Consider the following 72089-nt stretch of genomic DNA (forward strand, 5'->3'; position numbering starts at 1 on the left):
GCACAGCATAATTCATGGGTTCATTAAAAGGCTGTGTGATGTTCATAAATGTAGGCCAAGCACTACGCAATTCCATATGTAACCCTTCTGCCCATCTACGTTGGCAGCAACAAGGGCCGGGTTCTGTATCTAGGGGTTCCGTTTCAATAACACAATGCAAAACCGGCTCGAGCCCCCACCCAGTGACCTGGGACAATTACATACCACCCCCTGGGCACCTCTAAGAGGCAATACTTCCCCTCTCGCAAGCACGGAGTCTGAGTGTAACAGAAAATGTTTAATAACATGAGGTAAACAACATCAGCATTAAATTGGAAAACACCACAACTAGAGTTCTTAGACCAAACCATGAGCGAAGACCCACCCCAGCAAATTGGGCCGTGTCCTCTCCCGTTGGTTCTTGAAACCAGCGACCCAAGAATCACCAAAGTCCCAAAAGTCCACCAATCCCAAAGTCTCTTGGGTCCAGCAACCCAAGAATCACAAAAGTCCCAAAAGTCCAACAACCCCCCAAAGTCTCTGTCCATGATCAGTGCAGCCCCAGAGTTCAAANACTCGCCATAATTCACCACCAGATGTCAGGGTAGAGCTCATCCTGACTCTGCTTACACATACAACCCTCAAATCTTCAGGGCCAAGTAGGGTGATATCCAGCACAGCATATTACTGTGGCTGGCTATTTAAAATGCTCCATTCAAGGCCACCCTTAGCCACATAGCTCTGCATTGAGCTCTTGTAATGGCCATTGTATCTAGCTGTTCAAAATCAGCAGCCAGCTTCCCTCCCTTCCACCCCAACTGCAACTTTCCCCCCTTTTGCTTCTCAGACATTATGCAGGAGACAGCAGGGAGCTATAACTAAAGCTGCAAGTCTGTCATGGAGGTTACGAAAGTCACGGATTCTGTGACTTTTCATGACCTCCGTGACTTCTGCAGCGGCCAGCAGCAGCAGTTTGGATGTGTGGGAGGGGCTCAGGGCTAGGGACAGGAGGTTGGGAGGGTGCAGGAGCATTTACCCTGGGCTAGGGGGGCTCCCCAGCTCCCACTGTCTTGGCCTGGCCCTGCAGCTCCTCCTAGATGGAGGGGCCAGGGGCCTCTGCGCGCTGCCTATGCCTGCGGGCCCCACCTCCGCAGCTCCCATTGGCTGCGGTTCCTGGCCAATGGGAGCCAATGGGATGTACTCTGGCTGCGGTTCCTGGCCAATGGGAGCTGCGCAGCTGGCACTTGTGGCGGAAGCAGTGTGCGGCGGCTCGTGGCCTCTCCTCTGCCTAAGAGCTGCAGGGACACATGGAGCCGAGTATGGAGCCCTGCCAATCGCTCCCCCCCCCCCCGCCAGCAGCAGTGGGGGCTCAGGCCACTTCCCCCAGCACCCGCAGCCCCCTGCCCAAGTTTTAGTTAGGGGTATATAGTAAAAGTCATGGACAGGTCACGGGCTGTGAATTTTTGTTTACTCTCCATGACTTGTACTAAAAATACCCCTGACTAAAACATAGCCTTAGCTAGAACCATTGAGATATTTCTCTCACTAAAATAGAATCTAGTGAGTGTAAACAGACTGTCCCCTCGATAAACCAAAAGCACATTCATCAGTCGTTCTGCACCTGCTGAGCCCGTAGCTAAATCTTTCCTTAGAGCTGTCAAGGTGATCAGTGTACAGCTTCTTGAGCCAAGGGGTAGGCTTGGTCCTCCAGGATCACTCATGGCATTTCAACATTGCCAGTGATGATCTGCTGGATGGGGAAAAAATATCCCTGTTTACAACTTCCTGAACAGTCCTGGGTTCTTAAAGATGCAAGCATCATGTACCTTTCCTGAGCAGCCCACATTGATGTTGATTAAGTGTCCTGGTGATCCGCCAATGCTTGCACAACCATAGAAAAGTAGCTTTTTCTGTTGATGTACTCTGTAGCATGATTGGCTGGGGCCACAAGAGGGAAGTGCATGCCATCTATCATCCACCACAGTTCAGGAACCCCATAGCTGCCAACCCATCCATGATGTCCTGCATATTGCCTAGAATCACAATCTTGCATAACAGGATATGATTAATGACCCCATACACTTGCATGACAACTGATCCCACTGTTGATTTTTCCAACTCCAGAATGATTTTCCACTGACCAATAGCCATCTGGCACTGCAATGTTCCATAGTGCAATTGCTACTCACTTCGCCACCATCAGTGCAGCTTTCATTCTGGTGTCCAATCTGGAGGGCTGGGGCGAGCTCAGCACACAGATCCAGGAATGTGGTCTTGTACATCCAAAAGTTCTGCAGCCCCTCAGCATCATAATGAAAGTTTGGGATGATGAGATCTCACCAGTCAATGCTCATTTCTTGGGCCCAGAAGCAGCACTCCCCTATCTGCAGCTGTTCCGTGAATGCTACCAACAGCCTTGAATTATTTTTCCTTATGTCCCAGAGCAATCTGTCCTCAAATAAGTCCTGTCCCCCATTGTTGCAGTACTTTCTGCAATTACTGGAGGATTGTTTATCCTGTGTTTTGCAATGTTCATGACTAGTGCAGAGCTGTGCAGTCTCAATGCTTGTGTCAGAGATGGTAGATAGCAAATAGTGTTGCACAGGTTTGTGGGATTTTTTTTTTCAAAAGAAGACACACATTATGGGATATAGATGGCAATATGGGATGGAGAAATTTGCATGATTGACCCCTCGTTCCCAACCCTCCCTGTATGACTTGTGTGCCCCACCATTCATGGTGAAAATTCTCCAGAAGGCATTGAGCCAGTAGTGGTGCATAGCATACTGGGATACTTATCCATGGTGCACCACACTTTGTCAACACAAGTACTCTTGGTGAGTATGCATGCATATGATACTAACTGTGGCAGCTTTAGGCCAACATAACGTGTATTGACCAAAGTTTGTAGCATACACATGGCATGAGGCCTGGTCTACATTAAAAATTACATTGATAAAGCTAGGTCAGTCAGGGATGTGAAAAACCACCTGACATTGCTATGCTGACCTAACCCTAGCATAGATGCAGCTGGTTACAGAAGAATGCTTCCATCAACCTAGCTCCTGTCACTACCCCAACAGGAAAAAAACCTTTTGTTGGTGCAGGCTGCATCTACGCTACAGGGGTATTCTAGCATAGTTATGGTTTTATGGCTCTGCCAGCATTATCTCTATAGTTAGTCTCATTCTCTGGGTCAGAGACAGAAGAAATCAAGATATTTTTTTTTCTTTTTTCCCCTTCAGCAACATGGTTTGATAGTCCACATTGACCAAGCCAGGGTTCCATGTCTTAACCTTAGCTTCTCTATACTAAGCTAAGGACTTCCCGACACTATGCTCCAATTGACTAATAAACCCTACTCTGTTTTGAAAAGGCTGCCTGTGTCACCGCAAATACTCGTGGAGGTGCATTGATTGCTGAAGAAGGGTGAAACAGCTGTCTGTCTCAGTGAGGCTAACTGAGACAGAATTCATGGTGTGAAACAGGAGTGCTGGAGCCCAGAGGCTCAGTCTCAGAGGCATTATCCTGTGGGCTGTGCCCTACCCTTAAGGAAGAATGGGGCCCCTTAAAGGTATGACACACTGAAGGGGTTCCTCATGGGATTGTTAAGCATGAAAACTTATCTCACCCACTCTTTTGTAAAACTACGCAAACTGAACTACACAGTATCTGCAAACAGATTTACACTTTGGTGCTGTCTCACTGATAAAATGCAGATTATTTTTTCTAAGAGGTTAAAACATGAATTTCCCCTATGTACCTCATTAGATGTTCTGACTATATCAAAAGGTAGCTTTTTTAAATTAAAGATCTCAAGATTTTTTTCAATGCCTGAAGTTGCAAACCATCACAAAAGACAGAAGTTAAAGATTCAACAAGTTTGACTTTGCCTTGAGATAGTAATGATCTTAATCTTGTTAGATTTTTGAGTTGTAAATAGAAAATCTTAGTGTGGTAGAGTGTGTTTTGGAGTGATGGGAGATAAATTTAATTTACTCAAAACAATACAGCAAATGAAGAGCTACTAGTCTAAACCAAAATAACTTTCTTTTGAAATAAAGATGTTTAAAAAAAGTTAGCTGACATTCAAAGATATCTGCTAACCTTTTCCACATTAAAGGCACCCTTTTGTAGGCCAGCAGGAAGAAACAGACCTGTCAGCAGGAAGAAAAAAATTGTGGCTTGAAGGAAAAGGGTAAATTCAAACACCAATTGATCAAGGGCCAGTTCTGCTCGCATTAAAGCCAATAATCCAACTCCCACATACTTCAATAGGAGCAGGACTGGCCTTGAGTATATCTAGTTTTATAACACATTTACATAATGTAGGGACCTGAAATCAAAATCTTAATTACATTTTCAAAATATTGCCAACCTATTACTATAGCAAAATCATGTTTTGACAAGACAGAAACAAACATAATCTCTAAAAGTCTTGAACAGAGATAACATTCCTGCAGTAGCACTTAAGTTTGGCACATATGTTTCCCGTTTAACAAATAATGGAGCGATAGTCTACTTCCCCTTACTACGGTATCCTACCCCTGAACCCCACTGTGTGTATAAACGCTAAATAGATATTCAGTATTTAAAGCAGAACTAATGTTCTCCTCCTGCACCTGGCCTCCCTAATTCACTCTGCTCTCCCTGCAGCTTTGGACCAAAGACAGGGTCCTAATCATTTTTGTTGCTCTTGTCTGTACTTTTTCCAATTCTAATACATCTTTTTTTTTTGAGATGGGGTGGCCAGAACTGCACTCAGTATTCAAGATGTGAGCATACCATGGATTTATATAGTGGCACTATGGTCTTTTCTGTCGTCTTATCTATCCCCTTTCTAATGGTTCCTGATGATGATCTGTTTGCTTTTTTGACTGCTGCCACACATTGAGCAGATGTTTTCAGAGAACTATTCACAGTGACTCCAAGATCTTTCTTGAGTGGTAACGGCTAATTTAGATCCCATTATTTTCTGTGTATAGTTGGGATTGTATTTTCCATTATACATTACTTTGCATTTATCAACATGCGATTTCATCTGCCATTTTGTTGTCCAGTCACTGTTTTGTGAGATCCCTTTGTAACTCTTTGCAGTCAGCTTTGGACTTAACTACGGTGATGGTGCACTCCATATGACGTTATGAAAATATGCTAATGAGTGAATATAATGTAACTAGAATATGTTTCATGCAAAAGGTCTCTTTGTAGGATATCATTACAAATCTTATAATCTGAGTGTGTTCATCCTATCTGTATAAGTGTGTCATTCTTGTATCTGAAACTAGAAATATGAAATATAACTGAGTTCCTATTGTAATTATGCAAAGTGTGGGCCATTAATGGTGGTTTGGGATTTTGATGGCTCCCATTAACCAGGACAATTGACTGTAGATAGCTCTGTTTACTTGGAAGTCTTCCTGTATACCTGTGTGCTGGCAAGTGGGCAATGAAGTCTTAGTGACATGTGATCATGTTACCTGAACTGGAATCCATCTTTAACCCGGTGCTTTTCCATTTAGTTTGAGGGGTGAGAACCCAGAGAGGGACAAAGGATTCTCGCCTTGTGCAAAAGATATATAAGGGGGTGAAACAGAACAAAAGGGACTGCAATCATGAGAAATCCCCTAGTTACCACCTGAGCTGGTGAAAGGATTGGGCCCAGACTAGGAGGAAGTCTAGTTTGTGTGTTTAAAAAAAAAAAAAAAAAAAAAAAGGCTTATTGGAACATTTCTGAGGGTCAGATTTACCTGCATTTAGTTTTTACTGTATTAGGCTTAGACTTTCGTGTTTTATTTTATTTTGCTTGGTAATTTACTTTGTTCTGTCTGTTATTAGTTGGAGCCACTTAAATCCTACTTTTTGTATTTAATAAAATCACTTTTTACTTAACCCGGAGTATGTATTAATAACTTGGGGGGAGGGGGTAAACAGCTGTGCATATCTCTCTATCAGTGTTATAGAGGGCGAACAATTTGAGTTTACCCTGTATAAGCTTTATACAGGGTAAAATGAATTTATTTGGGGTTTGGACCCCATAGGGAGCTGGGCATCTGAGTGCTGGAGACAGGAGCACGTCTTATGCTGTTTTCAGTTAAGCCTGCAGCTTGTGGGGGACATGGTTCAGACATGGATCTGTGTTTGCAGCAGGCAAGCATGTCTGGCTCAAACCAGGCAAGGTACTGAAGTCCCAAGCTGGCAGGGAAAACAGGCTCAGAGGTAGTCTAGGCACATCATGTGACCGTCCCAAAGGGGTTTCTGTGACCCACAAGTACCTTGAATAATTATTTATAGGAAATGAAACAGCTTCAATAGGAGAGATTGAGAGATGTGCCCCAGAATACCCTGTAGAGAAGTGGCTTGGACTAGTGACTAGGGCTAGGACAGGACAATGTGGGAGACCCAAATTCAAATCATTTCTCCACATCAGGCAGAGTGGGGAATTAAATACTTGTCTCCCACATCTCAGGTAAGTGCTCTAACCCCTGGGCTAACGGTTATATGGAGGCTGGCACCACCTCCTGGTATCCGTTTTTTTTTTTTTTTTTTAAATTGGGCCAAATTTTTTTTGGCAAATTCATGCCAAATTTATGAAGTTTTGGGGTTGATTGAAACTTCTTTTATCAGTGAATAAATGATTTGTCTGAAAAAGTTCATCCAGCTCTACTTGTGCCTAATAACCCTGCATTTGCACATGGGAAAATTAGTGATTGTGTATGGAAAAAGGGGTTTGGGCTGTACAATTGCCCATTCTGTCTGTGCATTTATTTCAGGGTCATCATGCATGCCCATGTCTGACAACTTGGTCCTGTGTTGCAAATATATAAACTCTTTGTTTTCCAGGAAGATTTTTTTCCTTTTTGCCTAACCAAGTGTAATCTCTTTAAAAAAGAAAACATGCAATGCATGTAAAGCCTGGGATAGAGTGCGCACATGTGTATGTGCACATGCCCTTTGGTTTGAGAGACAAAATAACTGTCCAGGCAAGTGCAGTCTTGTATGCATAGCAATGGTAATATTCCTTCTCTGATTTACTCGTGTTCTTAGTGTTAATCTGTCCTTCACGTGTGTATAAATAATAAAGTATGGGCCTAACTCTTGAAAAGTGAATGATTTTTGAGTAATCACCTTGAGAAACGTTAAGAGAACCAGATTTTCGAAGGGTGGGTGTTTTGCACTTTCTGGAAATCAGGCCCCTTTAAAGGTGTCCTCAAACTGAGTAACCAAAAATTGACATCCAAAGTAGACACTTTCATTTCTGAATCTTGCCACCATACTTTTTTATGAAGAGTTTTGGATCTCAAGAAGTATATTATCTTATTTTCGTGCAACTGTGAATTCTCTCTTAATTTTGCATCTGGTGTTTTACATTCTGTGGTGCTCAGGAATTGCTCTACATCCAAAGTGCATGAAGGAGATCCTCATTATTCAGTGTCATAGTTTCCCAACTGTCTCTGCATAATAAAACATAGTATTTTGCAGCACCCCTCCACAAACTTTCTGTCTCTGACACTAAGGCCATGTCTACACTACCAGGTATGTTGGTGAAACTTATGTTGCTCGGGGTGTGGGGGGAAAAAAATCCCCCTGACCAATATAAATTTTGCCAGCATATGTGGTAGTGTGCACAACGCTATGTGCTACCGCCGCTCATTGAGGTGGTGTTATGTTGACGGAAGAACTCTCTCCCGTTGGCATAAAGTGGCTACATGAGTGATCTTCCAGCGGTGCAGCTGCATCCGTACAGCTTTGATGCTGTAAGTTCGTTAGTTCGTTAGTGTGGCCTAAGTGATGTAAAGGTACAATTCCCAATTCCACAGGTTTTATGCATCTCAAAATTGTCATGCAAGTTACTTGTTGACGAGAACAGGGTTATGCCTTTAAAGACAAAGTGAATGTGAACTTGTGTCTGAAAGTTTTTGTAGAAATCTAATTCAATGAATGTTTTTCTTAAAGGCAGATATTTAGAGTAAGTCCTATGGGGCCCAATCCTGCTGCTTTCATTAAACTCAATACCTAACTTTATTGGCTGCAATGGGAGCAGACTTGGCTCCAGCAATTATGAGCAACCAAAGCATAGTCTGGATAGCTCTTTGGGAATCCAATTATTAAAAGTAATCTAGAAAGGTGTGCGTTAATAGAACTGGTGACAGCAGATTTACTGACCTCATTAGTGAAGAACCCTGATATGGCTGGAGAACTCCTTAACTTGAAATAAATCCTGCTGTTTCCAGACAGCATGCCTTTAAATTAAAGCATGCTAACAAATATCTCTCCTTTCAACTGGTAAGTGATACACCTACCAAACAAGAAGCCAGGCAGAGAGTTAAATATTGATGTGATTTCTTTCCAAGCTAGAAAGCTTTATTTTTTTAGCTCATGAATGATCTATTTATTGCATATAAAGAAAATTGGCAGGGGGGTTTGCTTACAGAAGGAAACTTATTTTTTTTCCCCTTGTTAAAGCAGGGGGCTTTCATCTGTAACAGTGTCATGCTGAGAAGGATGCCAACAAAATTAGCTCCTGTTTTCTGCTTTTGTACTGAATCCATTACCAAGGCCCAGATTGACATTAGCAGGGAAGGAAACAAGAGAATCACATCCACTTGAACAAAGCATGCAATGATTATTATGTCTGATTTCCACAGAAAACATACCTTGGACTTCAGCTTTTCCTGATTTTTTTTTTTCAGCATGAATAGCTGTCAGGGTGCTTTAGTTGTACAGCTGCTCTACCTGTTAACTTCAATAGTATTGAAAAGCAGCAATGTGGCATATAGTGTGGGATATACGGTAATATACTGTGACTATAAAGTGAGTTAGGATGCTGGACTATACAGCAAGCTTAAATGACTGACTGCTATGGTCTGTTAAGCTGGAAACCAGTGCTATTTATTTTATTTAGATTTTGGTCTGTAAGAAACTCCACATCAAAGCGTGTCCATCCAAACCTATGGGTGCACTTGAGTTTTATAAATACAATCGTATAGAAGTTAAAGCACAAATAGTCCAAAACAGCAGCACTTTTCCTTCCTCTTGCCCGACCATGCCTCATTTAGAGGGAGATTTTGAAAAGCATCTAAGGGAGTTAGGAACCCAAGTCCCATTTACTTTCAGTGGCAACTATGATCTTGCATCTCTTAGGCAAATTGGAAAATCTCTGCTTAAATCACCAGTCATGTGACTGATACAATTTAAAAGTCCCTTCAACACTTTCCCACCAGCTGTAAAAACACATATATAGTCTCAGCTCTGCAAACACAGATGGCACTAAGAGTTATGGTACATGTGTTTCATGTCTTTGAGCCTAGTTTTGTTTCTTGTATAATAATAATAAAACTACCTGGAAGATGTGGTGGGCATGGTATTGGGCCCCATTATAAAGGGGGTTTACTCATCATTTGTTGTTGAGGTTCTCTGTCTGGAATTACTTCTGGATCATTCTACAGCTCCTGTGTTCACATATAGCATCAGTGCATTTTATTAGCTGATTGTAAGCAATTCCTTTCTGATGTGTGAGCCTTACAGTAAATATCCCTTCCTTTATAATCTCAGCATTGTCTGTCTATTGGTTTTATACTGCCACCCATCACTAGAGTATCTCAGCACCTCTGTAAAATGGTTATCGATGGTAAAGTCCTTAGTGGGCATCCTGGAGTTGTCTGACTTTTCTACCCTTCTGATAGGTCTGGCTGCGTTGGGAGCGGATCTGTTTCAAAACTGATTTGTTTCAACAAATGTGGCTGATGGGTCTGATCCTGTGGTTTCAGGCCCTACAGCGTACTCTGGAAGATTAATCAGAACCTAGAGCTGGTGCAGAATGTGGCTGCTTGTTTATTTCGGCAGTATTAGCCCCAGAGAGCAAATTGTATAGGCTCTCTGAGATCTATACTGGCTTCTTATTTTATTTGGGGGTGCAATTCAAAGTATTGATGTTGAGCTGTGAAGTCTTCTGTGGCTTGGGATGCTACAGTAGCTACCTGAGAAATTGCCTCTCTCCCCGTGTGCCATCTCTACAGCTCAGGTCAGCTGGGATGCTCACTAGGTTTAAAGGCCCTCAACTCTAGACGTAGTTTCTCCAATTCCATAGGTTCAGCAGAACCTAAAGTTAATGTTTAGGGCCAGGGCCAGCTCCAGGCACCAGGCACCCAAGCACATGCTTGGGGCGGCGGGGGGAGCGCAGTGCGGCGCGGCATTCCGCGGGCGGGGGCCCCTCCGGTGGCGCTCGGCAGGGGGGCGGCGCTCGGGGGGGGGGGGGGGGGGGGGGGGGTTCGGCGGGCGGCGCTTTTTTTTGCTGCTTGGGGCAGCAAAAAAGCTAGAGCCGGCCCTGTTTAGGGCACAGTCAAAGTTATTTATTTGGACTTTGCCTGAGGAAAGCGATAATGAGGCAAGTAAAGAGTTTTATCCTGAGGTGAGTTTTTTGGATAAACTATCCATATGTGTTTTAATTTAATATTGGAGGAGCATTTGGTAAATCAGTCCTAAATCTGAAGAGCTTGAGACATTGGCCAAAGGAAACAGCCTGTTTCAGCACTTGCATAGTACATGCCCCCTTCCTATGGGATGACACAAAAGGATTTCTGTTTGCCAGAAGTTGGGAAGGGGCAGCAGGGATGGATCACTTGATTATCTGTTCTGGTCATTCCCTCTGAAGCACCTGGCATTGGCCACTGTCAGAAGACAGGATACTGAGCCAGATGGACCATTGGTCTGACCCAGTATTGCCATTCTTATGTTCTCTGTTCAATTATCTCTAAGAGAAATGAGAGACTGTCTGTCCTCATATTACTTCTGTACCAGCTGTTGACTCTGTGCAGCCTTATGTATCTTCTAAGCAATGTTACACAAAAATCTATATTAGGGATTTATGTAGAGTTACAATTTAATTTCATCTAAACTCATGGGGCCAAATTCTGGTTTCATTTATACTAGTGTAAATCCACTGTAATTCCAATGACGTTATTATGGATTTACATTGGTGTAACTGAGAGCAGAGTTAGGCTCATAGGCTAGAACTGATGCAGTCCCAAAAGTTGATGTCAGAATAGCTCTTCAAACAAAATCCATAGTCATTCTAGAATGACTTGGAAAGAACAGTGTCACGGAAATCCAAACATGGTCTTTTCACTTCATACCTTGCCATAAACACCCTAACACAGGGAAACTTGCAATGAAAGTAAGTTGCCTGTTTTTGAAGTCAGAAATACAGTGAAGCCTGTATTAAGTGGCTGTCCAAGGGCCTAACAAGAACTGATCTCTTATAAGAGGTGGTCTTTTAATAATAAAGGTCACTGAAAATTTTACTTGAAAAACTGTAGAGACTCCCATAGAAGACTAAATAGTATAACTACTTTACTGTTTACAAAATACTTGGCACATAATAAATATAAGTTTTAATTAATAAAAAGTCACTTGTAGCTGAAATATTAATGTCTCTGGGGGTTACTCTTAAAATAGCAGTTATAATACGTTACTTTTCTATCAGATGTTTGTCTAAAGCCCTAAAGCAATGTCACGAACTATGCAAAGTTTCCTGTACATAAGCTGTGTGTATATAGTGTTGTTCCTCATGGTCAATGTTTTACAAAGTGGTTAAGCTGGTCTCCTAGGAGAGAGTGCTGATCACCCAGACTTTGTGCCAGATGGCGCTCTTGTAATTGTGGAAAGGAGGTGGCTTAGTTTAATTATAAAATGTTTGGGGATACCTTATGTAGTTGCTTATTAATGATGGTCTCTGAGTGGGGGCCATGTCGCTCAGTAAATTACTCTTTGTTTTGAATGAGCGTGACTAGTATACAGACCACTGTAGAGTGGCAGTGCTGGTACAAGATGTGCATAGTATACCCATGAAATAGTGAGCAAAGGTACAATATTATAAATACCAGTCAGAGAAGGTCATGTCTAGAATACATACTTGATGCCAGTATTTGATAAAGTCCTTATGGTCTTACTGAACAAGCTGAGTATTCAGTCATTTCAGGTCATGAAAATGTGGCCTTCCTAACTGACTCAGCACAAGGCATATTGGCATCTAATGCAATCCTGAATCGCCAAGTTACTTCACTGTCTGGGTTCATTATGCAAGTGCAGACAGAAGACTTTTCAGGCTTTATGCTTCCAGCCTGGTACCGATACAGGTGGTTGAACATTAATGGCAGTGTCCCTGAGGATTCAGCCAATAGAGTAGCTTTGACTTGAACTCTACTCTATGATTTTTCAGAATGATTGTAATTCTAGAATGAAACTTGCTATCAGTTGACATCCTGCAAGTAATCACACCATGGGATTATTAAATGATTAGCCAACAGATCAGTATTGGTTGCAGACTGGTTACAGATTAAATGCATGAAACAGATGTGGTGCTGGCAGTCTGTGCTTTAGAGGCCAATGAATAACCTGCCAATATTTTATTCAGAACTCATATCATGCCACAGTGCCTGAGCCTGACACCTGCAGATGTCTCTGTCCTGATTTTTCTTTGCTACAGACAGAGAATCATAACTAAATGAAATAATCCAAAATCCTTCCCTCCTTGCAGGGTTTTTCTGTTGATCTCAGGAATGGTTTAGTATTCACAGCCAAAACAGCAACATTAAAGGTAGAGCCTAGCAGTTCGGTCTCTCGTGCCAAGTGATAGACAATGGAAACCTTGCTCTGACTATCCTTTCTCTTTAGTGCAGGTACAATTACAAGGTGTAAGCAATTATGCCCAATAGTTCAGAGATAGAATTCTATCTGTTAGCCTCTCTTACAGCAAGAACCACTGACAAATATCAATGTAATTGAAGGGTGTAATACGGTAGAAATTCTCCTGCGCTGGTAATACTGGCACTTTTGGCGGGGGGCACTGTCTCTTTAAGAAAGAGATATTTTATGGTCCTAAAACACGAAATTATTTTGCCTAATATTTTAGAATCTGCAAATAGCCATTTAATTCTTTAAGCTACCCAAGACTTTATTAAAGGAGTTGGTGTTTAAGACCGTGCCGGAGGAGTAAATTAAAGAATAGGGCATCTGTCATGGTGTTCCTGGTAAACTTGCCTCCAGCCTTTTCTCCATCATGCCTCTGCATGTCTGTTTGTTGTCAAGGTAAAGCCTTTAACCTTTTTCTTTTCTTTTCTTTTCTTTTTAAAGTACCATCAATAAAAAAAAGTGATTTTCCATGATTTAATATTGCACATGCTGTTTAATCGCTTTGGATTTTGGCTTAAACTTCTTGCATAAAGATCAATGTTAAGAGTTAAACAACAACGTGGAAAGTGAATGCACAGTACAGAACATGACCAGGTTTCAGAAAAAGATGTTTTGCGGGGTGGGAGTTTTAAGTCCCTGACTTAAATATATGCAGTTTTCAATCAATATGGGCCCAGATCAAAATCCTTGATCCAATACCTGTGATCTTTGAGGTTTGCATCCAGCTCTGAATGCAAATGAGGTAGCAGGTCTTGTGTGTCTAAGGGGCTGAGCCAAAAGCACAAATCTGAACTGTCTCAAACTTTGGGAACATTTGGATGTGCATCTTGAATTGAACTTTGTGGTTCAGCCAAGTCTCTGACATGAAGGGATTATGTGTATCCTTTTAAATCTCTTAGAGAAATGCATGGGTTTTACTTGAAGGTGCTGAGTTTCTGTAAGAGAGTCCTGCCTGAGATGTATGAACAGCACAGTTTGCGAGGGTACTGGCAAAGCCCCCGAAAAATGTCAGTCATAGTGATACATGGAGGAATATAAACTTTCCCTTTGACTGTATATGGCTGATTTACTAAAGTATGTGTGTGAGAGGATTAAATCCAAGAGTTTAGCAAGGTTTACAAAAGCATTGGACACTTCTACAAATAACAAGCTACAGCGACAGATTTTTTTAATTTTGGAAGAGCTAGAAACTCTCATGTTGCAGAGAATAAGCCACATGCTCGCTGGTAGGGCTAGAAAGAACTTTTCTCCTATGAGCAGATTATTCCATAACTGTCCCCATTTTAGGGTTTCTTGCACCTCCTGCTGAAGCATCAGGTGCTGACTAAAATCAGAGAAGGGTAGCAGAGTAGATGGGCCACTGGCCTGATGCAGCATAGCAATTCCTATTCTCCAATATTCCTACAGAGAAGATCTGCAGCCAGGCATTTTGTTTTCTCTGTGATATCACACTAGGTCAAATGAATATGTCTGGCCACCTGTGGAGAGAGAGATGAAAGAAAAACATTGATGGTTTGGTTTTTGCCTTAGACCCCTCAGTGTGAGCATTAAGTCTTTGTACAGTCCTCTTAAGCCTGGTGATGAACTTTTATCTAGCCCTGTGTTCTTGCGCTTGCTCTGAAAGTAGGCATGATTGACAAATCTCTCCGCTAAAATTTCTCTAGCGGCTGTTTAATGTCAATCTTACTTATTATGGAACTGATTGAAAAGGAAGCTTATTTAACCCGTGTATTTCCTGCAGTCACTGATGACTACATATGCAATCTGGAAACAATGTTAATTCAGCATTACATTTGATGGACACAATTTAGTAACTTACAAAGTTAACATTTCTGCTAGGGTTTGGCATGCAGAGAAGGAGGGAACAGGTGCCTCCAGAGAGAAAAGCAGAAAAAGACACCAGGACCACCCATCCTTCACCAATCACACATCTGCATGTCTGGGAGTGTGCTCTCCTTCTGCCTGGCCCTCAAATCCCAGTATAGCCACCAGTGGGGAGGTGAGCAGGGAGAGCTGGAGCTGCCAGGGCTTTGGTTTCTATACCTTGGAGGCAGGGAGGACTGCCTTAGCTTCTCAGCTTCTAGGGGTGGACAGTCCCCCCCCTTCGAAGCACCCCTGAAAAAAAAGCAGAACCGTGGGCTGTGTGTGTCTGGCTAACCTCACTCCCACTCAAAGGTGGGTTTTCTTTTCACTATTCCCTGAAGTGGGGAGAGGAGACTGGGCATGCAGCCTGTGGTTTGGCTCTGCCTCCCCTTCCTGCGTTGCTTCAAAGGAAGTAGTAGGAGTGAAGGGGGTGGGGTGGGCTTATACCTGCCTCAGTGCAAGAGAGCAAGGAGTTGAGAATTCTGATGGCTGCTTTGGCCACAGCTCTCACCAGTCTCCTTTCTCCAGCATTGTCTGGGTGTTAGAGGCCAGCACTCCTGCAGACAGGTGGGGACATGATGTGGGAGGGCCCTTGTCTTGCATGTCTCTGGAGGCACCTACAGTCCGTGCGTGGTGTGGGGAGAGGGCAGAGCAGCTATGGAGAGGAGTGTCTACGCTCCTGGCTAGGAAGGGTGGGTGTTCCATATGTCTCTTACCATGATAGTGTGACAGCTGCCATTGTGGCTGACGTATCAGGAATTGAGCCTGGGACCTCCAGGGCTAAAAGCATGAACTGCTTCAGCTAAAGAGCCAAGGCTTGCTAGCTGGGGGCTGTAACATACTTGCACTCTCTCTGTATTGGCATAGAGGGGGACCTGTAACACACTCACCAGTGAGTTATACTAGCATGTCAGCACATCGGGTGCAGGCTTCCAGAGAAAGGCCACTGGAAGTGGTCAGGAGTCAGTAACCGCTATTTTATCTCACAGGCTGCAGAAGGCTATGCAAGGATTGAGCTGCAGTCTGTATCCACAGAGGGGAAGATTTTTGTCCCACTTAAGCTATGCTTAGTTCCCTGCATAAAGTCAAGAGTGGCTCTGCATGAGATGTAATAGTAGGGGAGGGGGGTTAGGGGAATTCAATACTGAATATAAATAAACTTGAATATTCTGAAAGGTGGATATGAAGAATTTTCTCCCCTAATTCAGGTTAATTGTGACATTTCCTTCCCTTTCTCTTTCTGTTTGGAGTTTATAACCAGATTTTCTTCTCAGTATAGATTTTCAGTATAGGACATGGGGAATTAGTCACACGATGCCTCCTGTTAGCACTATAGTGTTCTTAATTCCTTTATATAAAACACTATGGTGTGTTCTTAATTCCTTTATATAAAAACACCAGACCTACAGAGTTAATGGCAATAATCTAATTTATTCTATTCTGTTCATTAAATGCCCCACTTTGCCTTGTAAAGCCAATAAATTAGTTCATCACATTGGCAAGAAGGCTAATATTATAACCTGAACAATTCTGTGTGTTTCCTTAGCAACTTGCTGTACCTGTCTGTCTGTAACAGAGGGCTTCTTTTGGTTGTAAACAGTTTAATTCTGAGCATTGACCAACAAAAGACAAACCCTGTGGAGGAGTAAATGTCAGCACTATTTTAGAGACAGCAAAAGATTCACATCACAGGTGCTTTGCTTCTTCAGTAGAGTGCGTCATTCTCATGAGACTAGTGTATCTTAAGTCTTTACCTTTGAAATTAATGGCATGTATTTTTGAATTGCATCTCTGAAATTTAAAAATATTGTAATTCTTTGCAGGATTATGTGTATGTTTTGTGCAGATGTTTTGTGTTTTTGAAAGTAAAAGTTTTGACTAAATCTGCTTCATCAAAATTGCTAAGATAATTCTTGTGATTCATTTTCCAAGTCAGCACCTGCCCTTCCTTGAACTGCTTTGCATAAACTACTCCATTCTTGTGGATGTTAATTCCCTGTGTTCTCCTAAAAGCTCTCTCAAGCATATTACAGGAGATTCCCGTTATTCTCTATTAATAGTTTCCAAACCAAGACTGTTCTGTGTAAAGGATGGTCTTGGAGTAGGTTATAATAAAGAAGAGCATGTTCTGCTTTGTCACACAAGTGCAACTTCAGTGACATCAGGGAAATGACAGTTTCTTCAGCAGATCCAAAATCATCATGTTTCTTAAACACATAAAAATATCAGATGCTGTTTTCCCCCTTCTCTCACATTTTTGCTTCATGGTAGTGTTTGTGACAGGGGAGATTGAAGCCCCCTCTAGTCACACAGCAGGCAGAGGATGGACAGCAGTAGTGGTGGCTTGAGGTTTTGTTGCAAATGTTTTGATTGTTTGCTGGTACGAGATAGGTGGCCCAATTTCATGGGATTTCAGTAGGAGTTGGGTGGCCGAATTCTATTAGATTCCTTTTGAAACTTCAGCTATGCATCTTTTCAAACATATAGTAAGGTTACACAGGAATATAATAGGGCTGATCAGAGGACACCCAGTTTGCTACAACTTTCAGTGTTTCAAATTTTTGTTCCAGTGCAGAACAAACCTAAAACCTTCTGAATGTTTTCATGGAGGAACCAGGTAGTAAGGAAACTGTTCTTATTCTGTTCATTGAGTTGCTGTAATTGAGGGGAGAATTGGTCGTATAGGGGGGTCTCTGTTTCTGAGCATTACTTCTGTTACCTGCAGTACTCATCCAACATCATGGTCCAAATTTTACTCCAGTTAAGACAGTGAAAATCTGGAGCAGCGCTATTGTAATTACTCCAATTTTACCGATTATAATAGAATTTGACCCCTTCCCTTCCCCAGAATACCTTAACTATTTTACGTTAGCGCCTTCATTTCTTTCTTCCTTTGACCTGCTCTTGGTTAAGTTTTAAAACATGACTGTTCATCAGACTGCATAATAAAGTAATATTGTACGTAAATTGGTTCTAGTAATATCTATAACAGACTGTTTTGCCTAAAATGATGAGAGAGACTTTTAAAAACCCTTTAATAGGTATACAGTTGACAGTTCTACTGTCACACTCACTCTGCTGTGTTGAAATTGATCCAGTTTCCTGCTATATATTGATAGTAGTAGTTCATTTCATCTAGAATATTATAATAGCAATAAAGCATCCCAACTTCTCTCTAGGTTTTTTTATTTTATTCTGGAAAGTCTATGGGATACAGCAGGCGTCCCTAATCCATCAAACAGTTTGGGGTTTCATATTCATTTTAGAACTTATTTCAGTCAGAATAGCAAAATCAGTCATCTCCAGTTCAGATAGAACCTCTGCATGTTTTTAATCATGTCTAAAGCCTCAGATGGCATGCAGCACTTTTTATACTGATCAGAAGAAATGTGGATTATTTAAATAACTCAATTCTTTAAAGAGTACTCCTATTCTAGTCTAGTAAGCAGGAGACATTAACAGAAATCAAGTGCCCACCATTTTTTTCAGCCTGAATGGTTCATCCTCCATGTTCATCTAGTCCCATTCAATTTGCTGGCTATCCTGGAAGCAAATGCATGCTCTTCTTTGTGTCTCTTAAGGGGGTGTCTTTATTTATCTTCCACATTTGTTCAATGTTTTCACTCATCTTTGGGACCAAAATTTTCAAAAGTGGCCACTGATTTTTCAGTGCCAAATTGGATACATTTTGGGGTTGATTTGCAGGGATCCTGGAAGCCTGCAACTTCATTGAGTTCAGTAGGAGTTATGGGTGCTCAGCATCTATAAAGTATTAAAGTCAGACATGCTACATTGTATGAACAGAAGTGACTTCACAGGTGGTGCCTATTAGAACTGTTTAGTGATTCTGACTTAGTCATTTGCTCCCTTCTGTATGCTAGTGATAAAGGCATGGTTACACTTACCCTATTAGTCCACACTGGTGGAGCAGAGATACCAGAAAATATATTTGTAAAGAAAAACATGATTTTTAGGGTGACCCAATATGCCACCCATGCCTAAGGCTGACTGTTTAGATGCAAGGCAATCTAATTAGCTTTCAGTAGCTTAACACTTGAAATTCACATTTGTGACTTCTCTATAGCTGTGGAGATACTCTGGTCTGCTGGAACAAACTGGATGGGGAGGAATAGGGTGACAAGATAGCAAGTGTAAAACATCGGGATGGGAGGTAATAGGAGCCTATATAAGGAAAAAGCCCCCCAAATCGGGACTGTCCCTATAAAATTGGGACATCTGGTTACCCTAGGGAGGAAGCACTTACTTGGTGGGAGGGGCAGCACAGAGGGGCTTGTGGACCTATTGTGTGGAGCAGGATCTATCCCATCAGTCTGCCCAGTGGGATATTGGGTCACAGATAAGGATTAGCAGGTGAGATTAAGTTTGAAATTCATGGGGTTTATACAAATGGACACCAATGACCTTTGGAAATGCAGGAAAGCAATGGAGTCCAAAGCACTACAATGAATGAGTAACACAATTCTCAAGGCTGATATTAATCACTCATCAGAACTACTTCTGCAGGAGCCCTACATGTAAAAATATTTGCAGCATGGCTTCCCTTTCCATGGGGAGTCTTACACAAATTCAGTGCCTGTGCTGTAGTATGAGTAAAGATGTATGCTGTACTTAGCACTCAGGTGGCTCTCAGCTGCTGAAGACCATGTCAATAGTTTTGGGAGTGAAGTCCAACACCTGTCATAATACAGCAATTTTCTTCCAGTTCCAGATTGAAATTCACAGTTTCAGATGTCTACATATATATCATAAAAGGAAGCATGAGCGAGATAAATGTGCTCCTTTTAGGGCATACAGGATTCATGTGGGAAAATCCATGGGATACTTTTTAAAATTATTCAATAATCATAACCCAAAGGTTCCAGTCTTACAATCTGTGAAGTCAATAATATTTAAGAATGAAAACCTATTACTTAACATTCTGAATGTTCAAAACAAAAATCCCTGCTTAAAACTAAACCATCCCAAACACTTCAATAATAAGACAGTGAAAATCAGTGATACCTACAATTTTTTCCTCTGGGCACTGTAGTATTCAGGGTGTGCTTTAAAAAACAAACCCAAACAGTATGGGATCTCTTCTGAGATCCTGTCCTTCTAATAATTGAATAATTTTCATAGTGGTTGTCCAAAATTTGGTGGAGGACATTGACTGTTAAATCTGATCTGGTTTTAATTGGTATTTGTCCATATTTTTTTGGCCATTGGAGATAGAACTCTCCTGAGGCTAATACAGGAGTTGGAGTAGAAGGTAGAGGCTATTTTTTTTAAACTTGCACCTTATCCTGACTCTTTGGTTTGTAAATTAAACTTCCTTAGTTCTACTTACACCTACTGTCCCCATGTGAAAGGGAATTAAGTCTGTCAGTCTAGCTTGTTACCACACTCATTGCTTTTGAATTTGGACCAATGTTTCTAAGCTAGCCTTGGAAGATAGGGTAGGTCAGATGGTTACACAGGAATGCATAATTCAAGACAGGCTTGGTTTCTTACTGCCCAGATGAGAGGATGCAAGTGTAGCACAAGGAATTCATCTAGTCTTGATGTTAGGGAGCGTCTTGCTTTGTCTAGTGAGTGTCTAACACCCCATCGAACCAATCCAGAGTATTGTGGATGGCATTTGGAGGGAGTGATGTATAATTCTTCCCCTTTACAAAAGTATACTAGAGTTATTGTAGAAAAGACTAAGCCCAATGGTGCTTTCATTGGCACTTGGATGTCTTGCGCCAGAGATGAATAGTGCAATGAAAGCATTGTATAAATAAAGGCAAAGCAATATTATCATACAACATACTTAAGGCTTGCAGTGTTCATGAAGGCTGGTAAATGTGGATTTAGGTGCCTTGTTCCTTGAAGACTGACCTCTCTGGATTATAACAACATTGATCCATTATTTTGAACACTTTACTTTAGTCATTCATAATAGAGTTTAGGCTGGAGAAGTAATGAGGACAAACAAAAATACTTTTCAGTTTTTTACATTTCCTGAGTTGTCATTCTTATAGTATGTCATGCCTTCCAGTTACAGAAACAGGATTGCTATGATCTTTAACTACATGTACTGCTTCCTGGTAAGGTATGATCAGATAAATTTATTTTACACCAATAAAATAATTCTAAAAGTCCAATAAGTGGTTCTTACAATATATTTTTCTTAGCAGATCAGCCTATTGTATCTAGTAAAAATAGTGCAGAGTCATGAAAGTTATGAATATGAAATACTCTGTTATCTTTAAAAAGCAACAGAAAGTCCTGTTAGGCTTAAAGGTGCCACAGGACTCTCTGTTGCTTTTTACAGATCCAGACTAACATGGCTACCCCTCTGTTATCTTTGTATATCTGCTTGACATTTTATCTGGTATTGGGTATCTGCTATGGAGGCATAAGCAAAGCTATTTGGAAGACTATTTCAGGGGAAGTAGCATAAGCTTATGCAGGGAGAGGATTGGAGCAATGCTATTATGTATGTCTCAATGAGTGCCTGGTATCTATTCTGCTCTTCTCATGGGACTAAGAACTGGGGAGTCAGACAAGGTGAATTTTCCAGGAGAGTTCTCAATTAAGATGGAGAAGTGAGGTGAATTAATAAAGACAAAAGGATTTTATAAAAAATGGATTTGAGCTGGAAGGTAATGCTTCTGAATAATACACACTTTTGGAAAGGAGCCTCAGAGAGTCAAGTGGAGACAGGGAGAAATAATTGATCAAAAAAGCGAATGGTGCCACTTAACCAGCATACACCTTGCACAGAGTAATCTTGACCTGCCAGCCACCCAGAATGCTAATAGCAAGTCACTTGGGAAGGCATCCAGATGGCAGAGGAGCATATGATTTGTGTAAAGCAATTTGGAAGCTATTTCTTTTGGATGCTGGTGCAGCCATCAAAACAAGCATTAACTATCATGTTAATTTTTCATTTAAGGGACACCTGTTGAATGGTTTTAGTAATTGCAACAGTCATTTTACAATATGTATTGCAGTCTGGGAAGTTTTGCTCTGATGAGAGAGGCAACAGTGATGTTTTAGTTCGTGAAATTTGTTTCCTGTGTCCTGATCAAACACATTTCTCCTCTTATTTTAAGCCAGTGTTCACAGCTGGCAACAGTGGATTCAGTTTTGCCAAAATTTCTCTGGCAAGGAGGAAAAAATTGGGACAAGTGGCTTGTAGTCTCTCAGTGTCTGTCTCGGGTCCAGGATAGTAAGGGAAGAAATGTGAATAGTAAATGCTCAAAGATCACAATAACCCATTCACAAGCCTGAGTAACATTTCCATGTCATGAACCTAAAAATGATTGTTATACAAGGATGGAGACAAGGTTAATAGCACCCATATATCATACTGTGATGCAAACACCTCAAAGAAAAATAAAACACCCCTGCACCCTCCTCCCACATCCAAGAATTCCATCCTGCCTGATTTTTCTCACATCTGTGGTGGTTCTTCAAGATGGCACTCTCTAGAGGGGAGGGCTACATCAGAAACTGGAGCAGCTGCCCCCTCTACCCAAGACTGGCTAACAGCATGCTGCATACCAAGGCTCCTGCCCCACTCACTCTCTTCACATTAACCAGGACTTTTGGACTTGGTGGTCCTTATTTGCCAGTGGCTTGGTTAAGGAGGGAGTGCCACAGAAGCAACTGACGTAGCTTTCCCCACCTTCCATTTGTGCAGTGCAGTGCTTCCAGATTGGCTAGATCAGGACTACTGAACACACAAGTCAACCTCTGCACAACGTCCATCATCTTCCTCACATTGGGATTGGAAATTTAAGATGAAGTGCTTTTGTGTTTGTCTTTGGCAAACTGAGGAATTCTTGGCCACCCCTCATCCAGCAGAGCATCACCTCTACCCGAAACTCATGATCTTCAGTTGCAGATGAGCATGAATTAATGTTAATATGGCAAATAAATACAAGTAAGGAAAATATGTGGTCTTCAGTAGGTTTGATCCCATCAGGTCTGATCCCATCTCTTCCTGATAATATCATTAATTCTCTTCCAGATCGCAGGGACAAATGTTCTACTGGAGGTCATAATAGTTGCTGCTTGCCATAAAATCTATGAATCCAAGAGATGTTTCTCTGACTAATTTTGCTGTTACACTGTGTGGTACAAAGTTCTGATAGTTGGAATTTATCAATGGAAAAACAGCATGCTTTCTGTTTGACTTGTCATTGGTCTATCCAGGGCTAGGGCAGTGTTTTAAAGAAGCATTTACAATTCAATTATTTGAACCCTAGGATTAAGAACTAGAAAAATGTTGCACAAACCAGTTCTTCTCACACTCAGAGCAGTGCAGTGTCAGCCAGGGGGGCATAAAAATAGAAAGAGGGAGGTTCAGGTGGACAAGAGTAAGATCTGGAAATTAAAAAAAGAAATGTATTGGAGGAGAGTCCTTGAAGTCACTCTTCATTTGGAAAAGTGAGGTTTTCTTTTCCATATTATGATGAAAATGAAGGGAGTGATTCTAAAAGATGCTTTAGGAAATATTTGGATTTCAGTAAGAAATTGCACAGTGTCCCCTATGGTTCTACCCAAAGTTACCTAATATGATCTGCTGAATCATAAAATGCTCTGATTAGCCTGCAGCAGCATGTAGAACAGGAGAAATTGTGTATGAATCCAGTAAGTCAAACTATGTTCTGATTTAGCAGATGATGGTCAATTTATCTTTTTTTTGCAAACAGTTGTATTACTGTCCCTTAAACTTTGAAAAGATTTGGTGTTTTAGAGCTTTCTGTAACTTTTTTTTGCCCAGGCATATGACGGGATTAACGTGACGGGGATAACATTTAGGAGAAAAGACCATCTTTTCTGTATACTGCGTGTGGACTGTTCTGGACACTAAATCTTATTCTTGACAACACTTGTCACTCTTCTTCAGCAGTAGGATTTGATTATGTACCAGATTTATATATAGCCTCTTCGCTGTCTGTGGTACATACTAAGCAACTGAAAGAGACACAAATGTACATTTTACAGTAAGCCCACGGGGGGATATCAGAAATGAGCAAAGGGCCTTTTTCGTGCTCCATGGGAGGATCAGGGCCATAGAGATCGAAGACTCAGATGTATTTATACTTGTTCCCTGTTACCTCTCTCACTTTGACCACAAAAATATACCTAATGCTAAGAGCTTCTTAAATGTCACGATGAGATTCAGCACTCTTTATTAAGTGTGTTCCTGCTTTGACTTCCTACTAGAATTTACAACCTACTTCAGACTGAGGAACTTAATGCTGAATATTGGCTGTTTTGTGGAAGCCATAACTGTGTCATGCTGTTTGCACTTGTAGATAAAAGGAAATATAAAGTTAAGAGTGGCCGGAACCATTTGAGTGGATCTAAGTAAGTACTCAGTCTAGCTTGGTTAGTTTGAATAGTATTTGCAACAAATGTTGTTTGTGTCTAAACTGTCAATAATCCTCTCAACTTTTTTTTTTGGTCTATCTGGATATCTTCAGACTTTATCAGGTTGCTTTTTTATGGTGGTTTTATCCACTCCAAGCCTGGCTTTCTGGGAGAGAACATGTGGAAAATCAAACTGCATGGTATTTCTTTTATATCCCTGATAGGCTCAGCCTATCTCCTGTGCTAAGGAAGATTGACCAGCTCAGCTGAAGCTATTTCCATGAAGTTTCTCAGAGGATGAGGATGTATTTTAGTTGAGTTTTTGGATTAAGTTATAAAAGTCATATTTTTTTATCCTACTCTTTATACTGCTGGCAATGCCCTATGTATGCCAATATTTTGTATTTCCCCAGTTTTTTGGAAACTCTCATTGTTTAGTTTGTCTTGCATATAGCCTACTTTTAGAAAGGGAAATCAACTTCTCTGAGATCAGTGTTTCATTGTTGCAACAGAGCGAAGGTTTGGTCCCACTTTCAATTCTGCAGTATTTGGTGTGATAGGGTCATAACTGGATTTATGTGAACATAAATCTTTCTGAACTTCCTGGAATGCCAAACAATGTGAACAGAATTTACATACACATTAATGAATCACTTTCAAATTAAACTCAGAATAGCTTACTCGGAAGCTTATCCATATGAACTATGCACTAAAAAGAATGGGAATATATTTATGAAAATACAGGATACAAAGACAGATGGAGGGGTCTTGCCACATTGGCTTTGAAGGGTGAGGCAACTAAGCAGATTAATGCAGATGAAGTCATTACCAGATCTGCACAATTAACATGCTGATGCATAGATCTCTTGCTTCCATCTGACAGCATGGCAAACTGTTCACTACTATAAAATTCTCCTGATCTGACAGCTCAGGTTTCTTTGCTCCCTAATTCCTCTAGAGCATTGTTTACACTCATTTTAAAATGGGCCCCTTTGTACCAAAATTAAACCCCTGCTTTGGGGGCTCTACCACCTGGCTCAGCTGGGATGATTTCATCTTTAACTGCTGGCAGGGAGGCCTGCACCGGAGTCCTTTACTTGGACTGCTGGTCTCTCTGGGCATGTCTATCCAGCAATTAGACACCCACGACTGCCCCATGTCAGCTGGCTTGGGCTTGGGCTATTTAATTGCAGTGCAGACTTCTGGGCTCAGGGAATCTCCAGCCTCACAGGGTCCTAGACATACTCTGTGGTTTCAGCCAAAGCTGCCTTAGCAATTCTCAGCCACGGCTGCTCTGTGCCATCAGTCACCCCAAAGCTGCTACTTTCACTCTGCACTGTCTCTTGCCTCCAAGCCTCCCTTAGCTCTGCCCCTCCACTGTTCTGTAGCAGTCTCAGCTCAGCTCTTCTGTGAGGGTTCAGTGGTAGGCTGGACCCTTAACAGAGTCCAGAGAGGCACTCCCAGCGGAAGGTAGGAGCCTCTTTCTCCCTCCCTCTTCTCAGCTTTGACTAAGCTCCCTCACCCAACTGTGCCTAACAGCAATCTCAGTCAGTGAAAACTAGGCAGGCCATTCAGCTGGTGTTAAACCAGACCATCCTTCTTTTCTAAGGTTCGTCCCCTGTCTGGTACTGAGATGGAGCCAGATGCCATTTTGAAAAGCGCGCTGCTCCACCCCCCGCAGCCATGAACTTGCACACACAGTGCATGTGAGGTCACCCCAGGTAGATAGCAGGTAGGTGAGGTGACATCAGGTAGGTGTTCTCAGATATACCAAATGGTCTGGTACGCCAGGAAGCTGTGTGTGGGCTCCCTAGGGTGAACCAAGGCACATTTGATGTCTGTATGTATTTCCCACAAAGGTCAATAGCATTTCATTGCCTCCAAACTCAAAATTTACTGTGCTGTAACCAAAATGCCTCCAACTGTCCCATTCAGTCACTTCCCCTTGTTCTCTAATGGATGTCAGCAGAGAGCTCCTTTTCCTGCACCTCTGCAGTTCTTAAGCAGCTCGGGGCTGCTCTTCTCCCACTTCACCAACAGGTGACAACAGAGAGCACTTTGCTTCAGGCCACAGTGCCTACGCTCTGTGGCGCTGCCCCACCCAGCCTCTGAAGTTACTCCTACATATTGCATGAAATGAACTCCAAAGTAACTCTCAGGATCCATAAAGTGCAGCTTCATAAAACTGTTGTTTATACGTTCGAAAAATTATTTTCCATCTGGTAGCTTTCAACCAGACTTGGTGCCCGAATGCTTGGGATTCACAGGGTGCCATGTAGTCAATGGGGTGCCAGCTGCTGACTCAGCTGGAGTCATTACTCCCGTAGAAGCAAGTAGCATTAAAGTGATTGATTACAGCCACTGTACTTTAATAGCTGGATTGGCAGAACTCCACCATAACGATATTGTCGTCCTTCGACATACATCAGAAATGAATGGTTAAAGTGCACAGGATGAAGGACAAAATTATCTTATGTATTAAAAAGTATGCCAGCTGTGTACTTTAATTTTTTTTTTTAAACAAGTTAGGGACAGGATGAGGGTCAGACTGCTCTTGATTGCTTTATAGGTTTCTTTGGAAGCCTTTCTGTTCCTAAGTAGAGATGCCCCCCCTGCATATAAGTATGATGGAATAGAAGCATCTGAAAGTAAATGCATTAAATAGTTAAAGCCTCGAAACATGGCCAGTGTGAGCTAGTTGTTTCCAGAGGTCTGAGTAGAAGCAACCTGAACTGTCTATTCATGCAGTAATAAAAGTACTGTTCCATCTCTCCAGTTTATTCCTGAGGACTGGCTTCCCCTTACGTCGTGTCAGAACTTGTATTAAACCAAAAAGGGAGCAATTATTTTTTCCAAGGCACTTGGATCTGAAAAGAAGCCTTGTAGGAAAATAGCATCTAGTTAAACAACCTTTTTGAATGTTTTTTTCATCACAAGGCTAGATAGTGAGCGCCTAACCTGTTGGCTATGGTGTTTCTCCCCATGGCAAGCCCTACAACTCTGTAGATGTATAATACTTTTGCAGAAGAAGAAAGGATTGTAGATAAATTTGTGAAAGGAGTATCTCAGGTACTTAGATGGCCCCCATTTTTGTTGTACAGTAACACCTCACTTAACGTTGTAGTTACCTTCCTGAAAAATGCAACTTTAAGTGAAACGATGTTAAGCGAATCCAATTTCCCCATAAGAATTAATGTAAATGGGGAGGTTAGGTTCAGGGTAATTTTTTTTTTTGCCATACAATACAATACAATACTATAGTTGGGAGGTGCCCCCACCTTGCCCCTCACAGGCACAGCCCACTGGAGACAATGAGGCAGGCAAGGAGGCTGAAGGTGCTGTAGGCTAGGAGAAGCACATTGCGCAGCAGCAGCGGCAGCTTCCCCTACTCTGCAAGCACCAGGGGTAGGAGGCTCAACCCTCAGCCCACCCACCCCACCCCTTCCCCCAAGCCCCCACCCTTAACCTGCCTCTTCTCCCCCCTCCTCCCCCTTTACTCCGCACACAGCGTCCTCGCTCCTCCCCCCTCCCTCCTACCCGTGGCAATCAGCTGGCTTGTGATGTTCGGGGGCAGGAGGGTGTGGGGAGGAGTGAGGACTAGGCATGCAGGCTCCCCCCTCCCTCCCCTGCCTCCTGCCCATGGCAATCAGCTGTTTTGCGGCGTTTGGGAGGGAGGGGAAGCCTGCGCGCTGAATCCTCGCTCCTCCTCCCCTGCCTTCCTGAACACCACAAGCCAGCTGATTGCTGCGGGCAGGAGGCGGGGGAGGCACTGATCCATGGGTCTGCCAACGGGTGGGAGGCGCTGGGGGGAGGAGGCGTAGGGGAGTTGATGCGGGGCTGCCAACTGTGGACAAAGCAGGCAGCCAAATGACGTTATAGCATGTTCTGTAATTGAGCAGGGATGTAAGATCGAAACAACATTAAGCGAGAAAACATTAAGTGGGGAGTTACTGTAACTGGGACATTTGCCTTTTAATTCATAACCAAGGACCATTCCGACCAGCTGATGTGTATCTAAGGAGAATAAACTCAGTCTTAATGGTCTATTCTGGAAGTTGTGTTGTGCTTTTTCTCCAACCAGCCTGACTCCTTGTGTTATATAATCAACATAAAATAAGAGATTTCCTAATTTGCAGGTTAGTCACAATTTTGGTGGGTCTCTCCTTTGTCTTGAAAGGCTGGTTTTCAAAATATTTATAAACATTCAGTTAAATTCAGTTAGGTGAAGTTCTTTTGCATGGATTTGCTATCATGTTTGCATTCTAATTAGGGTGCTATTTTTGTTTTTGTCAAGGACTCATTTCTGACAGTTTGAGACATGTGAAAACCATCTGGTCCAGAGAGATCAGAATCGGACTCATACTGTGTCAAAGTGAGGAAGACCGGTATTAGAGTGCCAAATCAAACTAAGTATTAATCTGACCTGGTAAAGAAAACAATGTGAAAAAATTATTAGTTTGAAGTGACTCACTACACGCTACAATTATGCTTCTTAAAAATGATTAAAAAGAAAGCATTAAAGATGAGTCAAAACAAACACTTAGTCTTCCAGTTTCCTGAATATTTTTATTTTATCCTAAAATATGAGGGGGGAAAAAGGTCATTTATCTTTTTGCATAGTGTCTCTATATTGCGTATACCACTTTTTAGTTAAAAACAATGTCAAATATATTAGGCAAATTCTCTGGTCTATAAAATGGCCTAAAGCTTGTCCTTGATGGGGTGGATCTGGACAATGGAGGATTTGTCTCACATGCCAGCTCCCTCCTAGTTTAGCTAAAGCATTTTTCTGCCCCAGCAATCCCTGTCTGCTGGAATGGCTTATTGGCAACTTTTAGACTACATTGATTTATGCTGGGAGACTAGGTCTGTGTTAAGCCAGATGATCTAAGGCAGTGACTCTCAACCTTTCCAGACTACTTTCAGGAGTCTGATTTGTCTTGTGTACCCCAAGTTTCAGCTCACTTAAAAACTACTTACTTACAAAAGGTACTTACAAAATCAGACCTAAAAATACAAAACAGTGTCACAACACACTGTTACTGAAAAATTGCTCACTTTCTCCTTTTTACCATAGAATTATAAAATAAATCAGTTGGAATATAAATATTGTACTTACATTTCAGTGTACGGTATATAGGGCAGTATAAACAAGTCATTGTCTGTATGAAATTTTAGTTTGTACTGACTTCGCTAGTGCTTTTTATGTAGCCTGTTGTAAAACTAGGCAAATATCTAGATGAGCTGATGTACTCACTGGAAGACCCCTGAGTACCTCCAGGGGTATGCGTACCCCTGGTTGAGAACTGATTTTAGGTCCTCAAAAGTGAACTAAAGCCCACCGTGGCTCTTGCACCAACCACGGTTCAATTGGACCAGAGGCCTCATGTGAAAGATGATAAAAATAAAGGTGGAAAAGCATATAATTAGAATAAAGTAAAAATAAAGCATGGATTCATCCTTGAAGTCTGGTGAATTTCCCAGTGCCCCTCCTTATTTTTATTTTTTGAGCTCTTTATGCACCTTGACTCCAGCTGGGAGAGGTGCCAACATTTTATCATTGGTGACTTCCCTGGAAGCAGAAAGGGTACCAGAAAGTTGAAAAGAGTTTCTTATGAGACTTCTAGCCCAGTTCCATAGATGCAAGAGATTTGGATAAGGTAGAAATAAAAACATCTACAGTTTGTTGTGCTTTTTCTAACAGCATCTTTGGCGGCTCTTCCTTTCTAGTAAGAATAAAGTCTGTGGACCAGTTTCAGTCCTGGTATAAGCAGCTGTGACATTCATTTGCCCTTAAGCACAACATCTAATGAAAGGGAGGGAAAAAAGTGTGAATGGAATTGCAAAGACGACAGTGATCTGGGAGGATTTTTTTTTAATTGATCCATCAAATATATCACACTGTTTTTGTCTGCTACACAAGTGTCAGCTAAAATAGAAGTAGAGGGAAATGAGACCAATGAAGTTGAAATACCATTTCAGGGGAAACCCCAGCTCCAATGCCAAAGGCATTTAAAACAAAGACTTGGTGATCAAGAGTCTGAAGCGTGAGCTACACCTGACACTTAAGGCAACCTAGCTATAATGCCCAGGGCTGTGAAAAATGTCATGCCCAGTGCCATGTGGTTAGATCAACCTAACCCTCGTACACTCAGCTAGGTTGATGGAGGAATTCTAATTACTGCCTTTCGAGGGGGGATGGACATACTACAGCAGCAGAGAAACCCCCCTTCTGTCTCTGCAGAAGGTACCAATGTGAGATTTCTAAATATAGCTACAGTACTCGACCCAAGGTTTAAGAATCTGAAGTACTTTCCAAAATCTGAGAGGGATGAGGTGTGGAGCATGCTTTCAGATGTCTTAAAAGAGCAACACTCTGCAAAAACTACAGAACCTGAACCACCAAAAAAGAAAATCAGGCTTCTGCAGTACTAGTCTCAGGGTCAAATTAAAACTTCCAGAGGAAAGAGCTGCCTGAGATGAGGTGACAAGGGTCAAGAGGTACCTTATATGAGGAGTGGCATTTGGGGACATTGTTCAGACTGGTGCCAGGAGCAGGTATGATATCTACACAGGTGCTGATGGATGTACGCTCACCGGTAGTCCTTCTGATACGGTCACTCTGCTATACTTAAGATTAAGACCAGCTTTCTGTTTAAAAACTCAGCTCTTCTAAGTGCTCTAAAATCTACAAAGAACCTAAAGTACAACATTGGGCATATCACTCCACGCTGACACTGTCAAAGGTGACTCTTTCTTTTGAGGACATGTACTTTGCTGTATTCAGATTACTCAGGAGGTGCTGGAACAATTTTTTGAAGAGAAAATTAAACTACACAAGCAAGTGCTTGCTAGGAGTGGGAGAGTAATTAGCAGTGGAGAGATTGAGGGACTCCTTACAGGAGTGCTCCACAGCACCACTGGCAGAAAACTTTCAAAAATCTGACATTCTTTGCCATTCTTGTTTTCTCAGAAAATTTTAATCCCACCCCTCCCCCCCCAACAAACGTGGGTTTTGGTTTTTGTGAGGTTTTATTTCAACCAGTGATCAAACTTCTTTGAAAATGCAAATTTTTGACTAACTTTCTCCATTTTTCAACCAACACTACTCAGCATCTTGCAAAGTCAGGCCCTCGTTTTGGGTCTGATCCTGAATGGGATTCTGCTCAAAAGTGTAGAGTCTGTGGAAATGTTTATAGGTAAACCATATTCCTGTGTGATTTTTAGATATTTGTAAATCTCTCTTTTTCAGCTAACACATGACAAGCTGGTTTCCAGATTTTAATTTTTTTGTCCGCTCTGTTACTTTCTAATTTAAATAAAATCATAACTTTGTTAGGTGACAGTGAATTTCTTAATGTAACAATATATAGTGGTATGATTCTGAAACATTAGAAGAGTAGTTGGTCTGTTTTTATACAAAGTAGGAGTTTTAGCTTAAATTAAAAAAAAAAAAGATCTGACATAAAGATAGGGTTAGGGAAATGTCCTGAAGAATGTTGGGTCAGATTCTGATGTGATTCAATAACGCTTTTTAAAATAAGTGGAAAAAAATCATTACAGTAATGTGTTTTACAGAAGCAAACAACACTATTTTGGAAATTAGCCTGTTAAAGAAATAAATGTTGGTGAAACAAGGCGATACTTTCCATTCTACCATGACCAGCAAGTCCAATTTAGAAAAACTTGAAATGGTCATTCCTAACATTCTGTAGAATTGTGATTGTGATACCTACTCACTGTTTAGGGGGCAGCTGTGCTCTTGGCATGTTCAGTATATAGGAGGAAACCTTGCCTTTTTTCACCAAACAGGCCCTTGAAATCCTCACTGTAGTCCAAATGACTTGCCTAAAATATTTTAGGCTGAAGAATTCCTGTCTTCATGCATACTGATGACCTTGTCTTGACGTAATGGAGAGCTTCTTGTGAGGACACTGAAGTGATCTTCAAGAATATAATATCTAGCCCTAAAACACTTGGGAAGCTTTCTCAACTTGACTTAAAGGATTCTGATTCAAGGAATTTACCATTTCTGCTATTTTCGGCCACTGTCAAAAGGCCCAAAATGCTGCATTTCCCAGGTTACTTCAGAGGGTCTGATTATTAAAGTGTTAATCAGATTTGATGCATAAGGAATAATCCTTTTATGAATCACAAGGACAAGCCCAATCTATTTCCAAACAGTGCTGAAAGAAGAAATCAGAAAGATTTATGAATGAAATTGCACATCATTAAACAGGTTAGGGGGGAAAAAAACTTTAAAACAAGATGATTTGAGCTCTATAAATATAGGGCGGGTGGAAAGTCTTTAGAGCTATGGCTGATGATTAAAAATCTGCCAACCATACTGACAAACATTTTCCAAAAAAGGGTGCTTGAAGTCAGGCCAAGTGGATATTTTAGATATCTAAATAACTGGCAATAAGGGGTCTGATTTTTCTTTTTTCAAAAGTGCTGTGCACCTAGCAGCTCCCATTGATCTCAAAGGAAGTTTTGTTGCTTCCATCATTGGCATTAGATTCAGGCTCTTAAAGAGAGATTTTTAATTTTAAAATAATCAAATCGCCAAGTGTGAAGATACTGTATAAATATTGGCACTGTTAATAAGCTGCTTTTCCTCCTGATCTAATAAGTAGAGAGGAGCAAATCCTTGGGGAAAAATTCAGGATATAGGGTTTTGTTTTGTTTTTTTGCCTGAGAATGAATTTGTGGTGTTACATACATTATGTACTCTTCACAGTATTTAATCCAGCAACAAAGGAATTAAATATTTCTGAATCTGTTGCACGTGGGTTAATTGAGACACTTGTCTGCTGTGTTCTTATTTCCTAGAAATGCCTGTGGAACAAACAAATACTAATACATTGTTGCAACATAAGAACATAAAAATGCCCATACTGGGTCAGACCAATGGTTCATCTAAGCCAGTATCCTGTCTTCCAACAGTGGCCAATGCCAGATGCTTCAGAGGGAATGAACAAAACAGGGCAGTCATCAAGTGACCCCTCCCCTGTCTTCAGTCCCACCAGCTGGCAGAATGTTCCATGCATACATGTGGAGAAAAAGCTATGTGGAGTAGTATACTGACAATGAACTTTGCTATGTAGAGAAAGCTACTAGAGAACTCCCTGGAAGATGGTTCTCTTGCTCTCTGAATTCCTCTAACTCCTGGAGCTTTTCTTTATGTAATAAAAGCTGAGGATTGTGATAGGAAATTTAAGTAAATGCTCTGTCAATTCTTCAATACACAGCTTCCAATGATCAGCTTAAGGAAATGTTTGTATTTAATATAATCATAGATATGAGCAATGGAAAATACCTATTAGGTGAGTGTTCCTCCTCTTCTGCCTAAGCAGGAAGTTCCTTTTGGTATGGTCAAGTGGTTTGTCCAGTGTAGTGGACTCAGAGACAATGGCTACCATCACTTCCTTGGAGATCATTAGTACAGTTATTGGGCAGTTGATCATGTTTATGTAGCTTACTGTACATGCAATGTACTGAAGCAACCAAGGCCAGATGTTTGGGGCTATATTTTATCCTTTTCTCATAAATGGGCTAAATGCTGAGGGCCTTGCACAGGCTCTGATTGTGGTCAACCACTGAAATGGGTGGGAGCAAAGGAAAGAAGGAGCATCCAAGGGAGGGGATACTGCCACCCTGGGCTGTGCTACCCAGAAGACCCCTGAAGGAATTTTGATGGAGCCAATCAGCCAATTCTTCTATGGACTCTGGCTGCAGTGCAGTCATCCACACACACTCCAGTGAGCCTGAAAGGAGCAAAGGTCCTTTGGGTTTGGCTTGTTGTTTTTACTCTGGGTTTCTTCCCAGTCCTCCTTCAGGCTGACTCTCGCTGATGTTAGTGGGGGTCAGTCTGAGTAAGGACGGAATAGCTGAGTAAGGACCACAGGCTGGTGATCAGTATTTACTATGGGGTCAATTTTAAAATTTAAATACAACTTTTAGCGGAACAAAAGAAACAAACCCTCCACAAATTGGCTATTACTTAACCTGCTGCTCTCAACTTTTAACAGTACTGTAAGTGAAGACCTATGGTAACGACATTTAAAGTGCAAGATGTGCTTTTGATTTTTAAATAGAGCCAGTCTATGTGGAGTCAACGACTAGAAGCTGCATTTTGAACTTAAGACAGAATCCTTTTGAAATGACATGTTCAGTAAAGATTAGGCATTGTGGGCCTAGTTATCCTCTCTCACACACACTCCATATGCTAGTGGTACTCCATTGAAACTTCGGAGTGGAGTTACTCCTGATTTATTCCGATTTAAGTAAGAGAAAAGTCAGGTTCATTGACTTCCTTGGTCATGCTGTCCTGAGCAAGCTAACCAGAGTCCTAAGGGCTTTGGGGTGAGATCTGATCATATTTTAAATCTTTTGCATTTAACTAGCACCACTGATGTTACATTTAAATTGCAGCTGACAGATGATGTTCTCAGTAGCAGACAGTCTACAAACCATTTGATTTCTTTTTCTCTCTAGCTGATTAGCTATTCATATATTGATAGTAAGACTTGTTCAACTGACTCTCAGATTGTGAATTGTATTGAATTGTATTATTTTATGGCCGTAACAGTTCATTAATTTGTTGTAAACAGCAATATGCATTGTGGGGGTATTATATAAGCCTTTCCCTTGTAAAGTTTAAAAACACATTGCTAGCTTTGCTTTTAGCATGACTGATGAAAATACTGTATGTGTAGGTTTGGAAGGATAAGATTTTTGTCAGTAAATGTCAATTTCATTGTACACACAAACTGATTGAAAAAATATTTCTATCCATTTTAGTTGAAATGCACAGATAAGCAAAGTAAGAAAAATGGTGCTTGGGAACTTATTGTAGTCCTACCTAAATGTGTTGTAATGTTGGTATTAAATAATTGTCTGACCCCCTGCCCCTAATTTCCTGCAACAATGATAAATGTAAATTGAAAATATCAATATTTGTAATTATTTTTTATTTGTCAGAATTATTAAAATCAAAATGGAATTCTTCCAAGCCTAGAAGTATTGAAGGGGAAGAATTGACGGGGAAGAAATTTGCATATGAATACATTGTGACCATCCACAGTCTACGTTAGAAGCACATAAACTTCTTATCAGTAAAGAGATGATTGATCTTTCCAAATTAGTTAAACATAGAAACAACACATGCTGATTTTTACCTTGGATAATCCCACTTTTTTATTTAGTGTTCTTGTGTCCCAAGATGATTTCTGGCTTCCTGACAGTTATCCATTTTTTTTTTATTTCATCTATCAATATACCTTTTTTAAAACTATAAAATGCTTGTTCAAGGTACGTTGCTCTCTGATAAAATGTTTTTTTTCCCCACCTGTCTCACTGTCATCACACAGGTTGCAAGTGTTTCAGGGTTAAAGCTTGTCATAACTTTTCATGCAACAACAGTACAGCATGAGTCCAATGAGTCAATGACCCACTCTAGCCAGTTAAAAACCTCTTCACAGTCCCCTTGGTGGGGGAGGAGATGGGGCACAAGAAGGGAAGAGGTGGGCCCCTGTATTCAGGGCCGGCTCCAGGCACCAGCTTACCAAGCAGATGCTTGGGGCAGCCACTTCAGAGAGGGGCGGCACGTCCAGCTGTTCAGCGGCAATTCGGCAGACGGTCCCTCACTCCTGCTTGGAGCGAAGGACCTCCAGCCAAATTGCCGCCGCAGATCGCGATCGCGGCTTTTTTGTTTTTGTTTGTTTGGCTGCTTGGGGCGTCCAAAACCTTGGAGCCGGCCCTGCCTTAGTTTCAGCTGTCTCTGGGCAGAGAAGTGGAGGGAAGCAAGGAACAGAGAGGTGTAGGAGAAAGAGAGGCAGACTGAGCTTTTCATGCTCAGGCAGTGGAGCAGAGCAGATCAGAGAAAGGAGCCAGCAGAGAGGACTCAAGTGTTTTACAACTCTGAAAATACGGTACCACAAAAATTATTTGATTTGGGACAACACAATCTTCTTACTTTGAAAGCATGAATGATGTATAGATTAAGTGGTGAGTGCTACAATATTTGACGAGAAAAAATAATTGGGAAATACATACCAAACAACCTGAAATGAAACCAAATTTGTCTTCATCTTCCCATGATTAGCCATCAAGCTTGTTTCTCTATTGCCTCGTTATTTTACACCTGTGAAATGTGGGTGTAAAATGCTACTGAATTAGGGTGAATTAGGCATTGTTTTATGCCCACTTTGCCCAGGTGTAAATAACTATACAAGATCAAGGCAATGGAGAATTGGACCCATTTACATAAATGTTAAAATTCTATATGAAAAAAGGATTCTGAAGTCATTTCAAGGATAATTTTTTGTGGTTTGTAATAAGTGTATTTAATTACACTGTAACTAAAGTGTTTAAGTCGATGACTTCTAAAGTCATTAAATTGCATGGAATGCTAGTTCGTTCTAGACTCAGATCAGGGCCGGCTCTGGCTTTTTGGCCGCCCCAAGCAAAAAAAAAAAAACAAAACAAAAAACGGAGCACGGGTCCAGGGGGACCAGCGGGAGAAAGAGAGAAGTGGGCGGCCAGGGCTACAGCAGGGGTGCTGCCATGCGGACCCTCCTGCTGCGTCGCCACCTGCTGCGAGGGCTCCGCTCCAGTCGGCAGGGAGGGAAGGAAGAGGACTGCCCTGCAGGGTGCTCTGGTTCTCTGCGCCACCACCCCCTACAGGACGGCCGGAGCGGAACAACAACAACAAAAGCGGCCGTGCCGCCCTAGGATTGGGCAGAATGCCGCCTCCATCAATCTGCCGCCCCAAGCGCCAGCTTGCTCAGCTGGTGCCTGGAGCCAGCCCTGACTCAGATCAAGTATAATTAGTAGTGTTTTTCCAGCTGTAGATTCCATCATAAAGTTAAATCAACCCACAAAGTCATAATCTGCTCTTCATCTTTATGCAAACCCATTGACTCTAATGACAGTTCTGCACATGGAATGAAGATATTAGTATCTGATTCTCAGTGAGAGCTACTGAATGTGCTAAGATTAAATCCCCATCTCTATCCTCATTGTCTATCATCCTTACTTATCATTTTGCATGTATAATTTAGGCTCCAGTCCCGCAGAGAGAATCGTGTGGGTGGTTTCTCTGTGTTACTTGAAGCACCTAACAGTCCTTGGAGTTATAAAATCACGAATAATAATACTCTTTGTGTTTGAGAATGCAAAAGTAAAAAATGTTTTCAGGGAAATGGAATGCTCAGGTGCAGCGGCGGCATTTGATAACCTCAAAAGCTGTTTATGGTGGGCATGTTCCAGCAATATGAATATTTATTCTTGTTATACCACAAGATTAAAGAGAAAATGCATTGAAACAGTAGGTGTTTTATTTGAAAATATCATCAGTTGAGATATTTATCTCATATTTAGGTAATTCATTATGCAAAGTGGTTTGCAGCTCAGTTTAGTTCACTTCAGTGACCGCACAGAGTAGGTTGCACTGAGAATCAGACAATGGGGTTCTGATCAGCTACTTTTAAAGCAATTGGGTAGAAAAAATGTACGTTGGCTGTTTTGATTTCATTTCATGCAGGCATTCATGTTTGAGATTTAATATATATAGGTGCATTTTGTTTTCAGGACAGGTTGGGGATGAAGCATAAATCAGTTCCTTTGTTTCAGCTTTTGTCCTTCGCTCCAGTTATGTTATTGAAACATTGTCTTGGTTGTAAATTTATTCTTGTAATAAAACTATTTGTGCTGGATTCATTTTCATGACTTTCACAATATGTCTTGTTTCAATACCATTTTCATATGGTAGACTAGCTGCAGACCCTCTAAGGGAGTGATTTGTGTAAATTGTGGGGAATTGGCCATCTTTGTTGTTACTGGACATGAATTTTGATAGGGTGTATAGGCCTGGTTTCTTTTCAGTCAATTTTTCTCATGCTGGTTCCAATGGGAAGTTTGTTTGCATGATTTTCCAAAAGCGTTTTGCATCTGGATAAAGTTTGGAAACATTAGCACATAACTACTGAGCAAAATGATGATATTTTGTTTATACGCTCTTGCCTCTAACAAAAATGTTGTTCTCCCTTGTCTTGAGATATGCAAGAAGATTTTTAGCTACACACAAGAGGCAGTGTTCATCCATGGAGTAATTTTACCGAAACTTTGTCAGTGTTGAACTTCACCCAGTAAATTTTATTATCCTGATTTTTTTTATGGTTATTTCATGTCAGCTATTGTTTTAAAGGGTTAGTTTTGCCTGTGACATTCTGTTAGCAATACATTTTTAAATCATGTAAGTAAATTTACTTGTATTTATTTATTTCTTAGATAGATGATTGTACTTATGAAAAGTACTGAATCGGATAGTGCTGGAAACTGAAGTCTCCGTTTATCCATAGAACCTGTACACCATTGCATGTGGCAGTGGTAGGTTCTGCCTCACAACCTTGTACAGTGTGCTTCAGTAATGGGCTAGTGGGGCTACTTCCAGATGTGAGAGGATAGTTGAAGATCCATGTCCATTCAGTCCAGAGCTCTTTCCTGAGTCCGCCAATAAGAATACTAGTTAATGAGGTTACTGATGGTGCACATTTGTGATGTGTGGATACCAAACTTGCGGGATCAGTAGTACCAAGTCACAACTCTCAGCCATGGAACAGCCATCAGATAATGATGACTTTTTGGTCACTATTCAGTCTGAGGTTAATTTCATTGATGTCCTATTGATGAAAGAGGTAAATGTTAGGTTTAGCAGACCATTTCATTTGCTTTTTCTTGTTGATTAATTGCTCCAGGTTACAATCTTCGTTTCTCTGCTGTGAATAGCAGAATAGCATTGCTATTATGTTGCTGCTTTTCCAGCACTTCATAATGATATTAGCATTATTTGGGAGACTGATTCAGTAGTTTGATCACCTTGTTGCTGTATACTTCGAAGAACTGCATTGTAAAAAGGTGGAATAGAGAATAGTCAACATACACATATGGCTGTTCCAGAAACAACATTTGTTGTATCCATGACTACATCTGTGTGAAACCTCCATGATAAAATCTGAAACCTAAAAGTGTTTTTTTTTTTCCTGATTAAAATGGGGCTGAGTTGCTGGGTACTGATGAGAGGGTTTTATGGTTTTGGCTGTGAATTTTCTTAAAGCTAATGATGCCATATTTTAGTTTTCACTTGAGAATAGGCACTCAAATACTCAGGAGTGTTATTGTTCTAGCCTGTCTTAGAAGTTTCCAGTAATGATTCTGTAACCGACCTTCAAAGACTCTATTCCAAAGACTGTTTTTATTACAAAATCATCTTTAAATAATGATGCTAAAATTTCCTTTATGGTTCTACGTTTTGTCAGAGTATCCTTCCCGGCATTGTCCTGACACTGACATGCCTCAGAATTTTCTAATTGTTTTGTTGCCGCTTGTCTCCTTTCCCCCCTTTTCCCAGACTCCATTTACCATGCTGTCCATTGGAAACAAAAGACAAAATTCTTGGGCCTTGTTTACACTGGCGGTGGCATGTAGGGTATGTGTAAATACATGCTGCAGTGCAGAGCAGGCTGCATCCTCTCTGCAGTGTATAGTGACACATAGCAATGAAAAACTCTTGCAGGCAGAGACAGTGAGGAAGTGCTGAGCCTTTCCCTGCTGCTGGAGCCTTTCCCTGGCAGCAGGACCTTACATTGCTAAAAATAGTATAGATGTGGGAAGCTGTGCTTGGGTGTGCAGAGAGCCATGTAGGGTACATACCCACAGGGTTCAGACATGCCTTGACTTGCCTAAGCAGCGCCTTAGCAGCTACACAGCTATTTATACTCTGCAGGGTTGGGCATACAGCGTCTGTACTCACTGTCACTATGAGTGTGCAGTGTAGACCTACTCTTTTGATTGTAATTGTTGATATAGTTGGTCACAGTTGGGCTCTAGATTTGATTGAGATTCCTGATTAATATAATTAGGGCAAGATGTCGTGTGTGTGTGCACGTGATATGTACGTATAGATGAATTCAAGTACAAGTTGTCCTGCAGTATGTCTAGCATATAAACAGTTTCTTTACTGTCTATGGAACATCTTCATCAATATAGACAAATGTTGAAATTATGCCCTATTATGTGGTGTCTGCTTGTTTCAATCTTTGATAACATTTGTTTTCCACAGATTTCCGGCATATTTAAATATCATAGTACTCACTGCTGATACTGTTACTTTGCCAAAGCTTTTCAAGGAAGTGCTACTGTAGCAAATCTCTCATTAGTATGGTGCTTTTTCTGGTCTGCAGCATCTGGTGAAACATTAAAGGGTGAATATTTGTACATATCTATTAAAAGCTTATGATTAATTAGGGATGTAAAATGATAGTTTCTGGTAACAAATACAGTGAATTCTGCTTACAGTGAAGTAGGCTATAGTGAAAGTCCAGATTGGTTCAGTATATTGCACTGAGCAAGTTGCACTTCCAGAATAGTGAACGTGCATTACTTATAAACTGGTTCTGTTAAAAATCTCTTCTGTGTAAGCAGATGCCTTTTTGGGGTTATGTTTTCATATTTGGTTGCCTAAATCACAATAGGTGCCCAGATTCCATACTCTAATGCTCAAACAGCTCTGATCAAAGGCCTGGAACACCAAATGTGCCTTCTGCAATGCTAATGAAATCTATTGTGTGCATATTGCAACTTCTGAACACTTGATGACCTGCTTAATTGGGATGAACTAACAGGCAATTATTTGTTGTTTAAACTAGGGCAACATTCTCCCAACTGTATGGGTGTGCCTGAGGGAAGAATTTGACCTACATTTTATATACTACTGAACTCCAGTTACAAGGTTCACGAGTCATTTAAAGATATCCAGGCAGAAAGTGAAAATGCTGACACTTGATTATTCAGGGTGCTTCTTCATTCCTTTTCGATTTCAATCTCTCATTCAACCATGACCATTTTGTACCTAGTAGAAAATGACCAGCTTTTAAATTAGTGAGGTAATGTAGGTGAAGAAATATTTTGGGATGGGAAAAGGGCAGTTATGCTGAATGGTCTGTCAATATCATTAATTGTTTTCCAATCAATAAATGTGAAAGTCATTAGCACTGTAAAACATTAACCAGATCCTGGGAAATGTTTATTTTTAGTATGTTGGCAAATAATATAAAACTTTTAAATGCTTTTTCTAGCAGGTTTCATATGATGGAAATATACCTCTTAGTTTCTGGAGATGGTCCAGAGCCCAAGTTCACTGACAGAACAAGGAAACTTCTTCACTAACAAGTTATGTTTAATTGGTACCTGCTTAAGGACACCTTAAGATAGGATAAGGGAGGATGCCTTTGATTTTTTTTTTGATGGGGAAATGCAGGCAATTAACTGAGTCCCTTTTGTTGGGCAAGACAACTTGACACCTTCTAGTGTCAGTCCAGAGTGCAGACAACCTATTTGCATAATCCCTGAATCTGAAAGGCAGCATGACCAATAGAGAGCACACCCAGTTTTGTAATTGAATGTAAATTTGGTTTCAAACATGATTGAACCAGACTGAGCAGCAGTGTGGGGATTATAAAGAGTAAAATTTGTTCAGAGGAGGAGATCTTAGCTGTTGTTCATATAAATAGACTTGGATGGTGCTGTTCTTGCTATTTGTATCTGTCTTAAAAAGATTTACTACATTTTGTAAGTAGAAGCTAGATATGGGTAATTTATGGCTTCTCTATCTGTGTCTAGCCATTTTTCTCTACCTCTGACCCCACCCATCTTTAAAAAGAAGAAGGGGAAAAAAATCTCTTTTTGAACCTAAAGCTAACCTGACCTCTTGGACTGCTTATAACACCATTGGGAGAAAAAAAACAAAAAACAAACAAGAAAACCACACCAGTTAATGCAGTGTTTGAAATTATTACAAAAATTCAGAAGAGCTAGACTTTGGTGTCGGGCAGTATTGTGAATAATAGTCTTGCACACTTAAATATGTCAATATATGTGCAATGGGGTCAATTTGCAGTTACTTTTTGCAACTGTAACACTGAATTTCCTCATGAATTGGATGAAAAGCATTTAAACTTGATATAAAGTTAATGCCTGCTCTACTTGCTTGAGTCTAGAAAGTCCCTGGGTGACAGAAGAGATGCATCAGTGGAAGACAGATGCACAGTGGGTGTATGGTGTTACAGAACTTTAAAAGTCAATGTAATATACGTAGTGAGTTTTTGTGCCCCCTGAAAAGAATTCTGCATATGTTCATTATAATTTACAAAAGGCAAAGACTGATTGTTAAAAAGGTAGTGTTGATTTCTAAACATTGACTTTTCCAGTGTGCGAGCTACCCCACGTCTCCTTTATAGAAAAGCAATTACACTGACTAAGCTTCTGAATGGAACAAGAGGGAACATGTGAAACTGTTCACTCCACCATAGGATTATTTGTAATTTACCTTCTTGGTATGTATACTATTGAGTGTATTTAGTTTCACAGATGATGAAGGCTTGCTGCAAAATGAACTTATTCTCAGCAATATGATCCAGTTTAAGTTGTATTTCTCATTTCCAATAGACTTTAGAAAGGTTATGGGCAGAGTTTCATGAAAGATTTCAGGCATCTTTTGAAAAATCTGGCAACTTTATTTAGGTATTGAAATGGGAACTGAGCACTGAGGATATCACATCATGATACATACTTCAAAAGTTTGGGAAAGCAGTATTGTGTATGTAGAGAATAGCGTCTGCCTGATAAATACAATACAGGCAGCATGAGAAAGATGGAGGAATCACTATCTGCAAGATCAACTTTTTGGAAATGTGTATTTCCAAAATGGGTGCAATTTGAATGAAACACTTGTTTTAAAATGTCTAAAGACTACTTATACTAGATAATCTAAAACTTTTTTTTATATTTTTCTTTTTCCATGACAAATTGAAAAATCAACACAGATTTTTGTTGCAATTGTTTATAACACTACAGATAAGAATGTGTGCATGTTTTTGTAATTAAATTTTCATGCAACTTTATGGTGGTGGTAATGTCAAGGAAAAATTCACTCATCAGATTAGGGTGAGGTAAGGAAGACAAAAGCAAGATAGACATTTTATATATGGATGCCTAATATGTATTCAGAGATGGAAAAAAATTAGCAGCCAAACCTACATATGTATTTTTGTCTATGTGAGTAAAATGAATGGGTTGGGAGGAGAGAGAAGGGGAAATGCCAGAAAAAATTGATTATATTAATGCCAACATGCTAATACTTTTTGAGTGTTTAAAGTCTATTGCTATAAATATACTGAAATACTTTTGATATGCAGATTAGTGGCAAACCTGACTAGGAAGCACAGGAGAAAATCCTATGAAATAGTGAAATAAAACGAATTATGAATTACAGCACACATCAGACTTATCCTCAGCATTTGATAAATGCTGGAAATGCCAAGCAATTGCAGGTGCTCTGAAACATATCGTGTAGGCTTGTAGAAAAAGCTGAAGGTCTTTTTTGCGAGTATTATATTCAAAACTGTAGTAGAAATTATGGCCAGCATGTATGCAGTATAACATCCTTCATGATTTACCTTTTTTTTGGAATGGAGTCTGATGGAACTAAATGATACTTTAATTAGTATGAAATTGTTAGGTCTTGCAGTGACAACATCTGATAGGCTCTGATATGGCACTTCATTTCTGAGGCTCTCCCACAGGGGAAATGACTGATGCTATTCTGAATCTGAAGTTTCCCCATGCCATCAGATGTTGCGTAGGGAACACCACTATCCCTGTTTATACTGTGTCACTCTGTGCATATCTTCTATTTGTTGAGTCCCATGAATTTTCATTCTTGGAGTAGTGTCTGAAGGAGGGGTCCTTTTGTGTGCTTCTCCAGCTGCCCAGTGGCCCAATGGAGAGAAGGAGGAGTTAAATTCTTTGTCAAATTCAGCATTTCTTGTAAATTCATGCATTGAATACCTAGTATTTTTTCTATGGCATTTTCTTTCAAAGGCATTTAGACATCTGTGTGTACCTTTTGTGGATTTCCAACTTTCAAGTCCATCTGTTAAGATATTTGAGTTGAAGATTAATAATTTGGTCTTTAAATTGTAGGTTTTCCACAACCAAATCTTGCTGAAGCTGCCTAATGTAGCTGTCAGGAATTACTGACATATGCTTCTGGATATCCTCGCTGGCTTCCACATTCCTGAGAAGGTATGTGAATTTACTCACTTCTTGTACTGTTTTGCAATGATTGAATTGGGAGTTGCTGGGGTCCTCGTTAGATATTTTTTTCATAATTGATTAACACCCTCTCTCTTGCTATGTTACACAGTCTTCTGGTGTTTGCTTGCATGTTGATTGAGCTGTCCCTTAGTGATGTCATCAACAAAATCTAGATCTCCTAGTGTGCTGTTGTTGAGCTATGTGATGCTTGTGTTGCTGTCCACACTTTTTCTCATAATGAAGTCAATGACAATGACAAACTGAAGTTACTGGCTGGCACGTTATAGGCCTGGTTTTTATCTCACACTATGAGCTAATTCAGTTTGCCTGGGGTGGGTGGAAGGAGGGTTGGATGTGGCACTTAGGTTCTTCTTAGGTTCTCTCTCAGGAGAAATGATGAAGCTATCGACTGGCATGTTATAAGCATGGAGTGGATTTGGAGTTTGAAAAAGGGACATGAATTAGAGATGGGCTGGAAACTAAACCCTTGGGATTAAATATTTTCAGACTTTGTGAAGGTTCCCAACCTGAATCCAGCTTCCAACCTTATTGCTGATTAACCTAACCAAACCAAATTAACTAAACCAAACCCTATATAACCACCATCAAACTGTCTTAATTTTGGGTTTTAGGCCCACTTCTAATCATCATGATGAAGAAAGTTTCCAGACTGCATGATATAATACTACATTCTCTCCAGTATTTATTTACCAGTATGGATCTCTGATTGTAGGATAGTCTATTGCTGTGTGCTTGGTTCTTCCATAAAAGACTTTTGCTTTAAACGCCCAAATTCCTCCCATTACCTGCCAAAGAGTAAAATCGAAAACACAATCACACCTTCCCCAGTCAGGACTATCTAAAATGTATGCCGTATTTGAAATGTATGTGTGTGTTGGGGGGAGTGTGTTAGTCACTGGATCTATGTGTCTTTTGTATTATGTACATTTTTATCACAGACAACTAGAGGGTAGGATAGGCATGGATATAAAAAGTGTGAATTAAAATGAATGAGTAGGAAACGAATAATAAATGTATAGGGTCACTAGTGTAGAGCTATGAAACAAGTCATATTTGTTGCACGCTCTGGGTTGGTTGCCTAATTAGCACACTAGTATTTCAGACAATTATCAGGGACTCCTACTAACACATTTTATTAGCCCAGGGAGATGTTTCGGTGCAAGACTGGATTATATCCCCTGCTCCACAGGTGCTGGCTTCCTCCAGGCCCCAGGGGTACTCAACCCCCTACTCTGCCCCAGACCCTTCCCCCACCAGACCCCTTCCCCCAAATCCCCACCCCTGCCCACCTCCTTTCACGCTCATTCCACCCTTTCTCCCAAGCCCCCATCCCACCCACCTCTTCCCACCCAGTTCTGCCCCCTCCCCTGAGCACACCCCATCCCTGATCTTCCCCTCCTCCCCAGCGTCTCCTGTATGCCGTGGAACAGCTGATTATGGAGGCTGGGAGGTGCTGGGAGGGAGGGGCAGGAGCTGATCTGCAGGGCCACTAAGCACCCAGAGCACCCATGGAGTCGACGCCTATGCCCTACTCAGTAGCAAATGGAATAGTGGTAAAAGTCTCCAAAACTTGAATGCTTGTTACAAATTTACATTGCCTCCAGAGTATTCTCCTCATGACTTGCCCTCCTCCATGTGCTGTTAAGCCTGGGCTGGAAGCTTTAAGCTTTCTCCTGGCCATCATGTGATAATTGCCCACCAATAGGAAAAGGTGTTCAAAGTTTTCACATCAATGAGTACCCAGTATTAATTCCTATAAGTCAATCTCTTAATAAGGTGAGGGAAGGAACAACATATGTCTTTGTTGGGTGAGACATGAGCTGCTCCAAAGACCTTGGGTTGGCTTTTGTGGTGGTTGGTAGTCTGGGAGGACAGATAATGATATAGCGGTGAAGTCAAAGGCCAGTGAGGTTTCAATGGAAAAGCAGTTGAAGAGCCTGTTTGTTAGCACAAAACTATTTAGGAACCAATCTGGTAAAGGCTGAAATATGTGTGTAAATTTTCAGAGCTGCGTAAATTTATTTTCAAATAAATGGTTTATTTGCTGAAAAATGCAGTTTTCCGGGTGATCAAAACTATTCATGAATTCGCCAAGTAATTCAGACAAAATCAAAATTTTCAGGGTAGATTCACAATAGGACTTAGGCACCAGTCACAAAAATCAAGGTGCTGCCATTATATCTTATTGCCCAGTGGTTTAGGGCCGTCACCTGGGTTGTAGGAGTCTTTGGTTAAAGTCCACAATGTCTCTGATTTAGAGTAGGGATTTGAATTTTGCTCTCCCACATTGCAAATGAGCACCCAAATCATTGGGCTACAGCATATGCTGGGGTGAGGGTCTCTCACTCTCCTGTTGAAGCTATTCCACTTTGCATAAAATACTTGAATAGCTCTTAAAGAAAGCATCTGAGAAATATTTGTATAACTTCTTCCATTGTTGCACCCTATGTTAGACTGAGATTTGTTCTGTTTCCAATTTAATTTTTGTTTTCTTGTTTTACCTTAAGACCATGGTCCCCAACGCTTTTTGTCTGGCGGGTGCCGGGCGACGAGCCACGGAGGACCGTGGCAGCGGACGAGCATCTGCTGAAATGCTGCCGACAAGTGGCAATGTCAATAGGCGTCACTGCCAAAATGCCGCCAACAATCAGCGTCATCCAGAGGCGTTGCTGCCGAAATGCCGCCGATTTTCGGCGGCATTTTGGTGGAGATGCCACTGGATGATGCTGCTTGTCGTCAGCATTTCGGCAGATGCTCATCTGCCAGCCAGCAGGCGGGTGCACTTAAATGCCCCGGTGGGCGCCATGGCACCCGCGGGCACCGCGTTGGGGACCCCAGCCTTCGGAGATTCATTTCAGTAGCGTTATTTTATTTGATCAAAATACAAATACAAAGGCTCAGTCTCTTATGTGCTTAAGGAACCCAAATTCAGTTAGTTTTTAGAACATATGTGACCACAGAAATCTCAAACAAATTTAATACAGGGCCTGATTCTCTTCCCCCTTCATCAGGTAGCTCCACTGACTTCAGAAAGGTCACTCTTGATTTGTATTGATGCAAGTGAAAGAAAAATCAGCCCCATAGTTACTACAAACTACGAGAAAAGTGTATTAGGAATAGTTAATTAATTTACATACAGTGATTTCACCCATATCTTAATTTCCACTCCATTGTGAAGGACTCTGGTAGCTCTTGTGCTTAGGAGAGGAGGAAAAAAATGGAGCAAAAAAAGAATAGTGTAGAGACCAGGATGTTAGGAACAACAAAGGTGGATGAGAAAATGTAGAATGGGATGTAGCAATGCTTAAAAAAAGCAAGAGGCAGAAAATATACTTAAAATATATCTGGCTAATCTAGTGAGGAGGGCTTTAAACTAGATTTGAAGGGGGCAGGTGACCAAAGCCCACAGGTAAGTCAAGAACATGGAGACCTGGGAGAAGGTTTGGAATTTGTGGGAAGCATGGGCTGTTATGACAGGGATAGAAGAGGGACAAGACGAGACAGAACTGGGTGGGGGGGAATCAAATCAGTATCTTAGATGTCTGTATTCTAATGCAAGAAGTATGGGGAATAAGCAGGAAGAATTTGAAATGCTATTAAATAAATACAACTATGAGACAGTTGGCATCACATACTTGGTGGGATATGGTATAGAAGGGGACAGCTTGCTTAGGAAGGACAGGTACGGAAAAAGAGAGAAGGTGTTGCCTTATATATTAAAAAATGTATACACTTGGACTGAGGTTGAGATGGAAATAGGAGACAGACTTGTTGAAAGTCTCTGGGTAAGGATAAAAGGGGTGAAAACAAGGGTCATGTCATACTAGGGGTCTACTACAGACCACCTAATCAGGAAGAAGAGGTGGATGAGGCTTTTTTTAAACAACTAACAAAATCATTCAAAGCACAGGACTTGGTGGTGATGGGGGATTTCAACTACTCAGACATATGTTGGATAAATAATACAGCAGGGCACGGATTATCCAACAAGTTCTTGGAATGTGTTGGAGACAATTTTTTATTTCAGAAGGTAGAGACGGCTACTAGGGGAGAGACTGTTCTAGATTTGATTGTGATAAATAGGGAGGAACTGGTTGAGAATTTGAAAGTAGAAGGCAGCTTGAGTGAAAGTGATCATGAAATGATAAAGTTCATGCTTCTAAGGAAGGGTAGGAGGGAGAACAGCAAAATAAAGACAATGGATTTCAAGAAGGCAGACTTTAGCAAACACAGGGAGTTGGTAGGTAAGATCCCATGGGAAGCAAGTCTAAGGGGAAAAACAGTAGAAGACAGTTGGCAGTTTTTTAAAGAGAGATTATTAAGGGCAAAAGAGCAAACTACCCCACTGTGTAGGAAAGATGGGAAATATGGGAAGAGACCGTCCTGGCTTAACCAGGAGATCTTCAATGATCCAAAAATCAAAAAAGAGCCCTACAAAAACTGGAAACTAGGTCAAATGACAAAGGATGAATATAAACAAATAACATAATTATGTAGGGACAAAATTAGAAAGGCCAAGGCATAAAATGAGATCAAACTAGCTAGAGACATAAAGGGTAACAAGAAAACATTCTACAAATACATTAGAAGCAAGAGGAAGACCAAGGACAGGGTGGGCCCGTTACTCAATGAGGGGGAAAAATAATATCAGAAAACGTGAAAAAGGCAGAGATGCTTAATGACTTCTTTGTTTCGGTTTTCACCAAGAAGGTTGGTGGTGATTGGACGTCTAACATAGTGAATGCCAATGAAAATTAGGTAGGATCAGAAGAGGCTAAAGTAGGGAAAGAACAAGGTAAAAATTACTTGGACAAATTAGATGTCTTCAATTCACCAAGGCCTGATGAAATGCATCCTAGAATACTTAAGGAGCTGACTGAGGAGATATCTGAGCCATTAGCGACTATTTTTGAAAAGTCATGGAAGACGGGAGAGATTCCAGAAGGCTGGAAAAGGGCAAATATAGTACCAATCTATAAAAAGGGAAATAAGGCAACCCAGGGAATTACAGACCAGTCAGCTTAATTTCTGTACCCAGAAAGATAATGGAGAAAATAATTAAGCAATTAATTTGCAAACATCTAGAAGATAATAAGGTGATAAGTAACAGTCAACATGGATTTGTCAAGAACAAATCATGTCAAATCAACCTGATAACTTTCTTTGTCAGGGTAACAAGCCTTGTGGATAGGGGAGAAATGGTAGATGTGGTATATCTTGACTTTAGTAATGCTTTTGATACTGTCTCGCATGACCTTCTCATAAACAAACTAAGGAAATGCAACCTAGATGGAGCTACTAGAAGGTGGGTGCAAAACTGGCTGGAAAACTGTGAACTACTGATAACTACTCTTTGGGAACAGTCATGCTGGAAGGGCATAACAAGTGGGGTTTTGTAGGGATCAGTTCTGGGTCCAGTTCTATTCAATATCTTCATCAGTTATTTAAGTAATGGCATGCATTGTACACTTATAAAGTTTGCGGATGATACCAAGCTGGGAGGGGTTGCAAGTCCTTTGGCGAATAGGATTAAAATTCAAAATGATCTGGACAAACTGGAGAAATGTTCTGAAGTAATAGTATGAAATTCAATAAGGACAAATGCAAAGTACTCCATTTAGGAAGGAACCATCAGTTGCACACATACAAAATGGGCAATGACTGCCTAGGAAGGAGTACTGTGGAAAGGGATCTGGGGGTCATAGTGGACCACAAACTAAGTATGAGTCAACAGTGTAACACTGTTGCAAAAAAAGCGAACATCATTCTGTGATGTATTAGCAAGAGTGTTGTAAGCAAGACATGAGAAGTAATTCTTTTGCTCTACTCTGCGCTGATTAGGCCTCAACTGGAGTATTATGTCCAGTTCTGGGCGCCACATTTCAGGAAGGATGTGAACAAATTGGAGAGAGTCCAGAAAAAAGCAGCAAAAATGATTAAAGGTCTAGAAAACATGACCTATGAGAGAAGATTGGGGGAAAAAAAAGGTTTGTTTAGTCTGGAAATGAGAAGACTAAGAGGGGACATAACAGTTTTCAAGTATGTAAAAGGTTGTTACAAGGAGGAGGAAGAAAAATATTTTCTTAAAAATATTTGTTTTTCTTAACTTCTGAGGATAGGACAAGAAGCAATGGACTTGCAGCAAAGTTGGGCATTAGGAAAATCTTTCTAACTGTAAGGGTGGTTAAGCACTGGAATAAATTGCCTAGGGAGGTTGTGGAATCTCCGCCGTTGAAGATTTTTAAGAGCAGGTTAGACAAATGCCTGTCAGGAATGGTCTAGAGCAGGGGTCGGCAACGTTCAGCACGCGGCTGGGTAAGCACCCTGGCGGGCCGGGCCAGTTTTATTTACCTGCTGACGGGGCAGGTTCGGCCGATCGCGGCCCCCACTGGCCGCGGTTCACCGTCCCAGTCCAATGGGGGTGGCGGGAAGTGGCGCGGGCAAGCGATGTCAGGAATTGTCAGGAGCGACAGGGTAAAGCCTAACTAACTACCTAAATAAACCTGACTTAAGACCCTCCTTCCCCCAGCCCCCACACACACTAGGTTGGGAGCATGACACTTATGTTCAGATGCTGGCCTATATTTTTTTCATCTTAGGCAAGAAACTGTCCAACATATGCACACTTATGAAATTAACTCTGCCCCTTGTTGTTCTAGTAGCATTCAAAATGTCTCATGCTTGCTTTGACAAGATACAAAGCTTAACCATGGAGTAATTTTTAAATTGGTGTGATCATTCTGAGGTGCATTTCTGCAGTCTTACTCATATATTGAATAACATTGTACTTTTTGTGTAACCCATTGAAGTAAATGGGAATACATGCAGAGTAAGGTAAGGTACTACTGCATAAGTAAGGCTGACAGAATTGAATGCCACTTAAACAAATGCTGATGCTGCAATATGAAAAGATGCAGTCAGGTACATAGAAACGTTTCCCATGTCATGCACAAGTATCTTCCCTTTAGGATATTTTGCTCTGAAATTGTTGATTTTTGCCAACCATTTTATAAGTAGGTACTGAAAAGAGTTTTCATGAATTGTTGATCCCTGTATATTGAGTCAAACAGATATAGGCACTGGAGCATAAAGGATATTATAAGAACAATGAATGATGAATGCTGTTATCTCTTTTCTTTGTTGTTTTCTATTATTTTAATGCATTGTGAGGTTAAGCAAATATTAAACAGCTTCTAAACATAAGGGAAAAAGGCTCAGGAACTTGAAAGGTTGCTGTAGGATCAGCACAGGATCATAAAAAATAGGGCTGGAAGAGACCTCCAGAAATCAGCAAGTCCAGTCCCTTATGCTGAGGCAGGCTCAAGTAAACCTAGACCATTCCTGGCAGGTGTTTGTCCAACCTGTTCTTAAAAATCCTCCCAAGATGGGTATTCCACAACCTCCCTTAGAAGCCTAATCCAGAGTTTAACTACTTTTGTAGTTAGAAAGTTTTTCCTAATATCTAACCTAAATCTCCCTTATTGCAGATTAAACCCATTACTTCTTGTCCCACCTTCAGTGGATATGGAGACCAATTGATCACAGTCCTCTTTATAGCAGCCCTTAATATATTTGATTTTTTTTCCTTCCAAAGTGTAGTACTTCGTACTTTTCTTTATTGAATTTCATCTTGTTAAATTCAGACCAGTTCTACAATTTGTCAAGGTCACTTTGAATTTTCTGGAGTGTCTGTGTCCTAGATAGCTCTGGTTCAGCAGCCTGTCTATGTCCAACAGCCCCACTCTAGTTTCCTTGGTTATAACCAGTGAAGTGACCCCAACACACTACCAGCCCCAAGTTCCCCCAAAACCATGTGCTCACCTTAACAACCTAATATGCTTGCCTCATTCACAGGTACACCATGGTGATGGTTTTCTGCTTTTGAAATGCTGGATTGAAGTGTGTGCCATGTTAGAACAAGGTAATGAGAGTGTCAAAATAAAGCTCATTTAGCCATCCTGTCCTTAAAAAAGCTCGCCGGTATTCTAGAGTAATAGCCCCAAACATGGCAGCATCATTGCTGTAGGATGGCAGGGTATGAACTCTCACCATAGAATACTGTAGCATGTTTTTATAAAGCTTGAAAAGTTGTCTTTTCCTTGAAAGGTATTTTTAATATGAAAATGAAATGTGTTCAATTTTTATTAACTTTTGAGAGAAAGCAGGTGGTCGCCAGTAGTAGTAACGTAATAAGAAGAGTAGATTATAATACAATAAAAGCCTCTAAGAGGATATGTAACATCGCAGCACTGCTTCAATAATCCACAAATTATAGCATTCACTAGAAAATGCCAATTTCTTACATCACGCTTTTCATCAGTATACCTCAAAGCACTTCACAATGTTTTAATGTATTCATCCTCACTATCCCCTTGTGAACTAGGGAAGCATTATTATTCCCATTTTACAGACCGGGAAATGAAGTCCAGACAGGTTAAATGAGAGAGACATTTCATTCAGCATTTAAAAGTGATATTTCTGTGTGTTTACTGAGGTCCTTCCTTTGATCCCTATTCAATGTCCTCTTCTCTTTGCCCCTTCCCCTTCTGTAAACCATCCGTGGTTATGTGGGTGAGTACTATAGAGATGAAGGTTAAGAACATCAGGTGAAGGGAGTAGCCTTTACTCTCTTGCCTTCATTACAGCAGTCAGGAGCTGGCTTTTTGGTCATATGGCAGCATTGACAGGCATGCACAAACAAAATTAAACCTAAATGTTGCGGTTTTCTACCAACATGTAAACAGTGTGCACATCTATACACAACTGATCTATACACAACTGTACCCATTCCTGTACATATTGCACCCATTAGAAACAGCCTCACATAGGAACACAGAGCATTGGGATCCAGCATGTGTATTCAGCAACAGCGCAAGAAACTATTTTTACTGACTAGTGTGTGCTGGATTTCCATTGATTTCATTATCCATGCCATTCATATTGGAAATCTGTCCTACTTGGCAGATAGTGTATGAGGACTGCCAAGAAGTTTCTGCAATTCACACAGCATGTATGAATAAATTGTACCACAGGACTTAACTAATTTTTCACAAACTAATTTATATTATCCATTTTTATCTATACTGCAGAGTTAACCTTACCATAAAATATTGGATTGAAATGCTGAGATTGATGGCAGTGTCATTTTCTTTCACTTTCCTGTTTTAATTATTAGATTTGGTTTGAAAGGCATCCCTTTTGAAGCAGGATTCTCACTATAAACACCTTCTCCCCTTGTTTTTCACATAGGACACCACCCTGTATATAGTTGTGGTTCATTGCTTTGCCACTGTGGTAAATCCAAGTGCTAACGCAAACCTTTGACTTTTATGCAAAATTAATTTGAAACATATTTTTATTACACTTTAATTTTAAAATTTAAAGACTGCCATTGACATTAGTGGGAGTGGCACACTAGGAAGGATTGAGGGCAATAGATTGTCCTACATTTCCAATTTCTTCATGTAGCTAGCAATATGAATGCTTATTTTGTATCATCCTTGATGCTCTTGTAATAACTACCTCGTTACCAGCAGGAAGTAATCGTGATATGGAAGTCTTGTTTTTGAAGGACTCCAAAAATATTATGTTTTTTAGAAATGCTTGATGAGAAGGAATAGACTTTCCAAACTGGCTTTACTTCAGCTTAAAAACAATGTACACAATGGATGCCTATAACATAACCGCATTAGCCAGCACGCTAAATGTTATCTGTACTCCTGCGGATTGAGATTGCGAAATTCTGATATCTAGTGTACGGTCATTGTGTGTGTCTGTGTGAGAGAGACCATTAGAGAAAGAGATATCTCACACTCACACAGAGGGAGTGCTACCAGTTCACAGACAGGTTATACTATTGGCATAGAATCATTCTACATATACAAGTACTTACTTGTGTATACAATTCTATGCCAAATATTGTAACTTGTCAGTGAACTGGTGGCATTCCCACCCTGCTCTAAAACACAGTTGATTTATGTATGGTCAAAAATCACCACATTGCCATCTATCTACTTACCCATCACTTGGTATCTGAACATCTACTGGAATATGGCTGTATTAAGAAGTTTAATTCAAATTCCAGCCCTAACCTTCTCTCCAAGCTTGGCTGTTCTTAGGGTTTCTATCCTAGGACTGCTGAGCGTAGGATCCTAGATTCCACTGACTGAAAGGCCATATCCAATATGGCGTTAACAAGGTGCACTTGCCATGGATACTCAGCTAGTCTCACTTAGCTTCGCCCAACAAGGTCAGCATCTGCTGCCAAGGCCAACATTTTGCATGGTTGTTCCAGAAACTTAATGTTTCAAGTAATTTTTGTTATCTTTTAGTTTTCTTTTCATGTCCGCTTGAAAAACCTTCCTTCCTTCTAAGCAAACCACACTGCCTAATTTATCACTAAAACACAGAGCTGGCACTTTCAGCTTTAAGACTGTATTTTACAAAATGATAATACAAAAACTATTTGTTTTGGCTGTGCAGGTTTTATGCAGTGAAGATGATAAAAGGTTGTTAGAAAACAACAAACCAGCTGAGAATATGATGCTACCAAAATTTATGGTGATTAGCCGTAGCTAAAGAGTGCAGACTCCTAATCACGTTGACTAACTGGAAGAATAATTGGAAGAGAGGGAAAGTTCCACTAATATTTAGTTAAGTTTGTGCAGTAAATTTGTTCGGGTAGTGGGGATTCGCACTGTGAGCTGCATAAAGCATCTCTGTAATATGGCAGAAATTATGCAAAAAAGAATGCCACCAGAACCCTAAAAGCTTCACAAACCATCAAGATGGAAGCCAGGACTTCACAATTACCCATTCTGTGGAAATATGGAAATGTGACACTAGCTTTCAAGGAGACAGCAAAACTTTCTCTTATATTTTATTTTACACATTCAAGGTCATTTCAAGAACCCTTAGTAAGACAGTTTGACTCCAGTTAAGGACTAACAAAGAAACCCTGTTCTTGTCATGCTCTCAGGGAAGGGCATAAAAGGGGTGTATCCACCACATCACTCTCAGTTCCTTCTCACCACCTGTGGCAAGATTTGGAGCTAGCATTTGTTTTGGTTAGCCAGCATTTCAACCTCTGTAGTGTGTATATCTTAGTTTATTTAATGTAGTATAGTTTTAGTAGTTACCTGGAGGATTTATTATGAAAAAATCCCCAGGTTTTAAGCAGTGTACTATGTGCAGGGCTGTAAACCCTGTCACAAGTAGGCACAAGAGCTTGATTTGTCTTAGTGAAGGCCACATCAAGGACAAATCCCTATTTGTACCTCATTCCCCCCCCCATGACTCAAAGAGAGAGATTTCTGACTCAAAGTTGAGCTCAAGAGTGAGGTAATGCATCCTCTGGCAGGCTGCAGCCTGTATACCTCTTATGGCCAAGTGAGTGGGCAGACAATACCAAGTTCCTCATCAAGATTTTGATTATTTTTTGTTAGTCACCCAGTTCCCGATTCCTTGGTGGTCACAGCTACTAATGAATGGTCTTGTCAACCCTATCATAAAGCTACTCCCAAGGATAAAGAATTTAAGAGACTGGGTTTATGTGACCAGAATTATGCCACCACTACTCTTCAAATGAGAGTGGCTAATTATCAGCCTGGCTTATTTAAATAAACTTTTATTAATTTCTCTGCAATTTCTAAATTTGCTGACAAGTTGCCAGAGGACTATAAGGAACAGTTTTTGGCTTTTGTTTCAAAGGAACGTCTCTTGGCCCAAACATCCTTTCAAGCAGCTATTGATGCTGCTGATACAGCCTCATCTTCCATAGCCATTGTGATTTCCATGAGGTGTTTTTCCTGCCTGCAAGCTTCTGGCATGCCAAAGGAGCTGCAAAACACAGCAGAACATTTGTCCTTAGAAGGATCTAAAATTGTTTTTCCAGTAAAACAGATGATGCTATGTGAGTCTCTCGTGGTGATGCCAACTTTGGTGAGTTGGTGTTACAGTCTTGGTTCAGAAGATCCAAAGTCTCTTTACCTGTAAGGGAACTGCTGATGAGTCACCTGCTGTGGAACCTTTGTGCACACAATTGCTCACAAGAGAAAAAAATAGTTAGTTACTTGTACAGTAAATGTTCTTTGAGATATGACATGTACATATATATTCCACAACCCTCCCACCTTCTCTGCAACTTTGGATGTTACATACAGTGGTGTGAGGGAATGGAGAGGAAAGTGGCAGACCCTTTTCTTTTATGCCCTTACCTGAGAGCACAAAGAGAGCAGGAGCAAATGCACCACCTAGTGGTACTGCTGGCAAAGGTCTCCAACTTGAGTGCATTGGGTGCGTATACACCTGCAATGGAATGTATATGTGCACAATCTCATGAAGGAGAACTATCATTCTCATTGGACTGGGCAGCTTTGGCAGTCTTCCTTTTCATAGATAACCTTCATGATCCTATGGTCTAGTCTTTGTTAGTTTCTGCCCCAACTTAACCCCCAGTTTTAATTTAATTTGATTTTGCTTCTAATAACAGTTGTCTTTGTAAAACTGCCTAATAGCATGTTACTTGGGGAATAGAAATAAAGTGAAAGACAGTCTATTATTTGACTAATGGCCATTGTGGAGCATACAATAATGTATTTCTTCAGCAATGTCCTAGATTGTTGAGCCACGAGGCTTAAATATGAGTTGTCCACAAATTGTGATTCCCCAGGACTTTAATTTCATTACCACATGAGAGAGAGACAATAGAATTTCAATAGCCATTCATTTTGTAGGCCTATCATTCAGCTGCTCAAGTCAAGATTCACTTGGACAGGCAAACTGGTAATTTATTAGTGATAATCTCAAAGATTACAAGGACTTCTGATTTTTGTATCTAATTTTCAGGCTATAGTGAGCTACACCCTTTCCCTTGCAGTAGCATTTTCTATATTCCAAAACTGGCCTGTCTTTAAGTTGCTAGAATATTAAGTTGAAATGGTAGAATGCAGGCTTACAGTCAATCTCTATAGGTATTTATTTTGATTCAAAGTATACTAGTGTTTCTTTATAGTTTATTTGATGTTAAGGAACATAGTATTTTATATTACAATAGACTCTCTGTAGGTTTAGGATTATAAAAGGGAGAAAAAGATAAAATAGCTTGAAATATGTGCACAGGCACATTTTTGATTAATCTAGCAAAAGGTATACCTGCATGTATCATATTCATCCATGACATAACTTAATTGAAGCCTGTGCAGCTGATGTGAATCAAAAGCCAAAGTACATGTGCATAAGAATATGGCAGTATGTGACTGGATATACAGATTGTCTAAAGCTCTAACTGGCCATATACCAACTCTCACTAGTGCACCGCTGGGAATCCCATCACTCAAAAATATCCCTTCATTGTTTAATGGACCCAACTGAGTGCCAATTCAGGACCAATTGCTTAAAACAGGGCAGTTACAGCCCAAGGCTGGGGTTTTTCCACCTCTAAGGCAAACCAAACCAGCCAGACAGTGAAGACTTTGGTCTCACCCCACTGGCTAACCACAAGTCACACAAGCAATTCCCTTAAACACTCCAGTTTCCCAGTATCACCACCAGTGCCACTCGTTATGGGGACAAATGGTTATGAAAACCAATACCCCAATAAAAGAAAAAAAAGTTCTCCTGATCCCATAGGACCAAGCCCCAGACCCAGGTCAATATACAAATCAGATCTTACCCACAAATCATGCTGTTGCCAATCCTTTAGAATCTAGAATCTAAAGGTTTATTCATAAAAGGAAAAAGATATAGATGAGAGCTAGAATTGGTTAAATGGAATCAATTACATACAGTAATGGCAAAGTTCTTGGTTCAGGCTTGTAGCAGTGATGAAATAAACTACAGGTTCAAAATCAAGTCTCTGGAATACATCCCCAGCTGGGATGGGTCCTCAGTCCTTTGTTCAGAGCTTCAGTTTGTAGCAATGTCCCTCCAGAGGTAAGAAGCAGGATTGAAGACAAGATGGAGGAGAGGCATTAGCTTTTTTATAGTCTTTTCCAGGTGTAAGAACACCCTTTGTCCCTACTGTGGAAAATTACAGCAAAATGGAGTCTGGAGTCACATGGGCCAGTCCCTGCATTCTTTGCTGAGTTGCAAGGCGTATTTGCCTTTTCTCAATGGGTCAATTCTATAGCTGATGGTCCTTAATGGGCCATCAAGCAGGCTAGGCAGAGCTAACACCAACTTGTCTGGGAAGTTTCCCAAAAGCATAGCGTAAGTTTGAAATACAGACAGTATAGAGCCAATATTCATAACTTCAACTACAAAATTGATACACATATAGACAGCATAATCATAACCAGCAAACCATAACCTTGTCTTAGATACCTCATTTGACCCCCTTTATACAAGACTTGGTGCCACTACAGGACTTTGGATGCAACCATGTTCTATGTGGTACCAGATTAAATCAATAATGTGACGGGCAAAGAAAGGAGGAAAATGCTTTTTAATACCTCTCCCTACCTCTTTTTTTAAAGTGATTTAAAAACTATCCAAAGGTATTTATGCCAGTAAACCATTTTTACCTTGCTTCTCCACTTCTCCCTCTCTGCCTTTTCTGAAACATGTTTTTCCTTTTCTCCTCTCCTGCTGCCTCAGCAACTGAAGTGCCATGAAAAATCTCTTCAGTTCACTGTACATGGTGATTGTGTGTCAGCATGTGGAGGGGGTGGGGTGGTGGTTTATAGTAAAAGCTAAGAGCTTTAAAGGTACTCCAGTTCCTGGTGCGTAAGCAGGAAATGTCCCTGCAAAAGCCAGAAGAGAAGTGAAGCTCAAACAACCTTTCGGCTTTGACTGAAAAGGGATTTTCTTTAAACTATTTCCATATTTAGTTATATATTTTTTTCAAAAAAAATAACTCTTTTCAGTCAAAACCGAAGGGCTGTTTGAGCTTGCACTCCACATGGAGTGTTCACAGGCAGCACTTCCCATTTGGATGTCAAGGGTTTGCTGCTGCTTCACCTGGCAAAGCCAGAAAGATAAATTGTAACAAATGAAAGCAGCAGGGTTAGGCAGTGGGAAACCAACATCTTCTTAAATGCATTGTACTCCAAAGAGGGAGAAATTCAAAAAGCAAATCAACCTTTATATTTTCATGGGCAAAAATATGCAAGAGGCTTCAGGGCGTGGATGGCACTACTGGAAAAATATTCTTAATTTCCTGAATTATCCCTTTTAATTTGTACAAGATAAATTTCATGGTCGCAACAAGGGTAAAAAGAGATGAGTGGGGGGGAAGGGAGGAGAAGAAGAGTGAAATGAATAAGTGACAGTTTTTGAGCTACCCTTTCCTCCTAAGTGCCAAGTTGCACTTCTGCCAATGTGTGGCCCATTGAGTCATTTTTTGAACTTTCTAGTGTAAAAGCTGAACTGGGAGCTTTTCAATATTCCTAATTAAACTGGTTCTAAGGAACCTTGGAAGAGGGGTGGGGGAGGGAGGGAGGAAGACAGAGATTCAAAATAGTAGAAAAAAGGTATCTATAAACTTTTCTTATTATTTCCTCTTAATTTGACTAGGAGCCACTTTTCATACTGGCAGGTTGTTTTTTTATGTATCTTCTTTTAATGAAATTTTTGTTTGAAAGTTAAAAACAAACCACTGTTAGCCATATTCTAATAGCCATTAGCCTCTTGCTTAGCTGCTGTTGCACTTATTGGATGGCTGAAGGCATAAGGCAGAGGCAGATAGACCTGTGGCATACACTAATAGCCTATTCACAGCTCAGTTGTGGTTTATTTCTGTAGTGGTAGCTTTAGGTCTTTATACGTTTAAGTGGGATCTTTGACATTATTTGAATGAAGCTCTTTGGTAGCTTAATAGGTTTTATAATGTATAAATCCATTCAGACATGGAACAAAAAGATACAGATTCTTTTTCAATGTAATAAGTGAGCACATCCCCAAATCTGGCTTGTATTTAAATGTATTGCATAATTAAAGCTCTATCTACAATCTGTTTCTCTGAATATAATATCATAGAATTAATGAACTGAGGCATTACATTAATAACCAGTTTCAGAAATCCTAATTTATGCAAAATGTAGCCTCTTCCATACAACATTTCAGTGCTGAATAGATGACCTTTTAATTACTATTGTTTATACCTCAGGGTAGTTTGGCTTTTTCAACCGACTGCCTCCATGTTTTGTATGCCTTATGAAATATCTCCGAACAAAAACAAAATAAAAAATGAAGAGAGAAGGGATATAAGCATACACACACAAAACCTGGTGTGGTATAAATAGCAGTCTTTCTTTTTTTAAAAAAGTGAATTAAAATTTTAAAATAAAACAGTGGATTTATTATTGAAAGAACACTTTCATTAGGGAAGTGGCTGCTTCAAAAGTGGATTTGAAATATAATTTATCTTAATATGCATTAATCTCTGCTCTGTTCTACCATATGGAAGAATGTAGAATGGGACAATGCAAAAATAGACAGGAGGAGGTTGACTACATGAAGAGGAGAAGTGCCTACCTGGTATTGTGTCCCAAAAAGCACAGCATAAGACTCCAACAGTAACTCTGAAACACTTACATTGCAGACCCAGTACACAGCCAAAGGAAAGGCATGTTTTCCTGAAGCGTACTTGGGGGAGTAGCCTGTATGTGGCATCTGCTAATCCATGCAGTAGACATTAGTTTTTCTTTCTAGTCCTCCCCTCAATCACTCTTGTTGGAGCTGTTCCACTTTGTGTAAATCATTACATGCTCATTGGGTCAGAGAGCAAGAGATTTTTGGTTTGGGGACTCAGCTGGGATGTGGAAGGCACAGGTTCAAGTTCCTCCTCAGAATCAGCCAGAGCAGAGACTTGAACCAGGGTTTCCTACATACCAGCTGAGTCTCCTAACCACAGGGCTATTGTAGACTCTCTCTCTCTCTCTTTTTTTTTTTTTTTCTTTTTTTTTCTTCTTCTCTCTCGCTCTGTAGATTTGAATCGAAATTCTATCCTGGACCTCAGAAACCTTCCCAACAAAATTTGGATGAATTGGCATTTTCCAACAAAAAATGTTTTGTTTTGAAAAATTCCTGACCAGTTCTATTAGAATTATCCTAGAGGTATGGCTATTCATTTATTCAACCAGACACTAGGTGGAAGGACCAACCAGGGATATATTATATCATTCAAGACCAGGAGCAAAGAGCCAAGACTTGTGATTATCCTAAGAAGGATGACTAACCCAGGGGGCACTGATCAGAAGGTGCACTACAAATCAACTTAGGGAGGAACAGGTGAACTTTACTATTCTTAGGACCAGGAGGGCATACTTTCATGTGCAGTAGCAACTTATTTTTATATCTCACTCATTTTTAATATTTTTTCTCTTAAATACTATGATTGTATTTCTGTACTAGTCAGTTACTAAATCACACAATTGAAATAAGACATGTTGAATGATTTTATTGAACAAAAGCAGACAAGTCAATATCTACCCATTTTATATTCTGTAACATGAAAATGACTGATTTTTGTTTTGTGAATATTTTATAAATAATAAAATAACTTTCTGGTATCAAGTCCTTGTGTTTTGTGCCATGCTTCTGACAAAAATAAATTTTATAGATCTGTTATAAACTTACAAAAATCAAAGTTTACAATGGAAAAGTTGATATTCACTTAACTAAAGGATTGCTAGTGGGCATTACCAAAATCAGAATTTGTGGAACTTCACCAACTGCTTGCCACATCATGAGACAGTCATAAGGTTTGACTACCTGTCCAGTGGATTTCTATGGCACCCATGAACACAATATCTAATGACTATATACAAAACAAATGTAAAGGGGGGTTTGTAGATCACGTGCTCTGCAGGGTGAAGGTCTCTGAGTGCCAACTTAATAAATATTTTTTATTTTTTTATCAGTTCTAGTTGCCATACTAGGAGTAGGCCCCATGCCCAGCACAATAACAACCTGAGTGAATGGCTGAGCACCCTCACCTCAAAGTCTTTGATTTTGCTGGTTTCTGACACTCGTCGTAATTGAAAAAGTAGATTTTACATAGTTTTCATTTAGCTGCATTACAGCAAAACTGCTGTCTAATTCAGTTTTAAGGACAAATGTTTAATTGTGAGGTCATCTTGATCATTTGCTTAGTTTAACATTTCATTCAGGTTTCACTCTGAAGATAGCATCGATGACAACAGAGTTGAGAGACAGGTGATATTTTATTCATTTTCTTGTCCTGTAATTTGTCAGCATTTATTCTGCATGTACCCCCTGACAGTATCAATTTTGAAATCTTAATTTAGGGTCTTATCCTGGTTTCATTAGATGCTAAGTGATGTATGTGATAGATACCATTTAGTGTCATCAGACAAAATCAAAAATGAAAATCTTCTCGTTTCTTCATGCAAGTTCACTAGGCTCCACAAAGCAATCGAAATTTGACTGTAGGGAACATTCCCTGTTTGTAGCGAGAGGAACGGTAAAATGGCACAGTACATCTTCTCTATCTCTAATTTCAGCGGTTTTGTGACTTATTAGGAGTGTCATGTTGTGACAAAAATTGGGAAACCAATACCGACAGAGCAAGAAGGCAGTGTTTTTAGATGCAGGTTGGGTTCAGGGTTGCACACTCGGCCCCATTATTCTTCTTCCAGACCCAGTTAAACTCTCAGCCCTGACATAGCAGACAATGCTCCCTAGTTCCATCTAGTGCAGTTCTAGCAAGGTATAAAAGTAACTGTCAGAACTGTGCTCTATAGGGAGCTAGGCCAGCCTCTTCACTCCACACTGGTGTCCTTCCAGAGGGGCAGAAGGGTGTGGAGCTGGGGGCTGTCCTTGCTTCCCACAACAGAAGGAAGTGACAGTCGTATTTATGGGCTGCTCCTGAGTGGAGCCAAGGGCTGCTGCCTGTTTTGTGGAAAAGAGGGAGGCAAAAGGAAGAGAGAGAGAGCAAGAAGGAGAGATTAACAGCAGTGACTCCAGGAAGCAAAGGAATAAAGCAGAACTGAGGGGCACAGGCTGGAGGAGAAGGAGGACAGGAGACCATTTGACTTAAGAACGGCCATATTGGGTCAGGCCAAATGTCCATCTAGCCCAGTATCCTGCCTCTGACCATGGCCAGTGCCAAATGTTGATGGCAGTTAGAGATTTAGGGACACCTGGAGCATGGGGTTGTGTCCCTGACCATTCTGGCTAATAGCTATTGATGGACCTATCCTCCATGAACTTATCTAGTTTTTTTTAAACCCATTTATACTTTTGGCCTTCACAACATCCATGGCAACAAGTTCCACAGTGTGCATTGTGTGAAGAAATACTTTGTTTTAAACCTGCTGCCTAGACCCCTAGCTTTTGTGTTATGTGAAGGGATAAATAACAATTCCCTACTCACTTTCTCCACACCATTCATGATTTTACAGCTCTCTATCTTATTTCTCCTTAGTCGTTTCTTCTCTAAACTGAACAGGCCCAGTCTTTTTAATCTCTCCTTGTATCAAAGCTGCTCCATACCCTAATAATTTTGGTTTCCTTTTTTGCACTTTTCCCAATTCTAATATATCTTGGGTGAAGAAGAATGTGGATTTGGATAGGATGATGAGTGAGAGAATAAGGGGGAAGAACAGAAGAGAGGAAGAAGATTGTTGATGAATGAGACAGAAATATGGGGATTGAAAGGCCCAGGGACAGAAGGGAAGGAGGGAGAAAAAACAATGCAAGGAAAGGAAGAAGTAGAGAAAACAAGATACATGAAGGTCAAAGGAAAGAGAAAAGACAGAGGCAGACATTGAGGGACATGGGAAGAGACACTAACTGTACAACAGAAGAACAGAACATGGGTTGAAAGACTGAAAAATGGAAGGAAGGGAAAACAAAACCAGCAACAGAAAAGTTAATTAAAAAAAATGGCTTAAAGGTGAATGCCAAAATGTTAAAATAAAATAGAAGTAAATAATGTTAGTGCATGTACATATACAAAGCTTTTGTATGGAGTGGGGAAGGAGAGGAGGGTGTGGTAAAGAGTGAGGAACATTGAACCCTGTCCTGTACTTACTGCAGAACTATCCTGTCCATATTTGACTTTTATTGCTAAATCTTTGATGCTTCTTGACGGATTATTTTTTGCCTTTAAGATGCACAAGATTTCACTGAAGAGCAGGAATGAAACTTCCTTTTCCCTCCAAATATGGAAAAGATAACCCAGGACCTTTCTACAAAGGGTTTAATCTTCCCTTAGGCGGAAGGGAAGCCTTTTTTTAGATTGGCCAAAAGATAACAAGCAGGCCCCTTTTCAGCTGTTAAACAAAGCCCTGGCAAAGACTAAAGGGTAGCAGGGATGTATTGAATATATTGTGAACATGTATAGGAGATCCATAGGTTCAAGAACTTGACGAGCCATGAAAGCATTTTTTAGAGCTGTGGTTCCAGAGTTGAACCTTATACTTTAACTCATAAAGCAGGAGAGCTTTTACTTAATAGTGCTGTTGAGGCCCTGAACACTATGTTATGTCAAGTTTAACATTATTTTTCAATTAGACAAGGAGTAAATTCAGTTTGTTTGTTTGTTTGTTTGGCAGATGCGATCCTGTCAAGCCAAGCCACCACATTCTTATCAACAATGTTCAAGGTATGAAAACCTCCAAGAAGTTGTCATTTTGCAGTCCTCAACAATGTATGTCATGGTTAAGGCTATAATTTTGTCATGGAGGTCACAGAATCTGTGACTTCCAGAGACCTCCATGACTTCAGCCTGCAGCGCCTGGACGTTGCAGGGTCTCCCTGCCTCCTTTGGCGGCCGGGAACTGCGGGGCACCCCACTGCCAGAGACAGCGGGGGCCCCCGAGTTCCAAGCCGCCATGGGTGATGGTGGGACCCTGGAGCTCTGAGCCTCCGGAGCCGGCAGGGGACCCTGGTGGGCAGCGGGGGGACCTTGGAGCTCTGAGTCACGGATAAGTCATGGGCTTCCGTGAATTTTTCTTTATTGTCCATGACTTTTAGTAAAATTATGGATGACAAAATCTTAGCCTTAGTCATGGTTTGTGAGCCATTTCTTGGACCCCACTCTACGTCAAGCAAGGTTTGATTTAACACAAAAGCAATGGTGCTTTCTCAGCCGGTTTCATAGTGGATATGGAATTTGTGCTACAATAAATTCAGTAAGGGGCTAGAGGGAGGTGGGCAAGTGTCAGAATGATGAGTTCAACAGAAAGAGGGTGATAGCTCCAGATATTCTCTCCTGGAGAAAGAGAATTATCAATTGCATCTATCAAGTGGAGGTTTAAAGAGAAGGCTTAAACTGCCACATGTGCTGAGTCAAAAATCTCAGGAAAATAAACAGATGAAGTTGCTAGTCAGTTGGGATCTGAGCACAGTAACTATATCTGATTAACAACCAGGGGAAGGAATGAAGAAGAGAGAGTTAGAAAACAGTCAAGAAATCCCAAAATATAAGGAGCATCATTAGAGCTCTGTCATCAAAAGTAAAAAAAGACACATTTGCTGTTGCCAGATGTCACAGGAAAGGCTATAAAAATCTGTCTATATTTTCAGATCGTTTTATGCTGGTTATATTATGAGTAATAGTTAGTTTTATTTTAAACACTGGAGCAAATCCTGCAGCCCTTTTTCAGACCTTCAGGAAAAGCTTCCATTGACTTGAGAATTTAGCATCCTGTGTTAATTATATCCAGTCACTTAATGCCTGACTTAGAGGATATTTGGCTACAATATAAACACATTCTGTAGAAACTGAGAGCAGTGGGATATACTGTTCTGCCAGTAGTCCTCTCAAACCAAACAAGTGTTAGTGTTGTAAATCAGTTGCTAATTTTCAGGTTAACACATGAATGAGTATGTACATACACAATACCAGGATTCTGCTGAGATGAACTGGTGTAGCCAAATGACCCTGGACATCTGGAAAAGTGGAGATCCCTTTGAACCTCCTTACCCAGCATTTTATAAAAACTCTTAGCAATTAAGTCTGATAAAACTCCTCTTCGATTTATCAGGAATTCTTAATTCTCAATTTGTCCTTGATTTCTCCATCACAAAAGCTGATGATCACAATGTTTACAACACTTCTGTCTTCACTTTGACTCTTTTCTTAATCAGTTGAAGTCTTTTGGTTTGATTAAATTATCCATATGTTGATAAAAGAGGTTTTGTGTATTATGGAAATGCTGCTGTAAAATTCAAGTATATTGTTGGCTTAATGTTCTTACCATTTGTAAGAAGCCTTAGAGGAAGAATTCCCATTGTCTTAATATTATGTATGCAGGATTTTTATACAAAACACAGTTTCAGTAGTGTAGCCTTATCCTTGACATGTTCTTGTTTCAAACCCTCTTACTATTTGTTTGACAATTAAACAGCAAGATGAAGCTGGACTTCAAATTTAACCACAGCCCTTCTATATTGGAGATCAGAAATAAAAATAAAACAAAAGAGCCAAAGGCTATTCAGTTCTGCTGTTAAAGTTACCTTAAAATATTCTTCCAACAACTGGACCCATAAAAGAGGAAGTAGCATTTTTACATGTGGTTTTTTTTGTTGTTTTTTGTTTTTGTTTTTTTACAGGAAAGGAATGAATTTATTAAATTTGCTGCTCCTCTCAATTTTTGTGTGACTGTGATCCAATATAAGTGGGCACATTGTGTAAAGATGCCACCTCCATTAGCAAGGAATGCTTAAACTAGCGACTGTTTTTAAGATTAGATGTTGAGGGGGGGAAATTACTCTTACCCTGGTGACTGGTTATTATTCCACAGATTGCTGCCAGCTGTATAAAAAATCTCAAACAAACAAACAAATACGGTTGAGGGCTGGGAGGGAGAAGTGGTGTCTGGTAATTTTGAGTGGTTTATAAATCAGGTTAGTGGTAATTGAGTCTTGTAAGGCCTTATTTGCTTTCAAAATTAGAGATAGTAAAATAAAATTAACCTTGACTTTTAAAGGGAAATTAGATTACATTGGAGCCCAAAAGACTCCGTAAACAGCTTTGAATGGCCATATGGAAAAGATGTTAAATTGTAAGATACATGCTTTTTTGGAGAGCAGGCACAAGCTCCAAACTTCATTCTGGTCAGACAATATGTGTATCTGTTATGATCCAGCTTCTACTTGACACTTCTCATGGGAGCAGCCCTGTTGACTTCTGTGAGCTGAATCACATGAGTGAAGTGAACAGAATGTGGTCTAACGTCCACTTTGTATTTAAACTGACCCTCTTTTAAAGAAATACTAGTCTACCACTAACATACCCTATATACCTCACTAACATACCCCAAATATGCACCTCTTGTTATATCAGGAATACTTATTAACAAAGTAACAGGAAATTATGTTTTGAAGAGAGCCATTCTCTAATGTGATTTTTATCCACACATCTGCATAGATATTTCTTGCATCTTCCAGAGCCACGTAGGTCTTGACGGATTCATGGGCTGAGGGAGAAGATCCCCTGGGTTCTTCTTCGGGTTGGCAGTCCTCTTGCACTGGCACAGAGAATTGTATTTCCACAGGTGAGAAGGGGTCCTACGTGATGGTCACCATTTTGAATAGATCAGCTTTCTTTCTTGTTTATTTACTCAGTCTGATTTGACTACTCGCATTTCATGTGTCTGCATTTTCTAGCAGCGAATTTACTCAAGTGCCTTGTGATTTGTGAAAAATGTTCTCCAGTGCAAGATTCCTGGATGGAATGGGTGAGATACTTCAATGAGGTATGTAGGAACAATTCCCATGCAGTAGTGGAAATCCAACTGAAGTCTATGTGAAGGTAGGATTTGCTTAATATATCAGCTGTAAGATTTCTCTTTATATATGTAAACTTACATATAGAGAGTACATGTTCCAGAAATTAAGACTGACAAACATCTGAGAATCCCTCCTTTAATTGTTTACAGCTACTCTCATCAAGAGTTGTATCCAGTGACTTCCAGTTCAATAAAAGAAGTGGTATGGCATTATAATTATGATTTTCTGCACAGTGCTTGCCATGTTATTTTTCAAAAAACCTTCTCATATTTCTCTTCAGAAGGATTTCTTGTCAAGTTCCAGATGTGCTTGAGGAGCGTGCTGAGAGAAATGGCCTGGTTCAGAATGGCTGAATGAGGATATGTCATATGCAGAAGTGTTACAGGGACTGAAAATGAGCCAGCTGCTCTCCCCATCACCCACTCTTGAAGTGCTAGGATTATTTCCTCACTGTAAGTGTACTTCTGAGCATAGTTATACATTGTTGCCTTCTGTTCTCAGAGGTATGTCAGTAGTAAAACTGTATGCCTCTAATTAACACATTTTGCTTCAGATATAGGTGATGTTTTTTAGCAGAAGCTGAACTAGACATGTCTGGTTTTGGTGTAGTAATGTAACATGAATGGGTTGGCAGGGAACCTCTCCTAAATGACTTCTTATCTTTTTCCTTGTGTTAGAGTGATTATAGATAGCGTGGGATGATGGCTCTCCCAGGTTGGTGCCCTGGATTATTTTAAAGCTCCATTTGTGTTGTCTGAGAATCACTGCACAGCAGAACTCCAGAGTCCTCTATTTTCAAGGCAGAATAATTGTGAAGATTTGGCTCTGGGACAACTGGGAGAAGGGATTCAAAGAACTGCCAGTACTTCAATCATAGGGTCATTTTTCAACTGATAGACTGTCCCATGCTTGGGAATAAACTCAAATTAGGGAATTGCTAAATAACTTGTTTTGTGTCTGGAAGCCAAAATCAAGGCACCGTGGAGCAGGAACAACCACTTAAATTTAGACATACATGTGTTAGACTATCCTCCTAAATGAGATTCTGGCTTTGAACACTTGAGCTCAAGAAAGGGATTATTTCTTGTAGGAGACAGAATAAATAGATAGCAGATCCAGTGTCAATAAATTACCATCAATCCAGACTTTACACTACAAATGTGTAGTTCCTCCAGATAAGCTTAGGCTATTGAGGGGAGGAAGGAGACGTTTCCTTTGGTTTCAGATGGACAACTAAAGAGAGTTTTTAAAAGAGAATTCCAACTGAAGGCCTGACTCTGGAACTCTTTCTGAGGTTGTGTTGTACTTGCTCACATGAGTCCCACAAACTTTGAACTAAATGGGGTCACCTGTATTAGTAATTGCTACTCAACATGAGGAAGGGTTGCAGAATCAAGTCCTAAACCAGTCCCAAGGCTGTTTGACTGGTCAATATAGAAAAGACCAAACTATGTTGTTTTCTGAAAGAGTTTTTAAGAAAGTTGGTCCCTTTCCTCACTGTCCAGCCCAACTTTTGCATGGAAATGTTTTAGCTGGAGCTATGCTGGAAAACAGTCCAAAACTGCGTTTTCAAACACGGTTCAACGAAAAGTGGAGATGGCAGCAAGTCATGGAACCTTTCTCCCATGTGGGGCCAGCAACCATTGGATATAATGACAGAGAGTGTGTGCTAGCACAAAAGCTAAAATTAATTTTGTTTTTCATTCAATTTACTTTATCACTGAGCCCTGATGAGACAGAGGCTCATCATTATTTTGTAAATAATGTGAACAATATTTTGGTTGCTTCTACACTGTCTATAGAGGAAGCAGGGGTGGGGGTGGGTTGTAGGCAGAATGTAACAGAAAATTGAGGTTGAGCAGAATTGTGCCCTGGTGTAAGTAGGTGCAATTCCATTCCTGCTGCTTGCACCCAGGCTAAATTTGGACCACTATGTCTATAGTTTGTTTAATGAGGAGGAAATCTAAGAGCTGAAGTTCAACTAATTTGCCATTTGAATTCAACCTTTCATTCACTGCTAAAGCAGTCTAATATATAATATGGTATAAAGTCTGTCCTGCCTACTCAGCGTTGTACATTACAGTACCTTCCTGCTTTGGCAGCTGTCTGCCTCTTCGGCTGAGTTATCTAGGTAAAACGAATCATTTTCCTTTCTTTTTTCTTGATGCTGCAGTATATTTTTCATACCAGCAAGTGCCAAAACAAACAAATAATAAACACTCTCTCATTTGGAACACAAGACATGGTTTGGCGCTCTGGCAGCTGTTCTCCTCCTCTTTTCTTGACTCTTGTGTTTCGCCAGGGTTGTTTTTGTTTCATGGGTAAACCAATGTCACACTCCCCACCATAATTTTTAAAATGTGTTGTTTTTAAATGAGGCTGTGTATGTACATAAGAGTTGCCCACACATTGGTGCCTAATGCATGCAGCATATATAAGCCCCAATACAGCAAACATTTATACCCATTGAAGTTAAGCTAATATGTGTTCACAGATCTGGGACTTTACTGCATAAGTCTGAAGCATCCTTTATCTATCATTCCATTCCATTTTTTCTTTGCTTGATTTCATATTGGATGATTATATAGTTTAGTATTCAGTTTTATAAACCTTTTGATTTCCAACAAGGAGAGAGAACTCCCCTCTGTCTCATGTTTTCCAAGAAGATGCCACAATTGTATTCCATTGGGTGGATACCACCTAGTCAGCCTTCTACTCACTTATCCTCCTTAGTCCTGCTGATGTCTCCCTTAATGTGCTGCTGGCCCTACAGAAAACATTGGCCAGGCCCTATAACTGAGACTGAGCCGGTGGTTTAGGTCCCATAACAATTTTGCCCTTTAGCACCTCTCCTTGAGGGTTGTGGGAGTTTTTTTTCTTCCTAGGGATGAACTGCCTGAAACACCCAACACTAGACTACCTTAAAGCAAAATTTATCATAAATGGTGTGAAAATGGATTCAAAACAAAAGAAACCATTTACTTAAAACCTCTAAACTAATTAAGGCATTTTAGATTAGCTACATAAAAGAAGAGAATCTGCCATGTTCAATGAGCAAGTTCTGACCCTGACCTCTCCTATGAGAATTCTGCCCCCAGGTTATATCAGAGAGAGAATTTTCTTCTCCTCATAGACAATCTCTTTTTTTAAAGACCCCAGTGTTAGAAATCATTACCATATGAGTGGATACAGTGCAAGTTAAATCTTTTTAAATGGATGCATGATACGCAGCTATTAGGATAATCAGGATCAAAATGGGCATTTGTAACCACAAGTTATTTTTATTCGCTGTCCCCAGGGCTGCTACTTTGAGTAGAAATTAAGATATTCATGTGGTTGTATTACTAGCAGTATAAGTTAATACAAATTGAACAAGGGTTGAACTCCATGAAACTGCAATAGCTGCTGCTTTGTATGCGCTCATGCACTTGAAGGAGGTGATGCAAATTAGAAGTTTAAAAATCTGATCATGATTTATGATTCAATTTCCTTTTTTTCTTCTCACTGGTTAGATAAAGAAACTTGCCTGCTTAATCCTATTGAACATACTCAGTCATCAATAAATGTGAAGAATGTGTCAAAGACCTAGTAAATTTTATGGCACCCTTTGCCATTCAACAATGGGAATTCAACTGAAGGTTGTGTGAAGAATAAATTAAACCAAGATGCTCTGGCTTGCTTTTTAAGTGTATTTTTGAATTTTATAAGCATCTGAACAGGGTAAGGTGAACCAATATAGTTAAAGGATATGCTAGAAACAAAAAAGCCCCCCCCCGCCAGAGCGCTGGGGGGGAGGGCGGCGAGCCCGGCCTGGGCCCCGCTCTCCCCGACTGGCCAGAGCGCCGGGGGGAGGGCGGCGAGCCCAGTCGCGGCCCCGCTCTCGGGATGGAGCACCCCACCGCGCCGCCCCCCTCCAGGCGCCGCCCCAAGCAGATGCTTGGTGGTCTGGTGCCTGGAGCTGGCCCTGGCTAGAAAGAAGTAACTAGTTCTTTGCTGGGAACAACATTCTTTTTTGGCTTAAATTGTGTTTAAGGAAGATGAATTTATAAAGGAAACAATTTGTCACATACAAATACACAAATTAAATCAACACTTCTGTATCTGTTTTTGCTGTTCTAAAAAGAAAGTCCAAATGCCACTGGAAGTAAAGATTGCCAGAGTGAGACCATAACACACAAAATACAATAATAATGTAATACTTTGCGTTTACATGGCATTTTCCATTCAAGGCCATCAATGGATTTTGCAAAGAATTAATCTATTTGGTCTCTAATCCTGCCCTTGTGAAGCAGAGAAGTATTACAAAT

Source organism: Trachemys scripta, chromosome 1 (genome assembly GCF_013100865.1).
Source record: "Trachemys scripta elegans isolate TJP31775 chromosome 1, CAS_Tse_1.0, whole genome shotgun sequence".
Classification (NCBI taxonomy): domain Eukaryota; kingdom Metazoa; phylum Chordata; order Testudines; family Emydidae; genus Trachemys; species Trachemys scripta.